Source organism: Amphibalanus amphitrite, unplaced genomic scaffold, assembly GCF_019059575.1.
Source record: "Amphibalanus amphitrite isolate SeventyFive unplaced genomic scaffold, NRLGWU_Aamphi_draft 001034F_arrow, whole genome shotgun sequence".
Lineage (NCBI taxonomy): Eukaryota > Metazoa > Arthropoda > Thecostraca > Balanomorpha > Balanidae > Amphibalanus > Amphibalanus amphitrite.
In genome coordinates, this window is record NW_024882528.1 from 150,844 (window position 1) to 222,265 (window position 71,422).

Sequence of the window (71,422 nt, forward strand, 5' to 3'; positions counted from 1 at the left end):
ACCCACAATAATTCTCCAGTGGGTGCAGACAATGTATTCTGCACCCACAATAATCTGGAACAAAAACCCCTTTTCTCATCAACACTACTTCCCATGCAGCACAACAAATTCAGGATATTTTGCCCACTTTCCACCTTTAGAAGCGTTTGCTACTGTGATGGTCTTCAAAACTTACATTTGCGCTCAAGTAAAAAAGGAAGCAACGGAACACATGTGATTGAACACATACCGATGACCCACTGTCAAAAGTTTTAGCCCGATACCTATCTTCGAAAATGGCTAAGCTAGCCGCATTTAGGTACTTTTTGCGGTAGTCAATATTGACATTATCAACGCTTCTAAATACACTTATCATCGGTAGGTACATACCTTTTCGACATGGTACACCCTCAAAGCTCACAAGAGATGGCATATCGCGGGAAATACATCTCTACAGTCATAGATATCTTGCATTTTTGAAGCGAAGTGAATGGGAAGGGAACAGAGGTCCAACGAAATTGCTATTTTGACGATAGCTATTTCGTCACTAGCTGTCTTGAGGCACTAGCTCTTTATGCTTCACTAGCTACTTTGACGCTAGCTGTTTTGTCACTAGCTGTTTCTAAGCACTAGCTATTTTGCTTCACTAGCTATTTTGACGCTAGCTGTTTTGTCACTAGCTGTTTTGAGGCACTAGCTGTTTTGTACTAGTTCAAAAGTCACTAGCTCAAATGTCACTAGTTATTCTGACGTGCACCCGATCCCCCCCCGGGCCCCGAGGACCTTGAAAATCAACCTGACTTTAAAATTTTAAGCTGCCTTAGAATTATCTCGTAAAGACCTTTTGATTGGTAGGTACCACTTTTGTTTCCGTAGCTCCCTTATTTTACCCGCGCCCCACTGGGGTCTGCGTATAACGCGCCCCACTGGGAGGGGGGGGGGCTCTTCATAGCCCCCCTCCTAACTCCGAAAATACTGGGCTGATCGTCAAAATTCAAACGGTGTCTGATAGCCCCGGAAAATTGAAAAACGAAAATTAATTTCATTGACCTCGAGGTCACCGATGACGTCACAGGTCAGGTCAAATTAAAAATTATTAGCATTTTGGATTGTTCACATTTTGGGCTCTGGCCGCCGTCTTACAAGTCAGATCAGGCTCATTTTTGGTTTACACACTCGTGAACAGATGCTTTAGATACTCTGAGGGTACCAAACTTGTACTTTAATCTTCAGGTCAGGGTCAGGTCACCACAGGCCACGGAAATATTGTGTCATGCGTCGGTCACGTGACACATGTTTTATGGTCCATTTAGGCCATGGATTTCGAATTTGCTGTCGTTTGTGTCATTTGAGGTCATTTTGAGTTGAATTTAGCTTAGGTCAGGTCACTTTCAGGTCAAAAAAGGTCAAATTTTGAAGTTAAAATTATTCAACAAAAAAGGTGTCTACCGGATGCAGTTTGAGCTCAGGAACACGATGGTGGTATTTATATTGGTGCAAGATGTTAACCCTAGAACGCCTAGGGGGGGTGTATCAACCCCCCCCCCCTGAGGTTTTTTCAAAGTGCACGCTAAACGGCTTGTCGTAGCGGGCTGAAATTTTCAATACCCTCTGGGGCAACCTTTGCGCATCTTTTGCCGAAAAAAAAGATCGGGTCATGTCAGGTCACGGAGTTATGACGTCATAAGAGGTACAGCCTCCGGCCGACAGTTACCAAACGTGTGCGCCGAATCCCTAGGTTTTCTGCCGGTGATACCCACATTGTTTGATGGATCATGATGAAACTTCCCATGCATGTTGGGGCAAGCATTGGCTATCGTGTGGTGCAAGAAAATTGACCGGGTCAGGTCAGGTCACGGAGCTATGACGTCACAAGAGGAACAACGTCTGGTACTACTTTTGAAAAGCGCCCGAACCACTATTTTGCGCATCTTTGCTAATTCACCTCAATGGGAATATGCAGCAATATTAGCTTCTATAGGGAGCAAATGGACCTCCCAAATCCAAAAATACAATCAGATTTCAAAAATTTAAATTTTGATTTTTCGAAATTCTGCCGCCGACTGTGACCTTGCCGACTTCCGGCGCTCCCAACGCGCCATTTTTAGAGCTAGGGAAACGAAATACATACCAAACGATAGAGAATTGATCAAGGAACACGATAGTGAAGGTTTCAAGTCGATATCTCCCACCGTTTTGCCGCAATCGCCGCGGAAAGTTGAAAAAAGTCTATTTTTCGGAAAAATTTGACCTTTGACCGGTCAACAGTAGGTCAAATGTTGACCTAGGACCAAAAAATATACCACCAATCGCGAGATCTCGTTGAGAGCAATCCGTTGGTTTTTTCCGCTAAGCTCTACGACCTTCCGTTTCGAAACGCCAGGGGGGTCGTAACAACCCCCCCCCCTGGTCGTTCGTGTTATGAGAAATGGCCTGGTCGTGCGAGGGTTAAAGGTAGTGTGCCAGCTTTCTTGGACCGTATGGAGTTAATGGCCCAGATAAGGAGAACCGGATTTTTAGAACTTATCCATACCTTCAAAACTCATGGAAACGTCTTAAATTCTTCAAATTTTGAGTACCCCAGTGCGAAATTCGCCCCGACGGGTTGTCGGTCGTACCCCAACCACATTTCACACCACTATGAACAATAAATGCACACACTGAAATCGCTATTACCGATATGCTCATCCAATCAAGTTTCGATAAACCCGTTCATCATCAGCTCCTGCGGTTTCGAACACGCCTGTTAGTTGGCTTCTGATGCTCGTCGAGGTCGGAATTTCCAAATACGCGTGGTGCGTCGGGCCGCGCGCTCTGACTTCGGCCAAGAAAAATGCGTCAGCTGATCATTGTCATTTCTGCCACTTGCGTGTGGTGAAATGGGGTCATAACTTATAAGACGGCTTTTTCATATCAATTATTTTACATAAAATCATATTTCAAACCATAAATAATGTTCGACAGCCAAATAAAAGAAACAATACCAATACGGGCTTACAGTTTAAGGCTCGATATTGTGTTGTCTACGATTAGACAGCTGATAACTCATTCCCGTACGTCGTATGGTCGTAACACTATAATGACCTTTGCTTATTGTCACAAGTGCGCCGCATTCGCGATTGTTGCCCGACGCCTGTTTGCAGGTGAGCCCACTACAGTTGTTATACATGTACGGAACTGTTCTAAAACCGAATTCGTTAATTACATCCATGACAGAGCGAATCATGGTGGACTGAGTGTGTAAACATTTGATGTACCTATGAACATTGTGTATATGTGCGTTGTATGTGTATTTTGCAATGTGTATGTATGAAGATTGTACCACTACCCAACGTAATGCCCACTACTTTGTGGTTGTCGGGTATACTGAAATAATAATAATAATAATAATAATACATATCTAAAAACCGATAAACTTTTAGGCGAAAAAGGCACTATTCCAGGCCCATTTTTGATTTTTTTGCGATATTAGGTAAAAACAGAAGCTTCTTATCCTAGGAAAAATAAAATGGGAAATCTTTCAAAGGTGGCACACTACCTTAAAATACGTACTAAAAAATTGATTTGAAAAATTTATATTTGCGTATTTTTCGCAATAATGCGTATAACTTGGCCATTTTGAAGATATTCAGCTAAACCTTGCTAGAGTATCTCATTACTATGTGTTCTATAACATTTAGTCAGTTTTTTCGAAAAGTCAAAAAGTTTTTGAAAAAATATAAAAAAATAAGTTTTTAATTTTAGTATAATTATTTTCAAAATTTTCAAAATGTTGAAAATCCGAGATGGAAGTTTGCTAGCGCAGTCTAATCTGAGTCCTCTCATGCAGAGAAATTGGATCTAGCTTAACCCGCGCGGGGCTGGGGGGGTAAATTTTACCCCCTCACGAATTTTTGCAATATCTCAAAAACGGCGGCGCGCAGCGCCGCCAAACGTTCAGTACCTTTTCTTACATCAATTTGACACGTTTCCTGAAAATTTGAGCAAAATCCGTCGGAAAATTTTGAGAAATTGACGTTTTAGTGACGTCATGTTCGCCATTTTCGCCTCAAAAACGCCAAAATTTCAAACGCCGTTAATATCTTCATTTTTAAAGGAATCAAGACGTAACAAAAAAGGTTACACGTAATTCTACTTTTTCTATCAAATGGCTATCTCGGTTTTTTGAAAATTTTGGATTTTGGTCCAAAATTTTCCCAAAAAACTGACTTTTTTGGGAAAATAAGTATATTTTCCAAAATTTTGAGAGTATCGAAAAATCGGAATATATGTCAGAGAAGTGGTCTATGTGCACCTACATACCAATTTTTAGAAGAATCGGTTCAAAAATGTGGGAGTTATTAAACATTTTATGACGTCACGACACACAAAAAATTGAAAAATGATTTTTTTGGAAGTTATAGACCTTGTACGGAAACAAAAATAGCACCATTCGATTCGCCGTGAAAAACTGCATCAGATAGACACCTTTTTGGGCCTTAACAACCTACTTCAAAATTTGGCCTCACTTGACCTGACCTTGACCTGACCTCGACCTGAAATTCATCCAGAGGTGGTCCATATCACTTATTGAGTGTGCCTATTGAATTCTATGAGTAAAATGACCCATAAAACATGTGTCGCACATGCCCTTTTCTATATTTTGTTTTTGGTGACCTGACCTGACCTGACCTGACCTGACCTTGACCTTGACCTCTGAATGATATTGTATGCAACGAATATTGTCTTGGTAGCCTAAGAACACGTTTTGGGCAATCAGTCTCAGTCCATGACTCCATTCTTCGGCAACTACGGTGCAAGGCCGATACTGTAGGAACTTGCAATTTGTACCCTTGACCTGACCTTGACCTTGACCTCAAACTTAAAATTAAGTACATGTTTTTAGTTGTTCGTGATGAGATCTTTCGATTGGCGTTTGAATTTTCCAAATCGGACCATTAGTTTGGAAGATAACAGGGGGGTAAAATTTACCCCCCCCCCCCAGCCCCGCGCGTTCGGCTGAAGACCCCAGCCCCGCGCGGGTTAACACGCGCACTGCAGCGGGTCTGAGCCGAACACGAACTGCAGGGGGGGGTTGAAAACAACCCCCTCCCCCTGAGATCTCGAAAACGGCGCAACGTAGCGACAAGCGGTAAACGGCGTTGGATAGGTTGAGATGAGATCTACAAGAAATACTAAGATCATTTTTGGGTCAGGTCAAAAACGAGGTCACCAGAGGTCACCGAAGACAAAATGTTACGATTTTCACAACAGGAATTTCGCGGTAGTTTTTCTTGAATAACTTGTCTTGCACACAAGACAGAGGATCGATTCGAGCGCCATCGTTCTTAGCTCGTCAAGGCGCATCGAATGATATATGATATGACCTCGAAAGGTCAAGTTGAAAAATTGACCTCAGGTCAAGGTCATGACCTGACCGAAATAGGTCATGTTGCATATCATTCGATCCGCATTGACGAGAAAAACACGATAAACGTCGAACGGAGTCTCTATCTCTATTCAATCTCAAGTTATTGAAGAAAAACCGCTGGTGACCTCAGGTGACCTAAGATGACCTGGAGATCACCTTCCAAAGGTCATAAGTGATATGTTTCGGTGAAATCACCAACAGGGACTTGTAATACTATGATCCTGAGCGTTTTGAAGTCATAGGATGGCATTCAGAGTAAGTTGAAATTTCTCCCATTGACTTATAATGGGCCGGTCGCAAAAATGACCTGACCTTAGGTCATCGATATAAAAATTCCGAGATATACAAGTTGTAGCTCGTGATGACTTTACTATTTCCTGTGGGTTTCAAGATCATATCTCAACAACTGTGGGCTTGGTGGGATTGCAAACTTCGAAATTTACGTTTCGAGGTAGGGTCACTTGACCTGACCTGGTAACCTGACCATAGGTCACCTGGGGTCAAAATTTTTACTCAAGGTGTGCAAAAGTTGGGAGAACAGGTATGCAAAATTTGGCGGCGCTACGCGCCGCCGTTTTCTCGCGATTTGCGAAAAACCACAGGGGGGTTGAAAACAACCCCCCTGCAGTGCGCGTGTTAACCCTCGCCCTGGCAGGGCATTTTTCATAACACGGCCTGGCAGGGGGGGATGCGACCCCCCTCGCGATTGGCTCCTATGGCACCTATAAACACCAAATCTGGTAGGTAGGTGGGCCCCCTGGAGTTCTCGCCCCTGTGCAAATTTGGTTGCTCTAGGTCAATATTTAGGGGGGTTTTGGGGGGTTATAAATGTAAAAATTTCGCGAAAACAGGTCAAAAGTTTTTCGCTTATAACTTTTGATCTAATTAAGATAGAGCAAAAAGAAAAGCACCAGTGAACCCAGCACGTCCAGGCGCGTCGAATGATATACTTTTTAGCTTGCTTGAGTGTACTTAAAGTTTTTCTTAAATTTTAAGTAAACTTAATTTTATAAATTAAGTTCAAGTTAACCAAATTGCATCATATTGCATATCATTCGATTCGGCTGATCACCAGGAACACAATGATACCATTTTTTAAGCTCTAGCGTCATTATGTCCCAAGTTATTGGCAAAAACGTCATTTGACCTCAGTTGACCTCATTTGACCTGACCCATGGATAAGTACACCAAACAAAGAAGCACCAAGTGACCTGCTGTTAAGTACTGTGGTTTCAAAGCACAAAAGTGATAGAACGAAGCGGATATCTCCAGTATTTTCCGAGTTTAGTATTTTCCCATAGGCTTAACATAACGACGTAATGACCTCTAACTGACCTCAGGTCAGTTACCTCAAAAACCCGAAATATATGTTATACAACTCGGTGAACTTAGCACATCCTGAAAGTTTGAAGGAAATCAGTGCAAAACTGTGAGTTGGACAGGTGGAAAAAGAAAATTTAAATTTGACCATGACCTTGTACCGGTTTTTCTGATCTGGTGACCTGACCCAAGGTCACCTGGACCTGAAATTTTCAGGTCATATGTAAAAAGGTTGCCCCATAGGCTGTGCCAAATTTGGCGGCGCTGCGCGCCGCCGTTTTTACGCTATCTTCGAAAAACCTAAGGGGGGGGGTCGCATCGACCCCCCTGCCAGGGCGAGGGTTAACACGCGCACCGACGGGGGGCGGATATCCGCCCCCCCCCCCTGAGGTTTTTCGCGAATAGCGGGAAAACCGCGGCGCGTGGCGCCGCGAAATTTGGTACGACTATTGTCTCATTGATTTTACACATGGTGTGCAAGTTTGAACCTCCTTCCTTTTAAGGTCAGGTCACCAGGTCACTTTGAATGACCCAACCTCAAGTCACTTTTTTGCAACTTTGTCACCGTGCCAGAGCTACAGTAGATGTCGGAGGCCTTTGAATGTCGCAGGATGTTATAAGGTCATAAGTAGCTACAATTTCTATATCTCGGAATTTTGATATCGGTGACCTAAGGTCAGGTCAATTTCTCGACCTCCCCATTATAACCCAGCCAGCAATTTTGCTCCGGGCCCAAGCAGGCTCAAGTGCGGATTGCCCGAGATTTTTAGTCGGGCTAAAGTCGGCTAGGGCTTGGGCTAAAGTCGGCGTATGACACAAATACGCCGACTAAAGCCCATGCTCTGCCGGAGGTATGCCCGCTCTGCGAGCTCCGGACAGCCGTAGTTTAGCCCTAGTTGAGCGACGATTGGCGTTAGCCCGATTTAAGCCCGAGCAGTGAATCCATTTATATAATGGAGATTACTCTGGGCCCGAGCGGGCTGAACTCCGGCAAGCCCACTCTGTGTGCCCTGTCTATCCCGACTTAACCCGCGCCCCGTAGGGCTACCGGCGGACCCTACCACCCGTAGGGGGGGGGGGGCGTTTCGGCCCCCCCCTAAGATCTCGGAAAGTTACCGGCTGATTTTCAAAATTCAAACGGCGTTCGATAGCCCCACCCGGGAACTACCCTGTGACCAAATTTCATTGACCTAGGTCAAACCGATGACGTCACAGGTCGGGTCAAAGGTCAGATTTTCACCGTTCACAGGCAATTCAAGAAATGTGCTGTGAAAGCGAGTAAATTGGTAATTTATTGAAAACCATCGATGGTACATTGTTCGTCAAACACATACTTTGCTATCTGAGGTCACTGATACCAGGTCAGGTCACAGCGAGGTCAGGTCACCGGGGGTCACAATATGAATGTGTCGTGTGATACATGTTTTATGGTCCATTTTACATGACAAATGCGATTATGTGGGTTAGGCAGCCTTTGGGGCCAGCCTAGGTCACGTTTTTGTGAAGGTCAGGTCAAGGTCAGGTCAAATTAGGTCAAATTTCAAAGTTGATATTTTTGCATAAAATGGGTATCGATTCGATGCAGCTCGTCACGGGGAGTCTAATGGTGGTCTTCGTTTTGCTCTACAAGTTCTAGAATTGCCAAAAATTGAGTTTGAAAATTTGACGTCATCATTTTTGAACAGTTTTTTCGCTATAACTTGGCCAAAAAACGAGGTATCGATCTGAAATTTGGTATGTAGATAGAAGATGGTAGGCACTATCACATATATTCCGGTTTTTTCGAAACTCAAAAACTTTTTGGATTTTTTGGCGAATATATCCAAAAAAATGCTTTTTTGATTTTTGGGGGTCAAAACTCAAAAATTTCAAAAATTCGAGATAGCAGTTTTGTAGCCCTGTCAATTCTACACCTTTTATGTCTTGATCATTTTTCTATATCTTCAAAGCTGTAGTCCTGACAGGTCTTCTCGCGAAGGTCTTTTTTCGGTCGAAAATGACAGAACATGACGTCACTCTGACGTCATTTGTGGCCAACCTATCATAGCCTCTAGAAAAATTTTTGGTCACAATGTGTAAAATTGATGCCCGGAGGGGTCCTAAAAGTTTGGTGGCGATATCTCCAGCTGTTTAGGAGATATCGACCGAAAAGGACAGGGGGGGCCGTTTCGCCCCCCCCCCCTACGGGGCGCGGGTTAAGCCATAGAAGTGAATGGGGTTTATACATTGCAAACTGCTGTGGCTTTGCTCGGGTTCGGCTCGAGTGATGGCTCCTGTTTTCTCAAGTCTCGACTTGACTTCATCTTGCTTTTGCTTCACACTGGATCAAGTAGCAAGGAGCAGCCAATGCACTTTCAGCAGGTTGTGCGGTTTCAATGCATATTTAAAATTGTTACGGTCACTCATATGCTCTGTTAACCGGTCATCGAGGCTTGTGCATTGCAAAAGGAAAGTAGTGGTTGACTTTGATTGAATGTATATTTCAAACGACTACAGACACGTCAAATGAAACACAAATACATGAAACAGTGGACTGCAAACTGCAGCAGTAATATGGCATGAGTCATGAAAAACGCCATCAAAACTATAAAACAATCACAAGGCCCGCTAGCCTCCCTCCCCGTTCATAATACTTGGTTAAACACTCAACTGAAAGCATAAAGTAAGGACAGCAAGTAATCGCTCATAAGACATAAAGCAATAAGCAAACAATCGTTTATAGGTAAGGAACTTCACTCTGGTGAATGGGAGCTTTGGAGGCGTCTGGCTCCTCCACACACACACACATCTGCAGTAGGTGGTCGGCCAGCTTTCGGCGCAGTTTCCGTATATGTAGGTATACCTACTTAACCCTCGCCGGACCTATTGGTTTTCTACATACGCGCCGGCCGAGGGGGGGGGGGGGCGGGTACGACCCCCCCCTCGCCGTTTCGCCCCTGGTAGAGCTAGCGCGTCGCGGAAAAAACGAGCGTGTGCGCCGTTACGAGACGCAGAGATTGGTACCCGATTTTAAGGTCCTAGGTCAACCGGTGACCTCTGAGGTCAGGTCAAGTGCCCCAAGGTACGGTTCAGTTTTTGGTGAATAACTTCGCAAAAAATGGCCGCAGAGCCGCGATTTTGGCAGCATCGTGTTCGCCTCGCTCAGGCGCGTCGAATGATATACTTTTTGTTCGGGTCAGGTCAATTTGGGGTGTTGACCTCAGGTCAAGGTCAGGTCAGCACCCTAAGGTCACGAAGTTGGTCGAAAGGAGTCATGTCGCATATCATTCGATTCGGCAGGTCTTCCTGAGTCCATTGGTGGCTTTCCCGACTCGCTAGCTCAATTTGATCAAGAGTTATTGACGAAAAACTAATATGACCTTGATGACGTCATAAATGACGTCACGCAACGTCAACATTGCAAAAGTGACGCATCTAACCTTGCAAGGAGTGCATCAAATCACGATTCTGTGTGCTTGAGATAGTTGGAGATCGTTCCCGGCGCCAGAATAGCAGTTTGAATTTTTCCCCATTGACTTATAATGGTGAGGTCACGAAAATGACCTGACCTCATATGACCTTTAGGAAAAATCCGAGATATACAAGTTGTGAGACTCATAATGGATACTAGATCCTGCCAGTTTCATTTCCCTGTGACATCTCCTCTGGCAGTGAGGGCGTTGCGAAGTTGCGACATCTGAAGACCGTGCAGAGGTTCACTTATGACGTCATAGGTCAGTGACCTGACCTGACCAAAAAATGCGATTGGTGTCAAAAGATGCGGCTTGGATCAAAGGTCAGGTATGCCAAGTTTCAGCTCTCTATCGCCAGCGTGTTCGGAGCTATCGCGAAAAAACCCTATGGGGGGGGGGCGGCACCCGCCCCCCCCCCTCGGCCGGCGAGGGTTAATTATAGGCAGGCAGTTTCCGCTAAACCACTTGGCGAGGGCGACTGCGGCGTCCACCCGGTCCTGGTTTGTATAACATATTCCATTTTTTGGAACCATTTGCTCTAATGGTACGTACCTGAAAAAGAGATTAATTGGTTTAATTTACATTGCATGTTTGCTTGAAAAATAACTTATTGATGCATTAATACTGTAAAAACACTTCTCATTGATCCGTGTAAAATGTTCATTTGATTTTGAATGCGGACAGAGAATGAGCGTGCTCGGTGATAAGTAGACAAATATTTGTGTTTTGTATTTCATTTTCCTGGGTCAGAAGTGCTGGTATTTCACAAAGATATAAAGGCACGGAATGCAGCTTTTCTGAGCGAGGGTATAAGTCGCTAGGCTGAACAGTTATTCAGCTTCATGTTTGATGGCGTCAAACTCAGTCAAAATCGTGACGTTTACATACGATCAAGCGCACCATTCAATACACTTACCTACCGTAAAACTCCATGCCAGTCCTTTTGATAAGAGCAGTGAGCACTATCCCTTCTTCGCGCTGTCACACGCGCCCAAACATCAACCACCAAATGCCCCAACACCGGTGTGTCGTTTCGTCGCACAGCGCACAGACTGTCACAAACGCTGCACATGATTGGCGCAGAACTGCGCATGCGCGAACAGCCGAACAAGTATGGCTAAGCTCCGGCTTTACTCCAGTTAGCCGAAGGACACAGCCAGCTTGATCAGCCCGCGCTCCGCCCAAGTCAAGCTTGTTTTGGATGCGCGGGCAGATGTCGGGCTGAGCTACTGCTATCCGCACGTGGGCATAGCTGCGGCATGCCCCAGCTCAGCCCTAGTAAAAAATACATTGGTTTTGATCAAAGTGGGCAAACCCAAGCTAACCCCAAGCTGCCCGACGCTTGCCACAGTTCAGCCCAAGCGAATTGCTGGCTGGGAAGTCAATGGGGGAAAAATCAACTCCTTGTTTTACCACTAAAACGGGTCGGAAAGGCCCCATATACCATACATGACTTCATATACGATCAACCTTCACTACCTTGAGGTCTGTTTTGCTGTTGGGCAGCTGTGAGGTCATGTGACGTCATCAAAGGTCACCAAAGGTTTTTTGCCAATAACTCCGTACAGGAACAAGATACAGCCGCGCGGATGGTCTCATTGTGTTCAGCTCGTCAAGACGCATCGAATGATATACATGATGACCTCGAGGTCACGTGACCTGAGGTCAACCTTTGACCTTGACCTTTCGAGGTTAACATATATGTCATTCGATGTGGATTGACGAGAGGATCACGATGATGCCCTTAGTTTGTTCCTATCTTGACTAATTCGAAAGTTATTCGAGAAAACTCTCCCATATCTAGCGCCGCCATTTTGACTTTTTTGACCCCTGTGACGTCATCCTTGACCTGACCTGAAAATGACCTACGTAAAAATTGTAGACACTCATGTCCGTGCGTATCCCATGCCGTTTACCACTTGTCGCTATCTTGCTTCGTTCTCGAGATCTCAGGGGTGGGGGGCGGTCATCCGCCCCCCCCCCCCTGTCGGTACGAAGTTGGCGCAGACCCCCGTCGGTGCGCGTGTTAAAAACTAAGCTCTTGGTAGCGATTGCCGTGGTTCAATGTTTTGCGTCGAAATCGGCCGAACATGCCGTCACTCTGACGTCATTTCCGGCCGACCTATGGTAGCTACGAAAATCATATTTCATTTTTGACACAAGGTGTAAAATTGATGCTGCCGAAGGTACTGAAAGTTTGGCGTCGGTACGTCAAGTCAAGCGGTTTGGAAGTTATTGCAGAAAACGGGAGGGGGCTATGAATAGCCCCCCAGTGGGGCGCGCCGCGCGGGCTAAAAAGTGAGACAGGGGGGCTAAAGATGCCCCCGTGCTGCGGTGGTTGGGATTACCCACCGGGCCCAGAAGATGTTGGAATTTGGATGCCTGCTATTTAGTTGATCCATTAAATATTCGAAAAAGACGAGGTTTTGTGCTTCAAATTTGCGGAAAAAAACTTTACCCAACGCTGGCAACCAGTGAAGGAAAATAGCATTCTCACGGTGTTTGGTATCACTCCCACGCAATATGGCAGCGCTCTCACGGTCCAAGTGGAGTACTACGCTGACGGCGCAGACGCTCCATTCAAGGCTGCGGCGCTGTGGCGTGCTCGGTGGGGCTGTGGGCGGAGCTTGTCAGGGGTGACGCGATCGGGCGGCGTCGTGAGTGGACTGTGACCGCCGACCCACCCCACTCCGCCGCCTGGCCTCGTCGAGCACGTGCCGTCAGTGTTGTTCTGAGCTGAAGCCAGCACGCCACTGTGAAGAGAGGTGACCGAAAACTTTGTCATCTTTGGCGCTCTCAAGATGGAGTATTTCCGGTTTTGGCCTGTCTGCGTGGCGCTTGGCTGGGCCTTCTTCCACTGCGCTGGACGTTTCAGCAGCTACCTGTTGGTTCCAGCTTCGGCGCGAAAAACGACCATTCAAGCCTGGAAGTGGAAGAATGTATCTGTATCCTTCCTGCATTCACTGATTACTGGCACTGGAGCTTGTGTTGAGTAAGTATTTCCTTATTTCAGTTGGGCAAACTAGACTTTTGGAATCAAAATATGGAGGCATCAATAATTTGATTCTGGTGGGAGGAGCCATGACCAAATATGGGCATGGAATCAATTTTTTGATTCATTTGGGTACACTTTTGACTTCAAATGTATCGTTACGGTTGAAAAAAGGCCCATGACAGTGAGATTTTTCCTTAAAAAGGAAGAAAAATGTGGTAGGTTTACAAAAAGTGTTACCTCAAAGCTAAGAAATTGTCCCTTTGGCCTTGTGAATGGGAAAAAGACAGGGCCACTGTCCATCACGGAAAAGCTGTTTTGAGGAAATCACACTGTATGTTATTTTTGTATCATGAATCACATACTAAACAATAAGTATTTGTGTAAAATGGCAAAACGAAATTTGTAAACCCCTAATCATCATTGTTGTAGTGCTTTTATATTATTTATGTGGTTTTTACCTGTTGCTTCAGTTTTTGTATTCTTCACATTTAAAAATTATGCATTGTTATCAAATGTAGTGAAGGTAAAGCCCAACAATGCTATAGGTATCTGTTGTGGTGCTGAGTATACCACTAAATGAGAATAATAGCAAGATAAATGTTGTATTCTTGCAAGTGATTGTTGCCTATCTGTTAACATTACCTGTGAATCAAAATAATGATTAGCCAGCTGATGGGGAATCAATATTATGATTATCTGTTCGAAGTGAATCAATTCCTTGATTGGCTTTCACTACCTATAGAATTCAAATTGTTATGATAGGAGCAATATTATTTTGCTTAGGAGATAGTTCCAGCATTTCTGTTCAAGATCAGGCATGCTCCTTCTTGAAACACTCTCTTATTTTTATGTGATTGGTAAGTTAGAAATGGTCTGCATTTATGCCCAAATATGGTCATAAGGAATCAATCTTTTGATGCCTCCATATTTTGATTCCAAAGGTCTAGTTTGCCCAACTGATTTCTGCTGCGTTTGTGAGCCTCCTACCTATTTCAATTTTACTATTATGTAATGGGTCATAGGGCCATCAGCCATATTATTCTCTTCAACATGAGGTATGGTTATCAGTCTTTTTGATAATGGATATTGGGACTGGCTACTCATGTGAACTTATCACCTGATAGTGCTTTATGAAATGTCCAGCTATTTTTGTTTTCATGGATTGAGCTGTGAGCATGAGATTGTTATCAGCTCACCTTGTCAACTCACTTTGCTCCATTTTGGTTGTTATTATGAATTTGTGTTAATTGCTTTGAAGTTTGAACACTATCTTTTATTGTGTGACTGACAACAGTGGGAAACGGATCAGCCTACTTTATATCAAATGGCAGTATGAACCAATATTTTACCACTATATTTGTTTGATTTGATCTGCCTTTGATTTTGATGTCAATTTCAATTGCTGGTGGTCAATCACCTCCTGAGTGAATCACAATTTCAGCCATTAATTTTTTGTAAATGTGAAGAGGAAGCCAAAGTAGAATAAAACCATAAACTAACCGGACATAACCTTACCTACTCACCTACTAACCTACTAACCTTCATCCCACATACCTACCTACTTACAACCTACCAACCTACAAACTACCAGCCCACATACCATTCAGACTTCATCTTCACTAATGCCATTTTTATTTTGGAACCAAAACTTGTGAGCCCTTCAATATATAAGGTATAGGTACCTATGCGCCTAAGCAGCCATTTGAAATTTGACCACTGGTGCTGGCAAAATAAAATCTTTCTTTCATAATCTTTCTTTTCTTTCTTTCATGGCAAATCTTTCTTAAATAAATAAGTAGTCCACTAGGTAGTCACTAAACAGGTAGTCCACTAGATGGTTTCTATGTCTTAAAGGAAAAGGGCCACCTTCGTGAAATATGAAGATATCGTTGTTTTTCATTTTGACATTATTATTTTTCATTTTCTTTTTAAAACTGGTGCCAGAAGTGCACAATTCGCGAAAAAGTATTTAAAACTATTTAACATATTGGTACTATGTTGATACTCTCTACGGCACCTACTGTATGATGGCATAGCGATGACGTCACACTCAAGCCAATCAGCGTTCAGAAGACAGACTCGTCGGATTGTGTCAGATAAGCTGATTGGTTAAAGCTGAGCTGGTTGGAGCTGATTGGTAAAAAACCAAAGCCTCGCCGCGGGTGGCTGTATTGTCGGATAAGAACGCATTCCTGGGATAAGGACGCATTCCTGGCGTATTTTCTTTTAAAATTGCCGATAACTACGAATGGAGGCCGAAATCGGCCGTAAGGAGGTAGACAGACAGGTTTTCGGACACGGGCTACAAGATGGCTATCTCAGTTTCAATCCCCATGTTAAAGGTGGCCCTTTTCCTTTAAGTATCCATAACAATCTTCTTTGTTGCAGGTTTTATTTCTATCCAGCAATGGCTGCTGATGTTATTCACAGCTACTCCATGAGCTCACACATTCTGGTGTCATTCTCAATTGGTAAGTTTCCTGGAAGATATTTTGTTCATTCTAATAGAAAAGTTGGAAACTGTGAATGGTTGAAAAACAATAAGTAGTTGTTATGGTGATTATAAGTGTTTTAGGCCATGAAGTTCTGATTTTTTTTCTTCATATTGCCAGGTGTTTTACTTTTATAGCTGGAGTTTAATGGGTCCTGTAATTTCTTAAATAATGCATAGAAAGGTCTTGATTTATCCAAATCTTAACCCATGCACCGATACTTCTCGGAGATAATTAACCTTGCATAACATGGCTTGCACTTTGCTCTAGGTTTTGTGAATTTTTCGTTTACAACCCATGAATAATAGTTTTGGGTATGATATAAATAAATCGGCATTTGCGGCTGAAATGGCTCGAGTTGGTGCTCCTTGGTACGGTAATTTTTGTTGATATGACTGCAAACACTTTTCTGATGATGTTGATTTCGCAGGTTATTTCATACACGACGCTCTTGACATGGCGCTGAATAACATGAAGAAGAGTACCTACGAACTTTTGGTCCATCACGTCTTGGTAAGTATTGTTACATTTATAGACGCTTGAAATAGTATATTAAAGGTTTCTGTTGTCCTTTCAACACAAGTAGTAAATATGTGTCATCGAACGTTCTGCTTCTGAGTTATCAATACCATGAATCAGGTGTCAATACTCACGCATCACCCGCCACCCGGCTAGCAGCCTCTACCATTTGACCATACTCAAGGCTGAAAATAACGTTACAGTTAGGTACTAGAGCAATGCATACCATTGCACTAGTGCCAGCAACAGGCCCGGTCTATTGTCAGTCTATAAAGTAGCACCCTGCTGGAACTTTGCGCGTTAAACGCTCTTCTTGATAGATTGACTCTCTAGCGTGATCAAGGCTCTTCACGTCAGTGTTGACGCCGTTCCGATTGAACCCCGGTTACCGAGATAGGAGCCGGAGAATCAACCCATTAGGCTAGATTTTCGGCGTTTCGACAATATTCGGTCGACTTTTTTCTCATGTTAAAGCTATTGGAAATTGTGCATCTGTTCCTGTGCATGCCACGTGCTATCTGTACACCTTCATGACTGGAGACCCATGACTTGTGGCACATTCATGTGACGTCATCTGCACGTTGGGCAAATTTCATCCCTCTTCCACCATCTTTCAGGCAAGGAAAATTGAGCCCACCACATGCGTTTCCGGACAAACAAGGACCGACGAACGGACTTTACTTGTAATATTATTCTATTATTTTCAAACCTAACTCATGTTTTCTTGAAAGATGAATGCTTCTACATACTTGTATGTGGATTGTGAAACTCATCTTTGTAGCTTTATCTTAAAAGTTGCGACAAGATAGATATTTAGGTTTTGGAGGAAAGCTTTCAGACATACAGGGTTGACAACTTGGATCGCATCTGTTATGGTTAAGTTCCGAATTATTTTTCTCTACCTATTGAATAAGATAGATCTCATGGCGCTCATTTAGCGACGCTCTTATGAACCTTATGCGTTGTGACTCAATCATGATTTGTATTCTGTATGCATGCACCACGCATCACGTGAACAATCCAGGCTTTTCCGTACCTAGCTGCTACAAGAAGATTATTAGCAGCAACAGTAGAATATCCGCCTACACCAAATACCTATCGTTTGGTATATGTCGGTTAACAAACTGAGAGGCCCTGAAAGCGCGGCATCGTACTGAGTTACGTTGCATATGGTGGCTTTGCTTTTGCCGTGTTTGATTTAAATAAGTTGGCTCGGGATGAGTAAAAGTCCGTTTAGGTAGTCATTCCTTAACAGGTATTTAGCTTATTTGACAACGTAAACATGGCTCTCACTAGGTATATCAATGCATATATGTAATTTGTGGCATGCTTTATGTTTATCTATAAAAAGAACGCACTTTTAGGTAGTGGGCGCTGACAAAAATGGACATTTCTGCTTACGTTTCCCAAGAAATCGAGCATCAATACTGTCAAGCAACGGAGCCCTGTTGCGAGACAGGGCTCTGGCCACCGCGCTGCGCCGGTAACGCGTGGGTGTCGCAACTCGCACGGCGCCCGTCCCGTGGGTGTGCCGACCTCGACCGCACGGCGGGCGGCGCGCGGATGACGTCAGGTCGGTGACGTGAGCCCTGCTGGGTCGTGGTCGAGGGCGGCGACATGCGCCGGTCGATCGGCCCGAGCCGCTGATCTCAGATGGCGGAGTAATTTGCCGAGATGAAATCTGGGGGAACGGGGAGCGACGGTGGGTGGCCGGCGCCGTGCGACATGTGACCACGCGGCGGTGGGTGATAGGAGTGTCGCAGCGCCTAGTGCTGGTGAATGAATAACGATGCGGTACAAGACATTCCACTCAACATGACATTGACTGTTGAACCCGTGGCGCGTTAGGAGCTGCATAGGAATGACGCATCGATGAATCAGTCGTCTCTGATTGACATGTCGGATGTGAATGGCCTCGACCTACGCTCCCTAATTATCTGACTCTCTGAATATTCAACTCTATGACTTTGTGACTTACTCTGACTGACCTCGCTCACTCACTCACTCACTCACTCACTCACTCACTCACTCACTCACTCACTCACTCACTCACTCACTCACTCACTCACTCACTCACTCACTACCATGCACCTGACCCCGTCCCCTACCATGTTCACAGGTGATCCTGTGCTTTGGCCTGGCTGCGGTCTCCGGTCAGTACCTGGGGTACGCCCTGGTAGCGCTGGTCATCGAGGTCAACTCAGTGTTCGTCCACGTGCGTCAGATGCTGATCGTCCAGGGGATGGCCAAACACGCCAAACCCTACCGCCTGAACAGCTTGCTCAATGTCGGTAAGTGTTACATTCCTTCACACCCTCGCTTTCTTGTGAGTGCTCAGGTAGTCAATATTTTAGCTGGATCGAAGCTGGGTAATTTGGGTCATTATTTTTGGGACGTATGTTCGGGCGTATTGTGATCTATCTGTATGCTTGAAAAGGTAGGTATGTTAGTGGCTGAAGTCGGGGTCCACTTCTCCGTCGCCGCTGCTTATGTAACCGGGCTTTGACGGACGAGGGGCACGACTGGCCGTCTGGCTTTCATGAGCCGCCGCTTTTGGAAGGCATCCCTGCAGAATGGGCCACGTGCGGGGTAGCTGTGTTGCGACTTGCGGTTGAGCAATGCCCTGACCGATCTGGTATAAAGGTCATTGCTTGCTCATCAGGGGCATGGCGTTCATGAATTGGGTATGAACAATGATCGTTATATCCTCCTGATGTTGCTCATATTATGCCCCCTTTTGGTGTATACCAAGCGGACTACAGACAATATGCTGGACACTTACGTTGCACTGCTGGGTCGGACGTGTTTTCTTCCTTAGGCTGGGAGCTAGTGATGTTTTTCGTGGTGTGATGTTAGCATGTCAGCCTGCTACTTTCATGTTCCACGCGCGTGTTGCCAGCCATCATCAAATAATGGCTTGTCTTTACCCGACCGCGGTTGAAAACATCCATGGCTTATTTGCATCTCTCACGCTGCCACGCCTCAGCACTCAGCTTATTATTTTGCTAAAGGTAATTTTCTATACGCATGCTTTTCTGGGTTTGTGAGAAGCTTTACGAAATTCTTGAGAAAAAATACGAAATTCTTGAGAAAAAAAGTTTTTTTTCGCTTTTGTTCAAGCTGGAGAGTTTGGCTCTCGTTCGACTCCGAAATCTCCGAGTTTACCTGCTGTGTCTGTTTGCTATTGCTCTCTCCTCGCCCAGCGCAACTGTTTGCCGAGTCGCCCCAGTTACGACCTCGCACGTGCACCCGCAAAAACCTGTTCAGCCTGCCGTCGTGTCCCAACAGCGGCGCCGACCGGCCGTGCCGACGCACCGGTTCGAGCGCTATGCAGTCTGATACGTTACATAACGTGAACTGGGGAGGGCGGCGGCTCGATTCTCTCCTCCCCCCGCCGCCCCGCCCTACCCGTGGTCGTCCTGGTGTCGCTGATCATAACACGTAAGCTGAGCTGGCTGAAGCCCGATAAAAACTAGTGAGGAGCGATGTTTGGCGAAACCGAACCTGCTTAAATGGCTTACATTCTTCAGACTTGTAAACTTTCGGCCGCTGTCATACTTGGCTACCAGTTTGATCTGGTGAGCTCACTCGATAAGCAGTGATACATGCAAATGGCGCATTGGATATCCGTCTCCGTGAGGCGGGCCGTCGTCGTCTGTATCGCCCAGTCATTCTGCCCGGGCGGCCCGCCCCCGCCCCGCCCCAGCCGCACCGGTTACATAACACTGCCCTCACCGACGATAGCGGCGGCCGAGCAAACAGCTCGGAATGGCCGGGATAGAGTCCACCCGCCCCGTCCTCCACCCTCCTATCGTCCCACCATCGACCCCTCGACCCATCATCGTCCCACCCCGACGGCGCCAGAAGTGGGACCCCTCCACTCCACCGCCCTGAGGCCGACGTGTATGAGGATAAGTTCCAAGAAGCCGGCAGTTCGGCTCAAGTTTTGCCAGTCTGTGAGGTCCTCAAAGTGGACAGCTAGGCGAGTTTTGAGCGACAGGAATCACGGGCCACGGTTAACGATCGCTGAGCTGCGGCGACTGGACAGGAACTGTCGCAGCGGATGGCTATCGATCTCAGACTAACCCGGTCGCCTCCGTTTGGGTATCTAATATGGGTGACCGAATGGTCCATTGGCTGATGCGGCAGCGGGGATTGCTATCGCTGATATCCTGCTGGTAACATGTCGTTCGGATTAGGATCGCGTCTGCGCTGCTGCCGTCCTCGCCTTGTCCTGGGGACAGGATTCCGTGAAACGGTTCTGAAAGCTTCCTGTCATCGCTCTGCCACCACCAGTGGGGTAGGTAATGGAGCGCTGTCAGTGACGAGTACTGCTTGTGGCAGCTGGTGCCGACGGCGCATGGGGTGTTCGGACTAGTGTTTACTGTGTTGGAGATAAAACGGAATTGTGAGTCCCTGTGCTAGTAGACAGCACCGGGCTAGGCATAAAGCACCGGGCTCACGGCATAGCACGGCGGCCTCTCTCTTCCTCAATTTTTATTCTCTCTCTCTCTCTCTCTCTCTCTCTCTCTCTCTCTCTCTCTCTCTCTCTCTCTCTCTCTCTCTCTCTCTCTCTCTCTCTCTCTCTCTCTCTCTCTCTCTCTCTCTCTCTCTCTCTCTCTCTCTCTTCCCCTCGCCCTCCGAACGCCATTTCTCTCTGGATAAAATAGCAGCGGGACCTTGACTGAAAGTGACTGACTGACATTCAGATCAGAGCAGGGATTCCACTGTTGGGCCGACGCAGCGGGGCGGGGTGGGACCCGACACCGGATGTGTCAAACAAACAAGATAGCCTGGCTGCGTCATTTCTCTGCTGAGGCCTGTACAGGAACGGAAGCGGCGGGGTGCAATCTGAACCGTCCATTGCGAACATGGGGATGGATTACACTGGACTGCGGCTTGCTAGAAATTAAATATCCGATGAGCGGTGGTGTCCGATGAGTGCAGTAATCTTATAAAGCTGGGGAAATGAACGAGACCCGAGACGGCTAGTATTGCAGTTGGCGTCGCATCACATTTCTGGAGCTACCGATTTGCGGCAAAGTTCTAAAGCTTGTACTTTTTTTGCTTGGTCCTCAGCGCCGTATGCTATGTGCCGACATGCTTATCTGATGTTTATTGGTTTTCGTTGTGCTGGTTATGTAATAAATTCAGGTGTGGCGCGTTACATAACGCAAATCCTCGAGAGGAGAGTCGTGGACGATTGGTATTCTGAACTAATTGCGATGATGTAAGGTCATCTTTCGAGTGGTCATGTGCTTTGATAAAGCGTCCAGACATGCGTTATCTGTGTTGTTGTCTCACTCTGGGTTTTACTGCTGCGCAAAACCGTACATTTCCTATCGTAAACGCGCTAGCCTGATACACCGGGAGCCCAAACCGATCACGAAATCCGGAGAGACGCGCTTGAAGATAAGACAGTGTAGAGCGAATGGCTGATGACTGTGAATGTAGACTTTATGGCATTAGCACTGTTATGCAAAGTAGCTGCGTTTGCGCCCGAAAAAATGAATCCAAGAAGTTAAGACGTAATTTGTTTGACCCATGCTTAGCTATATTTCAATGAATTTCTTTCGTCGGCATTCATTAGAACATTTGCTAGAAAGTAAGCGAAGTTTAAGACTGTCTCCCGTTTGTTTCCATGCATATTCAGAATGTGTTGTTGCCTACTAGCCATTTTATTTACCGTCATATAGCACCCACTCTCTCCCCCTCTCCCGTCCGCCGTATTCCGCCCGCAGTATGAACCGTTCGCCGAACTGTATATCGGCCGTATCGGCGATATCACGGACCGGTCGATGGCTCGGACGCGCTCAGACCGACCGGCTGCCGATGGCCGCCGTGCCAGTCGCCGATGGCCGGCGCGTCAATCCATACTGCATGCGGTGCTGAGCACGAGGTGGTGTTACCGTCCTGACCTGCCCCACCCCGCCTTACTCCGTACTACTCCGCCCCTCTGCGGGCTGACGCTGTCCGCTGACCGCCGGTGACTGGTTACCGCCAGCCATTCGGTTCGATGACGGTCAGTCGTCAGGGCTACGTCTGTGACCGACCGATTAACATCGTTGCAGATGGCTGCGAAATATTGAAATTAACTGTCTGCCCAAGCGCCAAGAGAATGGCTTTATCCCACTCATTTCAAACTTCGTAAACTTTCATTTGCGGCTCCAAAAACCTGGACGTAGTCATGGGCGGCGGAACGGGGTTGGCACCGGGCACCGTGCCCCCTTTGATTTTGGCTTTTTAACATGAGCTCTATGGGCGTTGCATGGAAGGAATGGGACCAAAAGTCGGTAGTGCCCCCCCCCCCCTGATTGAAGGTGTTCCGCCGCCATTGGACGTAGTTTACGGATGGCATGCGGTTCTGTCCGTGAGACTGGGAACCACTCCCAAAGTGCAGCCGTCACGGCGATGCCTGTCGAGCTCGTGCGAATACCATGCACCGTTTGGTCTTTCCGGCATTATGCGCTTAAATGTACCACATGTTATGAAGCAAAACTGTTTTTAATGCTACTGGCTGGATAAAGTCAAAATGATATTGGTCTCCTTTCTGTCGCACTGGTGACCCAGTAATCAACTCACGTATCGACTTGCGCCTTTACTGAGGTAATCGACCGGCCTTGTTTCTAACGCATTAGGGTATCAGGCGGTGCGCCGCTATCATTGATAGCCTATCCTAGCGCGTAGGCAATCACTACCCACCGCCCCACGTGGACGTTCACATGCTCTAAACGTGACCCGTGCTGCCACGACGGGCCTCAGCCACGACTGCTGACGACGGCTTTCCACGTGTTCTGAGCGTGATCTGTGCAGCCTTCTTACGGTGTTGATCAGTGTGTGTCTGGCAGCGGATCGTGCCCGATAGCTGCTCAGCTAAACAAGATCGCTATGCCTCTGTATCTTGCCTTAATGCTGGCGTGAGAGAACGTTAGGCTCGATCTCTGTGCCCACCTATGTTCTAACCGCTGTTGACCTGAGCTGACCTGGTTTGACCTGACCTGACTTTTTGGCTGACCTGACCTGGCCTTACCTGAGAGCTAAATAAAGCGCGTATGGTGTCTGGTGTAGGGGAGAGGCGGGAGAATTGGGACTTATTTCTCAAGCCATATTTACTGAGGCATTATTTGAAAAGAATTGTTGCCAAGCTGCTATGTGCAGCACCAATAAAAGATAGGCCATTTCTCTGCAGCATACCATCATAAAAAAACGAGCCTATGCAGTGGTGTGGCTATGTGTGGAGAAAAACAAAAACACTCATTTTGGGGAGAATAGGGACACACGCAGGAGAAAAGGGACAGACACGAGGCTGAATTGGGACACATAAAAATGAGGTATTAGGACAACATTTTTATCTCGCATTATTGATCTGTCTATGTCTAGGCAATCAATTGAAACGTTGGAACTTATATTCACATTATCTGCTTCGTTAAGGCCGGGATTGTCTTTCACGATCACAATGTTCCCATTAAATGCACATTTTAAGACTTTTTGGTCTACGCTTTGATGCATTTGTGGTTAGGGAGCGCAGCTGCAACCCCGTCCAAAACATGAAGGTAAATACACATCTTTTTGCACCTTTTTACCATTTTCACTATTTGGTGTCCCAATTCTCCCACAACACCGCTATATCAAATGACGCATTTTTTGTCATTTGTCAGTTTCAGAGCGTGTTCATGCAAACTGGCAATCGCATAAAGGCGGTGCTAAGCTTACATCGTAACATCTTGAAAGAAAGATAGTTTGTCATATGCAATACACAGACAACTCAGAATAACACTCGAAAAAACAAGTTTTTTGGTGCTCAGCCAGCACAGCCCAACCGACGGACACAAAAGGGTTGCTGAGGCTTCCCGTCGTTGCACGACACATTGAATCAAAAGGTAAAGGCAAAAATCGTGCAAGGATGCTGCCCATTTTTTAAATATTGGCGTGTCCCTATTCTCCTGCGTCCCAATTCTCCCGCCTCTCCCCTACGTCTGTGCTTCCATCTCATGTCCGACGCCGCTGGCTTAACCTGACCTACGAGTATGTCATGACTTCTAGTTCTGACCTGACCCGACCTATGAGCTTACCTGATCTGATCTGACCTCTGAGCTTACCTGATCTCACCTGACCCGACCTGTGAGCTTACCTGGCCTGATCTGACCTCTGAGCTGACCTCACCTCATATTGTCTCGCCCACAGCGACGTTCCTGGTGTTCCGGATCACCACCATGGGCTGGATGACGCGCTGGCTGGTCGTCAACCGTGACGTGGTGCCGCTGCCCGCCTACACTCTCGGCAGCGTCGGTAAGTGGGCCGTGACTGCCGCGACTCTGCCAGCTTTACCCGTGCAGGGGCAGTGCAATACGTATTCAGATATTTTCTGCACAACATGTGTACCTAAATGATAATCTAAATGTCTTGTCCTGTGAAGAAGTTGTTTTCATTACCCAGCGCACCGCATATTTTCAGTAAAGGCCAAGCGTCAAGGTTGCTTGTTGAGAAATCGATTTTTTTATACATTATCATACTAGGGCTATGCTAGATATCGGGTGTCGGGGGGGGGGGGGGGGGGTCACGCAGTCTCTACGCCCCTCCCCCCCCCCCCCCCACCGGCGACCGCCGATGACACAACGCACAACGCAATGTAGAACTCAATACTTCCTTGGCCGGCTTCATCATGCCTGCTGTACTGTTTTATTCATGCTGCATCTTCGTGTCGGCGAAGAAAACAATAGAAGACAACAACAGCTGAAAACAATAGTGTAACGCGATGCCCAGACTGCCTGGCAAGAAACAAGGACGTGATACGTCACACGCCCCTCTCCGCCGAGTTCTCTGAATCTCCCCCAATTCCTCCACCCCCCCCCCCCTCCACCGTCCACGCTCCACCCGCCACTCCGTGTCCGTTCCGTCTCTCCCTGTGTTTGTGTTGGATGGCCGCTGGCCGGTCCGAATGACTCTATTTCTGTGCCCAGCCTGACGGAACTGGTTTCCGTTGATCCCCGCTCCCCCGGCCGGTATTGACAGAGCCCCGGCTACACGTGCGGTGATGTCAGATTTTTATTTAATGGTGTTGTTCCTGAGACACATGTGCAGCGGGGTGATGAAAGGTGTTTTAGTTTACTTTGAGAATATTAGGTCGAGCATCATGAATGTGATGTTGACTATAGACTGTCGTTTTGTGAATGTGTTTGCCGTACAACACTGAGCCATAGATCGTTGCTTTTTACGGCATTATGCATTATGTGGGATTCTATTGATCTGGGCTGGAGTTTTGTTTGGCCGCCTACCGTGCTCATACTTTATTTACTTTTGTTTGCCGGCTGGGACGCCGGTATTGACAGCCTTACCCCCCCCCCCCCCGCTGTCAGACTGTGCCGAATGACGCCGTGTCGGGGGCGGCTGCCCCTGGGGCACCAGTTCATCGCGTGCGGGGTCCCTGGGTTGACTCAAGGCCCTATATGACTGCCGACTGAATGGTCCAAATTCCACCGCCCGCGACTCAGGCGATGATCAGACCACTGGCTTATATAATCGGACACTCCACTTGGTCATGCGCGCCGAACCCGGTCACCGACGGACCTATGGCGTGGCAACAACTGGTCGATGGGTACTATCTGATTGCGGACCTCTGACAGGCTAACAGCTGGTCAATTTGTACCAGGTGAACTCGGATGGTCAATCATTTGCTCATGATCTTTGGCAAGACCAACTGTCTTGCTAACCCATGAGTCACCCAGTTACCGTATCGTCTAACGACCGACTGGCCATCTCTGACCACTGATGTTACCCTTTCCCCACAGCTCTGGCGACGCTGATGGTGATGAACATCGTCCTCTTCTTCCGCATCCTGTACGCCGACTTCAGGAAGGCCAAGCGCGACGGCTCGGGCGCTGCGACTCGCCCGTCGGCCTCTGGCGGCGGCCCGTCGGACAGGATTCAGTCGACGATTCGCCGCCTGGTCCGGGGCACGGAAGAGGAGGAGGTTTTGAGTGGGAAGACGGACTGAGGTGGGGCTGGGCCTCCCTCCTACCCAGCTGCGGGGAGCGGGTGTCCAGATCTCCGGCGACCCGAGCAGCCAGAGGTGTTTGCCGGTCTGTGTGATGTTACGGAGAGAGGTGTATGTTTTATATGGAGTGTTTTGTCACTGTGTATCAATCACGTCATAATCATGGTAGTTGTCACTGCTGTTGCCCATGTGTATTGACAGGGATCAGTGTTTACCGTAGATCCACGTATCGTGAATCATAATTGTGCGAACCACTCTGACTACTAAGACATGTTGATGTTATATAATGTGTCGATGTCCATTTTGATAATTGATCGCGTAGTTTTTGTCTATTGTTGTATTTAAATGGGTGACCACTATTTATGTTACAATCACTAGCTACTCGTCTACATCGACCCACCTGATTTACACCTTGATTGTAGTCCGTGTAATCTTCTGTCGGCCTGACCGCCTACCAGTCCATAATCGATAGCTTTACAGGCCACTGGTGTCGGTGGCATTCACGCTGCCTCAATGGAATATGATCGTGTACAAACGGGGTCAGTGATTGGCACCGGGCGCTATTTTGAGCTACCGCTGGTGTGTGGATGAATGTGTTGTTCGCTGTGTGCCTGAATGGAGGCGCGGCGGGGCAGAGAGGTGTTACGAAGGAGATTAATGAGTCGCTGCCGCAGTACGAACACCTGTGTGTATGTCTATGTCCGTATCCACGGCAGCTGATGATGGTAGAGGTGGCCGGGTAGTGGGGCCTCTAGTCAGCCAGGTCACAGAGGACCCCGCTAACCTCAGCCACTGCCCAGCAGCCCGTGTTAGTGTGCACCGAGCCTCGTCGGCAGCCCGGGGAGAGGCTATTGGGGTCGTTATTCAGCTGACACGGACTGTGCCTTTGGGCTACGTACATCATTCCTAACCGGGGTTGTCTTTTCCGCCAAAGCTGCTGTAACGCACAATGACCAACAGTGTGCCGATATCAAACCATGTGCTCCAGTTACTACTTTGTTATGACCGGTGCTGTTTTCTTCTGTCGCTCATAGCTAATGTTGTGTTCAGGCGAGATCTGTGTGGTACGTGCAGCATCATATTTGCTGGATCTTTTCCGCGCAGAAATTTAATGTGTCTGTAGAAGCACATCACACGGGTGCCGCTGTCAAGCGTCATGTCGCTTTGATTCGAATGTTGCTGACACGAGCTAGTTCGTTTTCAAATAAGTCCATTTTTGCATCAAAGACCGCCCTCGCCTACGACATATTTTGAGAGTTGTCTGATGAGGCCTCCAGCTTACATGTGCGGCAGTGTTCATAGCCTTCATACATTCGGGTTTTATACGAATCTGGACGTACTGTTGGTGTTGGCCGGCCCGGGACCACTGCTATTGCACCTGATGACATGACCAGTAGCGCCTGTTCAGTATGGACCGTGTGCCCAGCTCGCTGTGTACGACCCCATGATGTAGGTCCGCTGTGCCGGTCCGTCCCAGCGCCCCTGTTGCGGAGTCGCTGGGCTGCGCCCGCCCTCTCCCGCGCAGGTGGCGTCACCGTACCGGGTCTGTGTCTTACGCGCTGCTGTTTGTCGGCCAGTGTTTTTGTAATAAAACCCAATCGAATGATGGACATTTCTTTGGTTAGACTAGAGGCGCAAATCTGGGAGAGAAACAATTGGATAAACAGTCATTGCAGTCCGGTGAAACGGGTGGGAGCGGAGGTCGTGTGATGGGTTCGTGCAAATGTACCTACGCTGTGCAGTGCTTCGGTCATGCTAAGCATCAGTTTTCACAGCTAGCACCCGGAACCGAGTTCATTCGGTCAATTATTCGGGTTCGGGCCTAAATTCTCCAAAAGGCAAAGGGCAACGGGTACCTAGAAGTTTACTCATGAGTACCTAACGCAAATAATATGAGGAACCCTGTCAAAGAAAACAAATCAACAGTTGGCGGTCAATCAGCTGAATGGCCTGCGGCATTTCGTGGCGCTCCGCGGCAATTTTTTTGTGCGAAGTTGAACAACGATATTCATTTTTGTTTTTGAGTGAATGATAGTTGACGGGCCCAAAATAGAAACCAAAAAGTATAATAAACAGCATTTAATCGTGCAAAAATAATAACAGTCAAAGCAATAAATATTTAGAATGCAAACCTTGCTGTCATTTCTTATAACAAAGCGAGGGGAGTGCGCAACTTAGGTGTGGCTTCTGTATTGGTATAGCCATCGGTCTGACATTGTATTTGTAATTCCAGTATTGGGATAGGAAATCGTTATGTGTTGAGCTGCCAAAACAAACATCGCCTTCCAAGAAAATGTCAGAATTTAAGGTGAGTATAGCTTTAAATGTGAGTAGGTGTTCTTAGCAAATTAGGTAGGTACCCGAGTTCCATCTTTGTTTGATTTCAAGTTGTGGTACAACTGGCAGTATCATTGTGGTACAGTGGCAGTGAGGGATTGATGGCTCGCTGCTTGACTGGATCTCATCGTTTCTCTCTCACAGAACGTTACAGGTCGGCGTGATGGACATACTGAGTAGCTCTAAGGTTGTATTAAGTGGAGTCCCTCAGGGATCGGTCCTCGGCCCTCTCCTTTTTCTTGTGTATATCAACCACATAGCCTCTCAACTGTCTTGTAAGCATAAGGTGTTCGCTGATGACTTAAAAATTTATGCATGTACTAGCAGGTTGACTAACGCAGACGATACCAACCCTGTGCAGTCATTGCAATCTGATGTGGACGTTCTAGTGCGCACCTCTGAATCCTGGGGACTGCATCTAAACGCCAGTAAATGCGCCGTGCTAAGATTCTCCAGATCCTCCCGGAACCTAGAACGGGTGCCCCCCACCCCCTATGTCCTTAATGGGAACCCGCTACCCTTTGTCAGCTCACATCCTGACTTAGGGGTTACAGTGGACACATCCTGGAAGTTCCACCTACACATTGAATCCGTCACTCACAAAGTCTCAGGACTCTGCCACAGCTTCCTCAAATCCACAGTGTGTCGCAATCCTGATTTTATGACATTCCTTTTTAAGACCCACGTCAGACCAGTTATTGAATATGGTTCGTGTCTTTGGAACACAGGCTATGTGGAGGATGCTCGGAAACTCGAACGTGTCCAGAGGCAATGGACTAAGCGCGTGGAGTCACTATCAGACTTAACTTATGCAGAGAGACTGAACAGGCTAGGGCTCTACTCTGTACAGGGAAGGCTGACTAGGGCTGACCTCATCCAGTACTGGAAGATTGTGAATGGTCACAGCTGTATAAGTCCAGACTCCATGTTCACTCTAACCGACTGCAGCATCACCAGAGGTCACAGTCGTAAGATTTATGTGACCCGTTCGTGCACTGATGTACGTAAGCGCTTTTTCTCCAAACGATGTGTTAACCTCTGGAACAGCCTCCCTGAATCTGTTGTTACTGCTCCGGACATCCAGTCCTTCAAGAGGGGTCTAGAGCAGCATATCCCTGACAAACTCGTTGAATATTTGTAAAATCGCTCGTTATATTGGTATTCTCTGTATGTATTATCGCTAACATGAAATGTATCTATTGCCTGTCATACTGCAGACACACATTTCCAGTTCTCATTCTTGTGACCTACGTTGCCAAACTGGAACAACTGTGTAGCATGTTTTGAACTGGCATGTCTTGTGAGACAGGGTTCCTATCCTTCCTTACCAGCCCTTTTTCCTAAGACTACCAAGCAAAGGGAACCCAACCAGGCAAGTAAACCAGGTAAGTAATCATATTGCATGATTTTTTTCTGGAATTTTTAGCAGAGAACATAAATATCTACCTGGCTGCATCAGTGGGGCTGAAGGTATGCATGCTTCCCAACTTAACCTGATTGCCAACGGGGCTCTACACCAAAATGTCGCTCGCCACAGGACACAATATTTTGAAGCATGGGACAGCACACTTGGATAATGTCAGCCACCTGGCCCTGCCACTCTCTGCAAGTCCGCAGAGCTAGGGCCGCGACAGCCATTATTCGGCGAGTGGCTAACTGTGGCGAGGTTGGACTGGTGGTTTTTGCTCAATACCTGAGTGAAACGTATTCAAATGTGGTTAATAGAAATGTGCCACTGAAAAGAGTGGTAATGATACCCCCCCCCCCCCAAAAAAAAAACAACATACCAAACACTTATTTTTTAGAAAGATTTTGTGCAATCATATGTTACACATGTGAAATCATATGCTGAAGGGCGGAGCCTGGCATCCAAAGATACCCTACTGCGCATGTGTGGTGCAAAGTTTTGCAGGGTGCGCTGTCCAAACAGGGACCAATTTTGCATTGATTGTGGGACAGTTAGGTACTTGCCCCTGTTATCTTGAAAATAAAGCAACTTAGTGCCAAATGATAAATGGTGCAGGGCTATAAGCTGACAAGGTCTACAATTTTTACTAAGCTAATTCTCAGGTCAAGTCAAAAATGACCTCACAGGGGTCAAAATAGGTAGGTAGGTACTAGGTACTAGGTACTTACATTCCCAGTCAAAATAGTGGCCGTTAAGGTTTAAAGTTTTTTTTTCCAAATACTCTTGAACAAATCAAGCTACAGCAAAACTAACAGTAACATTGAGATTCACTTGTCAATCTGCATGAGATAATATATTTGTTGACCTCAATAGGTCAAGGTCAACATTAGGGTGGCCCTTATTTTCAAACTTTTGATTTTAACCAGCAAAGGCCTGGATTTGGTGTGAAACCACACAATAACACTTTCTGTGGGTTTCACATCAATCGGACATAGTTTAAGAGGCGCCTCAAAGCCACTTCAACCCACACTCTGCTTGCCTATTGCAACGTTTTTGAATCACCGGCACAGCACATAATTTGGGAACCAATAAAACTACAGCAGCATGGAAAAGTGCACTCGGTAACCCTTTTAGCGCTCTTTTCGAAAAGACTTTCAGATTTGACATCAGGTCAAGGGTTTGGCCTCCAGAGGGCCAAAATGTTCCTGCTGCCTGATGCATTACTTTCTTGGCAGCTCTACATCAGAGTTGTAATTTTAGTGCAGTATGTTAGGTACAGCCCACCGCTAAAGTAATGTGTGGTTTTACCAATCTCAACGGATGGCTTGATTGAAAAGAAGGCGTCAATAGATAAAGTTGTAGCTGCAAGGGTGAAGATACATGTAAGCTACATTTAAAGTCTCGTTGGAGTCTGGCTAATCGTTCCTAGGCTTCAGAAGCAGAACATACCCATGACTGAAACCACACATTACTTCTGCTGTGGACTGTACCTACTGCAGTGTCTATACTGCTCCATGCAACATTTTACCTGCACCAGCTTATGAATCTATTCAGCTGGTGAAACTAGTGAATACCTTTAGACCTTGCAGCAGGTAGGTAAGTTGTCGTGGTAAGACATCCTGGACCTGGTCTGTGGCCAATATTTCAAAGCTCTGCACCTACCTTATCACTAATTGGCTCAAGTGAAAGCGCTAAATGAGGGCTCTAAACATGGAATTGTTGTTAGGTGACAGATAAAAATCAAAAGGGTCATTTCAACAAGTAATTTCCAGTGCATTTCCCAGTGCACCCATGCTTTATTTTATTAGGCAGATGCCCCACAATTTTGGTTTTTGAAGGCCTCGCCACGTCACTGTTGTCCTCCTGTTGTGCTTGATAGTCGTGAGTGGTCACTGAGGCATAAACATGGACAGACTGGGTTCAAGCTTAGCCTCAGTGCCATGTAATCTCTGAGGGTTTTTACCAGGCCAAGGCTTCTCTTTGGAGCACCATTTGTTCTGAATGTCATGGTCTATCATGGTGCAGTTGCTTACATAAACATTACCTACCCATTTGCATATTGTGGACGTGCCTGCGCTCGAGATGGCCGCGACAGCTGCAAGACGCACAAAATGTCACCGAAGTGTGGCTCGTTGGGTGGACTGAAGCGAACCCTTGATGTAGGAAACAGCTTCTTACGAATGGGCAGCAAGTGCAAGGCGCCTGTCTCTCCACTGGGACTCTTCCCGCCCATCTATAAATGTTACGAAAATCGTTGTCTGGTGAGGATACCGCCGAGCCATTGCCCACCCTGGTGTCTGCCTCCAGTGACGGCGTCCAGAAGCTTGTGATGGTGTCAAGACGAATCCAAGGCATGAGGAATCCAACAAACTTTTTCGAAGTGGATCACCTCGACACAGACATTTGGCATCTTTGTAACCGCAGGTTGTTTGAAAAGACAAACACTATTCGTTAGATAAAGGGAGCAGAGTCAGTGTAGGCTGTTCCGAGTGGCCCCGTTGCCTGTGACCTTTCGGTCGCCCTTCTGTGCCCGGTGGTAATGTCAGAAGCGGCCCACGGCCGGCGCGTACACCCGTCAGGAGGCCCGCATGGGGCGTGACGTTCACCGATAACCGTGTGAGCCAGCCGGCGGGCCTCTATCAACTGACTCACCGGCGGCCTCGGAGCCAGACGGACCTGGAACGTGACTCAGGAGCTGCACTCCCTGCAGGGCACTCCTTACTTCAGACTCCCCTCTTCTCCCCTCTCTTCCCTCTCTCGGCTCTCCCTCTCTCCCCCACACATTTCCGCTATGTATCGTTGGTGATTGATTGCAGGTCTGTTTGAAAAAAGTATCTGTATTTTGATACAATGGCGTATGCTCCGGCGTTTTCCCTGCGACTGTGAGACCCTGGACCTATTACACCATGGTAGCTCTTGTTGATCCACACATCATTCACGTGACCTGTCTTGTATTGTCGTGTAACGCATACGTGTAACGGTATGTCACCTGTTTTCAACCCTATCAACCATCACACACGTCGCTCGTTTCGCGTGTGTTGTACGCACGCGTTACACCTTCTCCCATCTCCGTCCCGTTTCGGCGGCGCCAGATGTCCTTGACAGTCGGTGCGCCCTTAAGCCCGAGTAAACAACAGCGTTCCGTTTCGGCAGGCGACTGCGCTGTACGACTTTGAGCCCCAGCCGGATACGAGTGAGATCCGCCTGCGTGCCGGTGAGCTGCTCACCATCACACGCACCGACGTCGGAGAGGGATGGTGGGAGGGTGTCAACGAGAGCCAGCAGTGCGGCCTCTTCCCGGAGGCCTACTGTGAGGTGAGTACCGGCGAGATGTGAGTCTAACTAGAGGCGCTCATGGTGAGTGTGGGTGAGCAGTGGTGAGATGCGGTGCGAGAGTCGCTCTTGGTGAGATGAAGTCTGATGTTTTTTACGTAATCGATATCTAAAAAGTTCTCAGTCATTTTACAAACAGAGAAGGAAGCTGTATTAAGTCGTATCGTAACTATCGCTAATATTGAGTTTTCCTCTTAATGTCCTATTTTTTCTCCGCCTGATATTGATTGATGTGCCCTGTTTCCGGTTTTCAGCGGGTGGCAGTGTCTCCGCCACCTCCCCCGGTGGCCCCGCCAGCTGCACTGCCAATCGCGCCGCCAGTCGTCCCGCCGGCTGCCCCTGGCTGGTCGGTTCCCACACCAACAGCCACCACCCCGGCCGCCTCGCGCAACTCCTGGACCGACCCGTGGAAGGAGCCGACGCCGGCCGACCCATGGAGCACCGATCGGGAAAAGGTCAGTGCGCGACGGTCAAGTCACGTCAGGGCGAGACTGCTGAAACAAACCAGGCAAATCAATGGCAAATTGACTGGAATGAGTTCAGTGCGCGAGTGTCGGCTCAGGTCACGCTAGTATTTACTAAGAGAATGCTAGCATGGTTAACGATTGGGGTAGAGTCTTGTCTGAGTGTTAGGTAACTGATTTAGCTGAACTTTTATAGTGGTGATGGTCGATTTACCATATCGTTCCGTTCCCGATGTGCCGCTTTTCTTCACGTGCAACACTAAACTGATTTCTCTCTCGCAGTAGCCTTCGTTTTATCTAGTTTCGCATATCGTCTCTTCGTTTTTATTTTGTCATGCTACGCTATATCCCACGTATCTCTTCCTTCTGACGGCTACGTGTGCCCTCAGATGCCCCCTCCGGCGGCGCCCGTCCCCGGCGGCCGGCCGAGCAGCGTGACCAACGCGGACGACTGGGACGATGATTGGGACGACGACAGTGACGCCGACACCCAGGTGGGCGGGCCGGCCGGTGGCGGGGAGGCGGCCCGTCACCTGGCCGTCCGCGGCAGCGCCGGCGACGTCAGCAACTCAGGTCAGTCGCCGGTAACATGAGCAACTGGGGTTAGTCGCCGGTGATATCAGCATTTCAGGTCATTCATCGGTGCAGATGTCAGCTACTCGGGTCAGTCGCCGGCGGATGAACGACGCAGCTGAGAATGAGCGCTCCACAGTACAGCAGGCTTAACAGGCGTTTTTATTCCCAGTTTAGTCTGCATACTGAGTTCAGCCCCCTTTACACTTGCCGTCCAAAGGAAAAACCCATTACGTGCTCATTTTCGGCTCGAGTAAATTTTTCAGGAGAGCCGTTTTTCTGTTTCGCTTAACTATAGCCTCTTAGAACCGGTTTTTAGCTTTATTTTTGGTTATGCATATAAAATAAATAATTCTACATCAATCTACTACGTTATTATTCAAAAATTATATTTCTTTTGATATATATGACCAGGAATGGGTTTTGACGCACGTAAGCTAGCATGGCAAAACCCATCAAAAGACAGTAATGGGTTCTGACACCTTTAGGGCAGCTTGGCAAAACCCATCAGAAGCCCTAAATCATGGCTAAACCCACTATATCCACCCCGTCACCAGTGGCAAAACCCACTAGGTAGGTATATCGCCTGCAAAACAGCTGATCAGACCGCCTGATGTGAGTGTCTAGTGAGATCCGAATCGCTTATCAATAAATCTTCTTGCAACAGGATTAATCAGAATGGTACCTATTGTGCTTCGCTTTATGTAGGCTAACCAAAACCTAACCTAAGCAAACCAAGGCCAGGCCTGTGGCCAGGCTCGAAGAACTTCAGGGTGATGCTCTGCGTGCTGGTGGAGGGGCAGTTGATCGCCGTCATGAGGGTCGTCATCAACACCCATGACTTGTTCTGTGACGCACAATTGTCCAGCCACAAGACAACGTGCGGGATGTTGCGGCACACTGTTGTTAAAAACAGGTAAAAGGCGGCAGCTACCTCTGCGCCGCTCCGCCCAGCCAGGCCGTCATGCCACAGGATGCATGTGGCAGACTTGTGCTGATTTACTTTCTTCGAGCCGCGCTTTGACGGCATGAGGGGCGCGAAGGTCTCATTGTAGCAAGTGAGACGTGGCGTAAACAGTGCTTCCTTTATAGGCAGCTGCGGAATCATGCAGACCTTCATCATGTCGGTAGACATATACACCGTGCATGGATCGTGCTCCTTTTCGGCATCTTCACGATACGCCTCCCTCGCCTCCTTTGCGTTGTCCATGTGTCTCTTGTGCTCATCACACTCCTTGCACCCTTGCTGGTGGAATCTCGGTTCATCTTCGGTCTCTCCATGTTCTTTTTCCGTGTGTTGGAGCTGAAGCGAGCAGCGGGAACGCTCTTCACCGGCCAGTTTGGTAAAAGAAATGTTCATACTTCGGACCACTTTTCGGTACGTCTCGAAGCTGCACTTGAGAACACCCTCCTGGAGCAGGTAGTCGTGGTGCATTTTAGCTACTGTTAGATCCTGAGGTAGGTAAAATCGGTTGGGCGCGTGTTCGTACCTATAATGATGTTTGATAGGATGGAACTTGTTGATGTGGTCTTTGATGATTTGCACGTCCAGCTTGTTTCCCGCGGGTCTCTCACCTCGCTTGTCCTTTTTAGGACAAATGTCACCATCTTCAACCGCCCACACCACTGCGTCTGCACTTGTTTGGCCGAATCCCAGCGTCGTCAAAAAGAAGCCCTTGCAGACTGGTATGGGGCAGTGTCCAGCGCCAGCTTCTCCGGGCAGTGTCCAACTGTAAGTGTTGTTTTTTCGGTTTCCTCCTGATGTTGTTCTGCGGTTGCTCACCTTTTTCACGCTCACATAGGATCTGCACCATTGGCGACGTGCTGAGGGGTCCTGGCTGTTCACCGTGTCGTTGATGCTTCTGCGACGGGCTTCACTGAAGTTTGTGGTGCAGTGTTTCTTGCATCCTTTGACGCAGTCAGCAGGCGCCGCTTTGATCTGATGTTTTGTTTGAAAATTCTGGACCTGTTCCTGCGTAGTCCTGGCTCTTTTCTTGGGTGCGGGGGAGCTTTCCATCGTGCCAGGCGCGCTACTTGTTTCGCCTCGGGATGTCTCAGCCAGTATGGGAGTCAGCTGCTCCTCAAGACAGGAATGCAGCAGATCTTCCCCAAAACCCGTGGACGTCTCATCGATGGAAGGGGTGCATCGACTGACTGGGGCGAAGATTGGACCCAGAGGAGACACTTCTTCCAAAAGCAAGCGTTCAGCATCTGAAAACGACGGGCTCCCGAGGACAACCATATACGGCTCGGTACTCACTGGAAAACCCGAGACCGGACTCTGAGGGCAGACTATATCCGGCTCTGTGCTCCCCAAGACCGGAGCCAATGGAGTCCAAGGGCGGGACATCTCCGGCTCCAGATCCCCGGTGCGCGGCGTCTCCTCCTGGGCCGGGCTCTCGGGGCGCGGCGTCTCCTCCTGGGCCGGGCTCTCGAGGCGCGCCGTCTCCTCCTGGGCCGGGCTCTCGGGGCGCGGCGTCTCCTCCTGGGCCGGGCTCTCGAGGCGCGCCGTCTCCTCCTGGGCCGGGCTCTCGGGGCGCGGCGTCTCCTCCTGGGCCGGGCTCCCGGGGCGCGGCGTCTCCTCCTGGTCCAGGCTCCCGGGGCGCGGCGTCTCCTCCTGGGCCGGGCTCTCGGGGCGCGGCGTCTCCTCCTGGGCCGGGCTCTCGAGGCGCGCCGTCTCCTCCTGGGCCGGGCTCTCGGGGCGCGGCGTCTCCTCCTGGGTCGGGCTCCCGGGGCGCGGCGTCTCCTCCTGGTCCAGGCTCCCGGGGCACGGCGTCTCCTCCTGGTCCAGGCTCCCGGGGCGCGGCGTCTCCTCCTGGGCCGGGCTCTCGGGGCGCGGCGTCTCCTCCTGGGCCGGGCTCTCGAGGCGCGCCGTCTCCTCCTGGGCCGGGCTCTCGGGGCGCGGCGTCTCCTCCTGGGCCGGGCTCCCGGGGCGCGGCGTCTCCTCCTGGTCCAGGCTCCCGGGGCGCGGCGTCTCCTCCTGGTCCAGGCTCCCGGGGCGCGGCGTCTCCTCCTGGGCCGGGCTCTCGGGGCGCGGCGTCTCCTCCTGGGCCGGGCTCTCGGGACGCGGCGTCTCATCCTGGGCCGGGCTCTCGGGGCGCGGCGTCTCTCTCCATTACGTATGACCAGTTCGGCAAAACCCATCACGTATGCCATTCAGGCTCATGTCAAAACCCATTACGTGGTGAAAAGTTTGGCAAAACCCATCACTTATGCGTCGTGGACTCAAGTCAAAACCCATCACGTGGCACGTAATGGCTTTTGACACAACAACAGGGGTATCCAAAGCCGACATAGAACCATTACGTGTGTTTTTTAAAGACACGTGATGGCTTTTGCCAAGCTTTGTTCATTTTTTAAGCTGCACGTAATGACTTTCAGAGACGTGATGGCTTTTGCTCTTAGTGAAAGTGAAAGAAACAGCGAACGTAATGGTTTTTTCCGTTGAGGTGAGACGTGATGGGTTCTGCCACTCCCATCGTGCATCCAAATTAAACGTGATGAATTTTGGAAACGTTTTTTTAGAATAACGTTTTCAAATTTTAGAATTTTTGAATTTCGATCCCACCAGCAGATGCGCCTTAAACAGACGAACAAAATGGTATAAAAAACCGAAAATGGCCAAAAATCGACGTAATGGGTTTTTCCTTTCCAGTTTAGTCTGCATACTGAGTTCAGCCCCCTTTACAGTTTGCAGTCAGCTGGTTGGCCCTCTTATGGATCTTCATAGAATCATGATACAGCATGCAGTTCGTCTCTCTTGTCCCCAGTGTATACTGTATACACCCTTTTTGGGCTGTCTGCTCTGTGACTGACCCAGCCAGTCGTCTGAGCAGTTCCCAGTCGATTACCTCTCTTTGGCCTCAAACAAATCAGCGCTGGCCTCCTCAGGCTCCATCAATATCGACCCCCACCACCCCCGGATGTGAAGGATAAAATGACATCAATTAGAATAAAGGACATGGTCTAATTGATCCGTCCGTTGAGATATCCGGCATTGTTGAGCTACCATGCCCGGAACTCTGCCCTGCAATGAACTGATAGCAGTTAGACAGTGCGTGCCGTCTCAGTGATCTTATCACGCTATCGGTCGAGTACTGTTTACTGTGCAAGGACGTTTTGTCCCTCGGCTCCGTTAGTGAGACGACATTGCTGCATGTCAACAAGGCTGGAGAGGTGTCTGTTTTTAGACATTTGATCTTGTGCACTACAAGGCAATGCTGACGACAAACGATGAATAGTGCAAAGAATGCCGTAAACAACAGTTGAGATTTTTACACCGTTTGTAAACGGGCAAATCTTTCCCTTCCTCCCCCCTCCCCTCCCCACCTCACACAACAAGAGTTTATAAAAATAATCTGCACATTTGTTCACCGGGTTTCTTTTATTTTCACTGCGTTAATATGTCCGTTGTTTCTGTCAGCGCTTTCGGTCGGAAAACATAAAACAGCGGTTATAATAGGTAGCATATGTTATTTTCAACGGCTTACGTTCCTCCCTCAGGTCGGGGTGACGGCAAGGCCACGGTGAAGCGCAACCTGAACCGGTTCTCGACGTTCGTCAAGTCCGGCGGCGAGGACTACATCCTGGGCGTGTCCAAGATACACGTCTCCGACGCCGACCTCATCACCATCACGGTAAGGAGCCGCTGCGGGCTCGTCTGGGTGGCGCGGGGAGCGGTCGTGGGATATCGAGAATCGGACCTCCGTTTGATCGAAGGCTTGGTTATTGCAAGATTCTCAGGCTTCGGGCTCAGATATTTTGCCTACTTTAACAACTTACTCAGGAAAATGCACTGCAGATGCTTGTTTGAACAAATAAACTCCCGCCCCTACAGGAGACTGAGCACGGTTACGAGTGGGACAGCTTCACACCGTACACGTGCACCGTCACTTCGCCCAAGAAGGAGACCAAGATGAAGGGCCTGAAGAGCTTCATCGCCTACCAGCTAGTGCCTTCATTCAGCAATATCCAGGTAAGTGGAACTGAAAGGGCTTTTAGAAGGATGATCGCTGCTGAGATACAATTTAAATTCAAGGCGAGTTATGACGAAAGATGTGGTGGCGCAGGCTTCAGATGCCTTAACCCTCGCCCATGAGGGGGGGGGGGGTTGGTGCAACCCCCCCTGAGGTTTTTCTTAGCTACACGCCGAACCGTTTCAGATAGCCTGCTCAAATTTTCAGTACTCTTTGGGGCATCCTTTGCGCAACTTTTGGTAAAATTTTTTTGTCAAGGTCATGTCAGGTCACGGAGTTATGACGTCATAAAGGGAACAACCTCCGGCCAGATTTACGCTAAATTGGAGATTGCTTCACATTGGTATAAATGCCGACTGACCTGACACACTGATGGATTGTTTTAGAATCACAACTGGCTGATTTGACATTGGCACAATGTCCGTTGACATTTTGAAGGTTACTAAAGGTCAAGGTAAGGTCAGTGACCTCGGTTGACCTGTAATGACTTCTTGCACTTGTATGCCTTTTCGGGGTATTTTGATGCCCTGAATTCGAATTTGCTATCCATTTCAGGCATCGTCGGTTGTTTCTTGTAGTTCATTTTGGGTCAGGGTCAGGTCAGTGACGTCACACGCCTGACGTGACCCAATGCACAAATGACCTTGCAGACTTCCGATGCTCCCAACGCATCATTTTTAGAGTTATGACATCGAAATATTCACCAAACGATAGAGAATTGATCAAGGATCACTGAAGGTTTCAAGTCGATATCTCTTACCGTTTTGCCGCAATCGGTGCGGAAATCTGAAAAAGTTAGATTTTTCCGAAATTTGACCTTTGACCGGTCATAAGTAGGTCAAATGTTGACCAAGGACCAAAAAATATACCACCAATCGCGAGATCTCGTTGAGAGCAATCCGTTGGTCTTTTCCGCTAAGCTCTACGACGCTCCGTTTTCAAACGCCTGGGGGGGGGGGGGGGGTCGCACCAACATGGGCGAAGGTGGCAAAACACCGTTTACGGGCGAGGGTTAAGTCAAAGTACGCATGTTGTTGGTATATTGGAAGTATCCAGTGTCCTGTGAAACCTCTCATCATTTTTTCTGTTCGCGATCGAAAGCATTTTGTCAACCCATCATGCCCCGCATTTAATTACGGTAGGTACTGCGTTTACTTGGGTAGTTAGGCCTCGGTGACCAGTTCACTTCTCCCGAGAGTCCCTCTGACACTCCTGTCACCGTGCCCGCCCAGGTGTCCCGGCGGTACAAGCACTTTGACTGGCTGCACGACCGTCTGGAGGAGAAGTTCACACTGATCCCTGTGGCGCCGCTGCCAGACAAACAGGTGACGGGGAGATATGAGGAGGACTTCATCGAGCACCGGATGATGATGCTGCAGCAGTGGGTGAACAGGATCTGCCGCCACCCCGTGCTCAGCCGCTGCGAGGTGAGTGGGGAGGGGGGAGGAGTGGAGTGGCTCGGGGTAGAAAGAAATAATTGGGGCTTGATGGCGCTGCTCGTGGTGTATTCATTACTGTGATTTGATGATTTTCGAGTTAAGGCGACTCGAGGGAGGGGGCTACCAGAAAATCGTAGTGGACTTCATTCGCTGAGAAAAGCACGAGGTAGCGCAGCTCGTGTGGTGGGTAAAGGGAGATTGCTGGGTCATCGCACGTTTCAGTTTCACTCTGGCCTCTCTTTGGCCTTCGACTATCTATCCTCACCCAATTTCCTGGCATAATTACATGTAAGTGCCTCTGTGTGTCTATTCATGTGGGTGTTCTTATGCCTCTCATGATTTGACCCGAGTTCAATCGTCGCCAGGTATGGAACCACTTCCTGACGTGCACTGACGAGAAACAGTGGAAGACGGGGAAGCGGCGAGCTGAGAAGGACGAACTGGTCGGCGCCAACTTCTTCATGGCGCTCAAGGTGCCCGATAAGCCGCTGATGCAGGGACAGATGTAAGTTCACAGGTGGCTGGTGGAGGGTGGAGAAGGACAGATGCGGGTAGAGACGGACTCATTGGTTCGTCTTTGATTGTTGGCAAAGTAGCACATTTTGGCTGATTGTCGTACACGTGGAAAGTTTTTTTTTTTACTTGACGTTTAGATATGGCAAATAAAGTGGCGAGTTGATTAACCCTAGTCACTCTTTCTGGCGCTAAAACTAGCTGGCATCTGTATCGCCTCATAAATTTTAACTACCCGGTCTGACGGTCTGACGTTAATCACCCACTCCTCCCTCCTCTGACAGTGAGACGGAGATCGACAACTTCTCCAAGTTCAGCCAGAGCATGGACGCGGCGGTGAAGCTGCTGCAGACCATCTCCGTCGATCAGATCAAGAAGCACCAGGGGCCCTACAAGCGCGAGTTCCAGAAGATCTCGCACGGCTTCAAGGCACTCTCACAGGCGTTCGGCAGCGACACACAGGCGTGTGAGTTGCTGGGGGACGCCTGTCGGCATCGCCCGTTCAACACCACTGCTGACTATGCCATGCTCTTCTGTGTTCGGACGGATGACTCCTGGCTAAAACGCCATTCACCACATTCACTACTTCACGTCCTCACCTGGGCACAATTTTAGACCATATCAGAACCCCAACGGCCCACGCAGCCTCTGCCTGACTGACCCCTTGCCTTCTTTTGAGTGTCACCTGACAGCTACAGTGCCTTCTCCCAGTCCTCTTAAAGCCTGAAACTGCCCTCTCGCTCATATTACACCTAGTATCCATCTACGCCAGCTGCTGTGAGTTGTTTTTAACCACCCACCCACGCTGACCAGCTACTCCGTTCGTCATCTGACACATGCTACCCGTGCCGCCATTCGACTCTATTGTCCTGATGGAGGATATGTGGCATATAACCACCACCTTACCCCCGCCAACACTAACCCTAACCCTCGCCCCGTCAGACTCTCCGGCGCTGACCCAGGCGGTCGGACACACGGCAGCAGTGTACCAGGAGGTGGGTCAGCTGTACGAAGACCAGCCCCGCTACGACTGGGAGCGCTTCAACGACCTGCTACACGAGTACCGCGGCATGCTCACCAGCTTCCCAGACATGTTCAACATGCATAAGGTAGGTTGGAGGACGCAGAGGGTGGCGCGGTGGAGTGAGGGGCGGGGTGGAACGCTGAGGCAGGCCGGGTGGGTGAACAGAGCATGGATGATTGGTGGTGAAACAAGATATTTATGTGCTGACGTGGACGGAATTTGGGGACTCCGATGAGACCATGATGAAGGTGTGTGCTGTAAGAGTGCGACAATGTACGATGTTTGATAGTACGCAGTTAACTCATCTGCAGTATGTATCGAGCGAGAGCCGTGAGGGGGAGTAGCGGTTGCAATGATTTTGCGATCCGCCTGCCTCCCCTAGGACTCCTGACATGGAAGTAACGCTGCGGAACTGAAAGTGGGCGTGGGGGTTTTGCACTGATGCACCCCTACGGCAAGCGGTGACCACGTTCTGCTTACTAGATAGCAGTCATGCTATTTCAGACCAGCGTGTGACGTTATTTCTTTGCGGGGACTCGAGACGCAATAGTTTTTTGACCCATTAGTTTTTGCTAACCATCCCTGTCTAACTTTTTCTTTTAATCATTTCAGGGAACAAAACGTATCCCGCCAACCACCCACTGCTGTACATACACTATTCCGTCCCTATTGGTGCATTGGTGGATGGGATTTCTAAAAATGCTGGGTATTAAGGCGTATATACATCACCGCTGGCAACGGTAAAGGCGTCCAGTCATTGTACGCTACCCTATGTCTAACTTTGTCCTCAGGGAGCGATGCAGAAACGAAAGGAGTACAGTCGGTACGGTGCAGAGGGGAAGCTGAGTGACGACGAGGTACAACAGGTGGGCCGGCGCACGGACGTCGTCTCCTACGCACTGATGGCCGAGATGAGCCACTTCCAGAAGGAGCGCGTGGCTGACTTCACAGAGGCCATGCGGGGCTTCCTGCGCAACCAGGTCTCCTTCTACAGACAGGTGAGGGTGGTGATGGGGGCTGTGGAACAGTTGGGTGCTATGGACGGACTGTAATCACATACGCCAGGGCTAGTTTCAGTGTCGCTGTAATTAAGAATACGTGTTTAGTGGGGATACCGCCGCGATGTCCTCTGGTTTCGTTCACATACGTCGGCGACATTGATTAGTTGAAAAGTCAGCCATGGATATAGATAGGATAGAGATGTTGGACCAGAATGGAGTGGTGAGGAAGGCGCCATGCACTGATTTGAGCCCCTCTGTGGCGAGTGTCTGTAATTAGACAGATCGACTGATAATCTGGCGCACTGATGGCAAGGCTAGCCGGAGCCGGCTGATCTTGCCCTTGTGTATAAGGTAAAGGAACCCCGCACCCGTGTCTCGCTGCCAAGATACGGAGGACGAGTTAGAAACCCGGTGCCTCGATGTTAAAACACCATAGTCGCTTCTCTCAACATCCTGCTAAGAGTTATCGCATTTATAAGCCACTGACACGGCTCGTCGCATAGGAAAATGCTCGCCTTCTCAGAATCACTGTCCCGCCAGTCAGGCGGTGACCCGACATATCCTCGCTAGTGCCCCGCAGCCCCGGGCGCGGCGTACCAGCAGCCAATCGCCGGGCCGCCTGATCTTGCGGGTCACCGGCCAGATATGTCCTCCGGCGCCACTTAACCTCGGCGGCCGGTCCGCGCCCTGGGGATGATCTAATGCAGCCTTTAGAAACGAGGGAGGTGTTATGGGTGGCTGTGTATTCTGTCAACATAGCCGCAGGGCAACATAGTTGAAAACGGGACATGCTTATTTTGTTCTTTTGGGAGGGAAGGGCTTCCACTGCGTCTTGAACGTCTAAGATACTGATATTGCTCTTTTTGTCGATGTCTTTGTGGTGGGATATAGTCTGTGTATTTGTGTAATGTTGTCTCATATCGATCACATCGACACTATTTCTGACGTGCGCTCCATCTCCCCCGTCAGATTGCCGACAAGTTGGAGGAGTCGCTGCAAACCTATGAGAACATCCAGTCATAGGGTCAGTCCTCGCTCGAGCTGCGGCGATCACCGTGGCACAGTCACAACCCAGCTACAAACGGATGGCGGTAGGTGGGAGCTCGTACCGCCAGCGGGCGCGCGGGACTCGGCCGGCGCCGCGCTATGCGGATCATGACTGACGGCTGGAGAAGGCACTGTCCTCTGTCCGCACTGGAGAAATGATTGGTGTCCCGCAGAATCGTGCGGCAATGATACAAACCTCACCCGTGAGAGAAGCGTGTAATCGTGGCTCGATTTTGGTGTAATCGTCCAGATTCTATTTAGTGATGTTTATCTGCGCGCTGCTCGACTGCTGATCGGCGCGAGAGGCTGGTGGAACCGGGAGTCTGCCTTCAGTGTACCCGACGAAACGGTCAGCTTGCAGTCTATTTTGTGATACGTGGTTTTGCCCGAGCGCGCTGTATGAGGTCCTTATGTTAGCTATTGGCTGGGCAGGCTCCTACGCATATGTTCGCCAGCGCTTTGCCTTGTGCGTCGGTGATGCCTTTGTACCCGCCCGGGTGGGGTACCGGGACCGAGGTGCGGGCCTCTCGGTACCGCTCAGGAGGACCCAGGTACCCGCTGGTACCGTGCCTGGGCACTCGGTGGTACTGTACCGAGGTACCGCTCGTACCGTGCGGCCTGCACCGATTCCGCACGTCGCTGAACCGATGAAGACCAATATATTTACACGAAATCCGAAAACATTGCTCTTTTATAGAGGTAACTGATTTGCTCAATATGCCTCATAGTCTATATCTATCCACCAGCAATGCGTAGGTAGGGGAGAGTGGGGCAAAGCGGCCACCCTAACGCTTCTCACGATGCCAACGCTTGATTTTTAAACTTGGAAAGATTCTTTCTATACCAATGTGATCCCTATTAAGTTGCCTTTTATTTCAACTGCGTTTTATTTCCAACGGCGTTCGCATATGAAAGATATTGACAAAACTTTAAACCTATGCATATTGGCCACTTTGCCCCATACCCTGGGGCAAAGCGGCCACCGGCGTCTTCTCAAGTCCCGACATGAGAAACAAAATAGTTGCCTCGTGTACGACTAGGGTATTTGATGGTGACAAGGTTAAGCGAAGATGGATGTTTACTTTATCATCTTCCATCTGTAGGTAAACAAAGAAAGGATTTTCATGAAAAAAAAACATTTAATTGCATTATTTGGTAACTCATGCAACTGAAAAGTTGCCAAGATGAATGCATGACGACACATTTGAATATAAATAATGTTTTTTATCCAGATGGAAGCAGCTTATGGCCAATTGGGGGGTGGCTACTTTGCCCCGGCCACTTTGCCCCGCGCATACCGTCCGAGACAAAAATATTCCAGCTTAGCTATTAGTGGGGTAAAAAACATTAAAATTGGTAGAATACATGTACGATAACCATGCAATGCATGGACAAGAACGCTTATAAAAATTCCAAACGTTTATGGAATAACATAACATTTAAAAATTGTAAACATAGTTGGTAACCTGGCAAAAAATGCTTTTCCGTGTTTCACAGAACAATGGTGATGGGCCTGAAACCCCGGTCTGGCTCATTCGAACGACCGTGAAGAGAAGTATAATTGGAAACCATAAATTGGAACTGACGCCAGCTATGAAGGGCTAAAACGATGGGTGGCCGCTTTGCCCCGGGTGGCCGCTTTGCCCCACTCTCCCCTACTTGTATTCATTCGGAGTAATAAGGACTCTTGGGGGTTCAATTTGCAGAGGACAATTACCAAGAGGACACAAAATGAAACTCAAAAGTATGATAACCAAAACCAAGAAGTGCTGAAAAAATGCACCAAATAAAAGTTAGAAAGTATGCTACCCTGTCTTGATACTTGACTCTCGTTGATTGAAGTTTACCTCAGCTTGCAAAGTTACAGTGGATTAGGGTTGTGTGTGGCCTTTTTCAGGCGGCGGTTTGCCGGATCTGTAGTACGAAGTCTGACGCCAGATGGCTGGACATGTTCTGTTTTTCCGCAGCTCTTGTCCAGCACTGTCGGAAGCAATGCACATTTTCTGAGGGCGTCATTGGTGAAGTCATGTCAGATGTCACATTGCTGTTACCTACCACTGGCGCTGTTCCTCTGCAAAACCTTATTATTGGGAAGTGTTGGCACTGTCCGAGGATTCCGCGTTATATTTTCGCTCATTTTCGCGCACTAACCTCGAGAAGTGTGCACATTTGTGGACTTTACAAGAGCTTCACTTGGATTAACCTGTCCCTGTTGTCCATCCTCAGGACAGTCAAATTTGCCTCCATGCCTCTGTCCTCCTGATCCAAGCTGTGCGGTCTCATTCATTCGACGTGAGTAGCTCCTCTCGGGGCAGGCTCCTGTGCGGTGGGGTGACGTTTGCGGGGCTGGTTGGCCTGTCTATCGAGACGGCCTCAGCCCGATAGCACGCCATGGTGGTCGCCCAGATCAGTGTCCCCCTAACCATTTGCTATCATCCTTTCGGCTCTGAGAAGGTCTGCTTAGAACGAAAAGGTCTTATCATGCACACAATACATGGCCATTTACATAGCGCCTTCTCGTGGAGTGTATTTTGTTTCCTCTGAGCTCCTGATCCATGACGTTTAACTGGTTCCAAAAATGTAATTAATGTTCGGTTAGCGAATTTGTCCCCAGTGACCTCAGCGCTGCCCTGAGAGCAAATGACCTGTGTAGTGTGTATCCAACGGAAATTACTTTTAGATTTGTGAAGTGCTTTTCCGCGTTATATTTCGCTTTTTTAGATAACCGGATGTTGTTAGAAAGGCCAATTAAGTTGACACTCATTAGTTGACTGAATGAACTGAAGGAATGAAGTTGACTGACATAAGCCGGTGCGTGGGTTAAAAGTCAGAACATGCTACGTTTCGTTATTTCTGGATGACCTTCATTAGGGCTAAATTTCGCTCGTTAGGCAGGATGTGCAAATTTGCTCGAAAATAGGCAAAACTCAAGCTTCGTGTCACAATCTATTGGTGCCTACACATATCCACATCTGTAATTGTATCCAGCTGCATACATGAAAATTATAGTCCACAGATGCACGGCGAAGGGCATCTAACCCACGAAGGCGGCGGCGTTGGTATGACGAGGCATGACGTGTCCTGTTTCCACCGTTGTTCGGCGCCACGACTTCCGGTCAGCCCCCTGAATGCTGCAGCACGGCTGTTAGATTCTAATGGGGCCAAATCATTTGTTCTGAGTCGTTAGGCCCATTATACGGCACATGTAGCTGATGTAACTGTGCAGCTCGTTACGTGTGCCACCCGCGCGCCAGCCTCGGCGCAGCCTCTGAAAGCCTGGGTGGTGTCGGAGTTTGCATGATTTGTTACTTTTGCAGATAATGTTTTCAGAGTAATCCATCTGGTAAGTTGTAGGTTATTCATCTGGCAATCAGCTGTAACATGGGCCTTGAGAGCAGATGCCGGTGATTTATCGGGGGTACTTTACCGCCCACAGTATTGTACATTTGGCAGATACGAAAATGAATGAAATAAACGCTCCGGCGGTGATCAGGGAGGGCATAAACCACACACAATAGGAGGTCAGACGGACGGTGATCTGCATTTTATGCGGCCCATAACGAGGCTTAACCGCTCGTTTCAGATTGTCATAAAATATTGATAGTCCACACAGGGCTGGCTCGCGTTTCCTGCGTTAATTGCTGTTTATATTCTATCTTCACATCGTGGTGTTGTTGCAGTTGCAGTCCCGCCGGCCCAGGTCAGGTCACGAAAACCGTCCGTAGTCAGGGTCAGTTCAGGCCCACCTCGCCGTTGTGTGCTGCTTTTTATAAATTGCACAGATGTGCTAAGCCATTTACTTCTCTTTGTGTGTGGGGTCAGTTGAAAAATGGTGCATTCCTCTCAATCACCCGAGTGGAATAATAAGCGAAATGAGGACTCGGACGGACTTCGCAAAAACAAGTTCTTACTTTTAAGAACGGTGCATTGCGAACTTCAGTGATTAACTTCAACAAGCAGCAAATTACCTTTATCATTATATGTCCATTGACGTGTTGGACACAGCTTGGATGGATAATGGACATGCTCATTGCTCAGTGCTCATTGTTCGTATGTAAGGCTGATCCTGCAACAACACCAAAGAAAAAACTGGTACGCGACGCATGATAACATTTTTATTTCAAACGGCCAAGGTATTTTATTGTATCGCATTCAATCTTTTTTCTTGTGAAACTCGATTTAGGGAGGATTCGAGGCTTCGCCTATCCCATGCAGTCGATAACGGGCTTGGTGAATAGCAGTTTCAGACAATCACGTGTTGTGTAGATTATATATTACTGACCGGGCCGACGAAATTATTTGGAAACGAGGTTTGCAAAATTGACGGAGGCCCGAGTGCGGAGCACGAGGGCCGGAGTCAAATTTTGCAAGCCGAGTTTCCAAATAATTTCGTACGGCTGAGGTCAGTAAGATTTTTCCTACATGCCGCATACCTGTTAAGCAGTTTCGACAGGTTTTGGTGACACTTTTATACAATTGTTTTGTCCATAATTTCCTAACAGTGATTGCGCTACTGCTGTTGATAAAGTTTTAAAGAAAATTGATAGAAAAAATGCATCAAAACTCCTTACTTCAAAAAGAATCGCGTCTGAAAACATCAACTCGAATGGCACAACAAGTTGATATCGGCAAGGAACATAATAGGTACCTACATGAATGATTTGCCACGACATAAGAACAAGAAGAAAGTAGGTATAATATTCCTAGTGATTAAACGTGAATTTTCCAGTGCTCTTGCAAGAATCTTTCCTTTATTCATGTAATCGTACTTTGTTGATGCCCTATGGCTAAACTTCGTGAAATACATTATATTTTCCATATTTTCCATGTTTTTTTTCGAGGAAAGGACTACAAACTTTTGAACAAAAATATTTCAAACCCCTTGATGAGCAGAGCAGATATTGTTTACCAAAAAGGCTAGTTTTCTAATTTTACAAGGCAAATATCATGCAATAATGATGTCAATTATACACTCCCTTTCCTACATGCCGGGGTATGTCTTAAGCACAGCACGAGCCGGGCAGTAAAACTATGACCAAGAAACTGTCGGTGTCAAAATGCCATGTTATTTGATAGGCCGGGCAGTAAACAAAAGTTTACTGCCCGGGTTTACTGCCCAGGGCAATGACCTCTGAACTTTTGTTTATCGCATTAGCCCAGAGGTATAATTGACAGGGAGTGTATAATTGACATCATTATTGCATGATATTTGCCTTGTAAAATTAGAAAACTAGCCTTTTTGGTAAACAATATCTGCTCTGCTCATCAAGGGGTTTGAAATATTTTTGTTCAAAAGTTTGTAGTCCTTTCCTCGAAAAAAAAAACATGGAAAATATGGAAAATATAATGTATTTCACGAAGTTTAGCCATAGGGCATCAACAAAGTACGATTACATGAATAAAGGAAAGATTCTTGCAAGAGCACTGGAAAATTCACGTTTAATCACTAGGAATATTATACCTACTTTCTTCTTGTTCTTATGTCGTGGCAAATCATTCATGTAGGTACCTATTATGTTCCTTGCCGATATCAACTTGTTGTGCCATTCGAGTTGATGTTTTCAGACGCGATTCTTTTTGAAGTAAGGAGTTTTGATGCATTTTTTCTATCAATTTTCTTTAAAACTTTATCAACAGCAGTAGCGCAATCACTGTTAGGAAATTATGGACAAAACAATTGTATAAAAGTGTCACCAAAACCTGTCGAAACTGCTTAACAGGTATGCGGCATGTAGGAAAAATCTTACTGACCTCAGCCGTACGAAATTATTTGGAAACTCGGCTTGCAAAATTTGACTCCGGCCCTCGTGCTCCGCACTCGGGCCTCCGTCAATTTTGCAAACCTCGTTTCCAAATAATTTCGTCGGCCCGGTCAGTAATATATAGTCAATTATACCTCTGGGCTAATGCGATAAACAAAAGTTCAGAGGTCATTGCCCTGGGCAGTAAACCCGGGCAGTAAACTTTTGTTTACTGCCCGGCCTATCAAATAACATGGCATTTTGACACCGACAGTTTCTTGGTCATAGTTTTACTGCCCGGCTCGTGCTGTGCTTAAGACATACCCCGGCATGTAGGAAATAAATACCCTTCATTCGCGTGATAAAAGCCGTCATAAATCATGATAGTAGAAAATTGACTATTGGGCATCGACCAGGTCCACTCCTCTCATTATGCTCGACTTCCTCTTGTATGCTTCGGCGCAACTGATATCCTATTTCCGCAAGGCAAATGTTGACATAAAATGTAGGACGTAGGTGCATACTTTATGCGGTGTACCCTGAACCAGCTCATATGCTTTATATTCAAAAGTTTTACCTAAGCATAACTATTTTATCAGCTAAAAATGCGACTGTCTGATCCGCCTTTCTTAGCTATAACGCGATAAATATCTCAACCACATTCTAGGGATCACGACCACAGCGTCATGCGAAGCTCAGGCCATAGTTGATTTGGCTTTACTGCGTGGGAAATTGTTTCTGTGCTGTATAACCACCATACCCGTCAGATTTCCATCAATTTTCTCGGCACTGGCTCCTCCAGTAAGTGTCCTCCAGTTTGAGAGTCGTCGGGAACGCGCACGGTTTGAGAGTCGTCTCTAAGCGTTGCTGTGGTGCACTGCCGTGATTCCCAGCGACTCTCGAGTGATGGCAGGGACCAGGCCGATCGGGTCGGCGACGCGGTCACGTCGTCAGAACTCTGATTGGTTGGACGGGACTGCGCTGGCCATCGGCCGCCAGTAACCACTGGCATTATAGTGCGGCTCTCCGCTGACACCGCGACATCGCGGGAGAGATGACGCGACTGTCTGTGTGTGGAGGGGAGTACTGTCGCCTTTGTATTGACGTACACACAACGTATTTATTGATTAGTTCATCGTCCACAGGAGATTGTGGGTCTTGCAGTGCACCTCGACTGGTGGCTGTCAATCAGCTTGCTCTTTCCGGTGCGACAAGACGTCTAGGAGAAAGACGGATTTAGCAACCAGCAACATGCCTGCTAATGTTCTCGAGAGTCGAAACGCAAAAATGAACTCGATCCTGCAATGGCCAACGTATCAGCCTTCGCTGTCGTTATTTACTCCCACTGTTTAGCGCGACATCAAGTTCTCCCGAATCCTGGATTCCTGAGGCATGCCATTTGATTCCTCTTTCATATGAACTATCACCGGCTGGTTTCAGGTGGCAATGAAGGTAGACGGGAAACTCCAAAACCCGATGTTTACCATCACAACATCCGACATCGGCCGTGTCTGCCCATTATAGCGTTCTCGGAACGTCAGTGGTGTATGGTGTCGGTAACAGACTGCGGTCTCTGAGGTGTCCTGTCTGGAGCGGCACTCACGCCATGGTTTGTTGCAGCTCCTACCGCTGCTGCCGTCCTATACCTCCGGTCCGCTGAGCCCGGCGGAATCACCGCCAATCCCCAGTGCCCAGCCCGACTCGGTGATCCAATTGCCAGTGACGTGTGTTTTCAGCGCGTCGTGCTGCCGTGCAGACGGCTCAGAGTTCGTCAGTCACGGCACGGCTCGTCCCGCGGACTGCCCCCGTCTCAGATCCGCCGCCGTGGAGGGGGGGGGGGGGGGGGAGGGGGATCAGTGGCTCGCCTGCTTACCAAGCCACCAGGTTCGCCGGATGGTGGAGGTTTTACTCGGACAGCGCCTGTGAAGGGTGCCGCTTACCACATCTTTATATGCGGCGGAAATGCGGCATTGCATCGGAGGCTATGTTGTTGAATGCTACTGGGTTGATCGGTATTCCCTGATAGTTACTTCACGATCGTGGTTTTTAGACATATGACCCCAAACATCCTGATTTAGCGGGATTGGAAAGTCTTACTTTGTGTAACGCCATTATGTATAAATATATTTTAAATCGGTTTCCTTGTGATCAATCGCAGGCGTGAATCCGAGGGAAATTCGTTTGCTTTTCATAATGTGAAAAACAAACATTTCCTCAAACTCTGATTCGACCAAATACTGGAATGTACAGGTGAGATGGTCAGTGACGTTTCTAACCGTCGCAACTCTCGCTGTTACTACACATCTAATCCCAGAGCAATCCCACGTAATCCCAGAACAGTCCCACGTTTTCACAGCGCGCTCTCCATGGCACACATCGGCCACCAAAACAATCATTACCGTCCCATCGGACGTGTTAACCGATCGTGTCACCCCGAACAAACAGAGCTGATCGGAGACGCGCCGGACCACCTGACCGGACCGGCGCGGTCCCACGCCGGGACCAGCTCCGCTGCGCCGCTCTCGTCTCAATTAATGCGCCGGCTAATGACGGTGCTAGCGCCGGCAGCTCCTCTACCCGGGCATTACGTCGTGTTTCTCACGAATCGGCGCACCATTCCAATGAATCCTAATTCGTTTCGCGGCGGCAGTGGCGGTGGCGTGGACTCTATACCGTCGGCTCTGCTCTGCTCTGAGTAAACAGAACACAGGACGGTCGCCGGAGGCTGAGTCTGTGATGATGGCTGGGAGACAGCCTGGAAATCAGGATCGGCTATCCTCTCAACTGAAAACGAGAGTCTCGATCTGTTTCCCAATCCCAGACGTTCGCAGGTAGTTATGGAGAAGTTTTAGAAGGATCGCGCTGCCCGATGTAGTGAGACCACTCCTCTGAAGTCGGCGTTGACCGCACTGGGGGCGGCGGCGGATCCGGTGAGGGCGTCGCAGGTGACGGTGACAGGTGGCCAGCTGGGTGGCCGTGCCGGGGGGTCGGCCCCGCTCGGCGTCTTTGAGCGGACGAACACGCCGCTGCCGGCTACCAGGCGGCTCCAGTGTCCGGGGGCGCCGGTGGCCGGCGGATTCTGTGTCGGGATTAGCGGCGGCCGGTGACGCCGCGCCGTGTCGCTGCCGTGTTCCCGTGTCGGCCGCCGTCGCCGTCGGCGGACCACACGGCGCGCGCTGGTTGGCATGCAGAGGCCGGCCGCGCGCCACGCGTCCCCCCGCCGCCGGCCGCCCGATCGCCGCTCGTCGCCGATCCATCGCGATCGGCGCCGACAAATTGACTCATTGTGGCGCAGCGGAGACGGACTGCGCGCGGCGCGCGGCGCGACAAGACCGCGCCGACCCGGCGGTCGATCCATCGACGGATCGGAGCGGGGACACGAGGCCCACCGGCCTGGACAGGGCCGAGACACGGCCTGGACAGAGCCGCGACACGGCCGGAGCAGAGCCGCGACACGGCCAGTATATAGACGTGACACGGCCGGGATAAAGACGTGACACGGTCCGGATGAAGACGACACACGGCCGGCGCCGGCGGTGGTCGGCCGCGACGACCGTCACAAGACGTACGACACCGCGGTAACCGTGTCCGGCGATGGTATCGCTCCCTCCGCGGCCGACCCCAGTCGCACCTGCAACTGGAGCCGTGCTCTCACCACTCCATGATGAACGACCACCCTCCCCGGCCCTAATCAACATGTCGCCGCGCTAAAAACAAATTCATCCCGCCTGATAGCACGCATCATTTATCAATTTTCCCCCTGAGTTAGCCGGTGGCTTTCCCCTTTGCTCGGTGTCGCGCCTCGAATACCTGTTTGGTCGGCCGGGCCGGGTGTGAAGGGTTGCGGCTGGCCGCTCCTGTGGGGGCAATTTGGCCCGGTTGGCCGACCGCCGGCCGACCTGTTGCCCCATCTCTGGCAACCAGCCGTGACCCGGTGCCTCGGCCACCCTGGGAACGCCGCGCCGGAAGGAAGGAACTCCGATGGAAGCGTAAAAAAGTAAGGAGGCATAACAGGAAAGGGCTCGTGTAATGGCCCTGTAATGGGCCACCGCTGGTACGCTGGCGCTGCGGCCACCGAGGCGTGCCCCCGCGCCGGAACTGTGCAGGGACGCGCTCCGGCTGAGCTGCCCGGCGCCTCCCCGATCTGCATGACGCACCGTGCCGTGATCTGTGCAGCTCTGGGCCGCGCCGCGCACCGTGTCTCCGCCGTGCACGGTTTACGGTACTGTTTCCGGCGAGCCGAGAGCCGTCACCGGAACGGAGGATACATCCGGTCCGCGCGGCCGACCTGTCCGGCCACTGGGATCCTCTGTTAGTGGACACGCCCGTGCTGCGCCGAACTGTGGTCGGGCGAGCGGTGGCCAGCGATCCGCCAAGCTCTGGTCCTTCGCGGCAGACGAACGGGGAGAGATGCTTGGCATCTGTAGCTGACTCATGTGGATTGTGGACTTTAGAAAGGTTCTCCGGACATCCGTAGTCCGTACTTTCTAACGCGAGTGGGCTGCCCAGACGACCATTCCTGTCCGGTTCAGTAATTCCTTTTCTGCTTATGGAATGAAAGAGAACAATCCAAGTGGCCTGGAACTTACTCAACGTTTCCGTGAAGAAGGAAAACACAAGCTCCATAATCCATACAGCCCTGGTCCATAATTAATCCGTGCTCGTTCTGTGATCGCTGACCGGTGACCGAGTGACCTGACCGCGACCGATCCCGCCGACCGGCCGGCGGACCCCCGTGACGTGACGGCGGCGCACGGCCGTGACGTGACGGGCCACAGGCCGGTGCCGATGACCGATAGGGGGTGCGAGCCGTGCCGGGCGGCGGGGGAGCACAGGGCGGGGCCAGCGCTATTCTGCCGCCACTTCCGGTCCGCATTGTGGACGATCTCGGGGTAAAAACACGCGTCGCTGCCGCCGCCGCTGCGCCACCGCCGCCGCCGTGACCGTCCGCGTTGGTTTGTGTTTGTTTACCGTCCAGCCGTGTGTTCGGACAGATGGGAGACTGCGCGGATCGCGCGCCGCGCCGCCGGCGCCGCAGCCGAGCTGTTTTTGTCGCACCCGCGTCCGCTGAGGACCGCTCTCGAGAACGTCGAGCTCCGATCATTCGCCGCTCGTCCGGCGGCGAATGTTTGTTGTTGGAAGGAGCGGATCGGTTTGTGAGAGGTTTACTTTGCGCGATAACGAGGTTTTCCCGGCATGGCGGAGGCGGCGCTGGTAGGATATTGGACGAAGCTCACGAGTCGCGGTTAGGAATGCTCCACCATCCCGCGGGGGAGCGGTGCCGGGTGACGTCACTGCTCGCTGCAACGGGTGCATGATGCTGCTCATGCGGAATAAGCTCACACATCCGCCAGTCCCACGCATATCTGTGAGAGGGTTAAATATAGCCAGAGCGTGTCTTTCCAGGGATTGTTCGCTGCAAATATGAAATAACCTAATCTATATGATAGTCGGCATCCATAATAAATTTAGCCGTAGGTATAAGCAAATGATGGGATAGAGAAATGTCACAAACCCTTCCTCCGCGTTGATTGCGTCTGTTCATCGCTTGCTGTCACGTCTCCCGTCTTTTGTCCGACAGGCTAGCGATGAACGTCGTTGACCATTTGTAACTTTGACGCATAGTTATTCCGTATTCTTGTATACGAAATGCAACAGCAAGTTGACTCTATTGTTTGCAATTTCTCGAGGTTTTTAATAATCATGTAGCTGAATAAAAAGAGCACATCATGCTCATCGGATGACTGTAGTGGAACGTGGCGTTCAATACCTACAATCGACTTGCACATACAGATACCAGCGACTCAACGCAGCTCAATGATCAAAAGCTCCTAACCAGACGATCATTAGCGCCAGTTGACAACTGACAACACGTCTGAGACGCTGCGCTCGGCTCGTTGGCCCGCTTGTTCCAATCGGATGACGTCACAGCGGGTCGGTCGGTGCGTCGGCCAGGGTCGCGGCGCGGGCCGCACAATGTGGAGCCGGCCTGAAAAGATGACGGATGACGGTGTCGGAGTGGCGGCGCGCTGCCGGAACCCTCCGTCGTGCGCCCGGCGACCCGCTGGCGCTCATGAATACTCACAATGACGTAATTAGACATCAATCAGTGGTAATTGACCGGCTAAGTTGTGCAATCAGTGTGACCATTGCGGCCGCCCAGGACGCCGCGGCGCACGGCGATTGTCTTATTGTCGCCCGACCGAGACTCAGCTGAGAGGTGTAATCGATTCGTATCAGCGCGTGCTGTGGTCGGTAGGTGTCGCATTCTGCGGTTAACTCGATCGAAGGAGGTGAGATGCGGCCGCACAGTCCGCTCTGTCTTCGTGGTGCCACCAGTTGAAACACAGTCGGTGGTCGGTGCGAGCTGTGGAGTCGGTTCCAGAGCTCACCTCTCATCTCATCCCCGACCATTAGCCTGTGAAGTGGCTTAGCTGCTCTGGTCTGATCCGTCTCTTGCTCTGACCGATACCCCTCGGCCCACCGACCGCAGCTCTCGCAGCGCACGCGAACGGCACATCCGAGGTCGAGACCCGGCACGGCCGGCCGACGGCCGTGCTCCCGGTCGTGCTCCCGGCGTGCCGTGCCGTGCCCGACGGTATTCGGGTCGGTGTGCTCCATTTCATGACTCGACGGTTCGCTCTGACGACCTTGGCACCTCAGCCACCCATCGCGCTCGTCCTGACGCCACATCCACCCTCTCTCCCCGCCTCTCCTCCCCTCTCTCCCGCCTCTCTCCGCCTCTCCCCGCCTCCCGAGCGGTGGCGGTCCCCCTGACGGAGACCAATCCGACACCGGAATTCATTACCGCTGAATGGGCATTGTGCTCTGCCGGTGATGTCACAAAGAGCTGGCTGTCTGCTGAGCGCGTCATGATGAGGAGCGCTGCCACGCGTGCTGTCGAGCCGGCCGGTGCACCCGGGCGACCGGTCACGACAGTCTGGGACACGTTTGCGAATCTGGCGGCCCACGGGAGACCCACAGCGACCCGCGGAGACCCGCAGAGACCCGCAGAGACTCGCAGTGACTCGCAATGCTTCCCAGTGACCTACCGTGTGGCCCGCGGCTGGGGGCATCACTGCGAACACGGGCTCAGCTCCGACTCGCGGCGGGGAACCGGCCCTGAGAGGTAGCCAGAGCCGGTCGGACACCGGTCTGTTCCGCCAGTCGCAGCTCGGTCGACCTCCATGACTCTGCCCCCTGCGCCGACCACCCACGCAGCCTGCTGCCGATCAGATGGCTCCGATTCTGTCCGGTACAGGGCCGTTGCCGGCGGCAGTGGCGGCGCAGTGACGCTGCAGTGGCGCACACGCGGCGATACCGGCGCAGATAGCGCGGCGCAACAGCCGCTGAATGGGGCTCTCCTCAGGGTCAGCCGAGGGGTCAGTGCAGGCTCTAATGGGCCGACCAACAGACGGCACCTGTCGACCGATTGTGGTAGGGTTGTGGGTAGAATGGAGGGCAGAGCCGGTAGATCGACCCAATAGAGAGTTGATGACGATCGGAAGGACCAGGGACGATTGGGGGTCGGAACCAGGCACTTCTCTTCGGACTGCTGAATGTCAGCTGTGGGTTAGGTCGTGTCTGACTCGAGGCGGTATTAGGTACAGCGCATAACATACACAATTTGCTTGCATAATGCGCTATCAATAAAATCGACGGGATTTGGCCAACATTTGATATTTTAGCTTGAATGAAATTCGTGTGAAATGTACTCAGTTCGTTAATCAGGTAAAATTAAGTAAAACTCCACATTTGCTAATGTAACGATTATCATTCGCTTCCATTTGAACATCCACTTTCTTTAACGCCGATTATCGATATCGAGCTTTTTTCGTTTGCATAAAGTTTTTATTCATTTTAGATGCCTAATTGTCATCATTTATATTTACAACTTAAAAACGCCCCCCAGCTGACCTTTGAAAATGTTCTTTAGAAAATAATATTAACTCTTAAATATTTCGAAGGCTGCATGCTGCATACAAAAGAAGATATTTTATGATATTCAAAAATGCAAATGCCAACTTTCAGCTGCGTCCAGGGAGAACACAACTGTTCAGCCTAAGACCAGTCTATGACAGCTAGAGAAACTGACTTCACCGTCATACATTACCTCCGACAAATGGGGCTCAGGCTGTTGATCTGATCTCTCCGGCCGGCTGCAGTGGTAAATTGACCCGCACGGCAGTGGACAGCGGTAACGCGCCGGACCGACGGGCTCGAGACGCTCTGTGTGCACCCGCGCGCGTGATTACACGTGATAATCCGTGGTCCATCAGGAGTCTATCATTATCTAATTCCCTTCTGACATAATAGCGCTACTGTAATTTACCGTGGCTCTATAAAGTATGAATACTGGGACGGCGCGAGCGGCAGGGGGTACGGAATCTGGCCCGCCGCCGCCGCCTGCCCTGATGACGAATTGAAGAACGGCATTTTAATTACAGCGGCCGGCTCGGGCGAGGTGTTAGAGCCACAGTCCTCCCTCCCGGGTGAGTGGGATGAGGCCGGGCGTGAGCGAGCTAGATGTGATTTTCTTCTAGAAAATACCTTATGGATATAGGACACCATGTAAGGACACGGGATCTAATGGTTGCTCTGTTTTCTTTTCTTATGGGTGTTTTGCATTCTGACTTTTTTGCCTGCGCTGGATATTTCTTTTTTCAAGTTCAATTATATCGTTTTTTTTAGCGAAGTATTGTTCGTTGCCTCGTATGCATCGTGAATATTTTACTACAAATTTCATGTGGCACTGGGCAGTGGCAACCGAGCATAGTAAAGCCCAACCAATTAAGAAAATATGTATTCCATGTCTCGGTCTACATATCTCACGATTGATCCACTCAATCGCATTCTAGCTGCCTTATATTTAGTACATTGCAAATAATGGCCGGGGAGATCTCTAATTACTCTAATGTTTTTAAATATAATCACAGAGGCCTGTAATCAGCTCTCTTTATTACGCCCGTCCTAAACAGGTCAGCGGGGCAATAAACCGTTGCCGGGCGGCGCTGCATCGTCCATCCCTGTAATCCGCGCCCCGCAGAGGTGCCGTGCCGAGGGCGGACGGGGGCGGCCCGCCGGTGGGTGGGTACAAGTGTGCCGGCGCCCGTTGCACCCCACTCGGCTGACAGGACCGCCAGCTCGGCCCGCCGCCGCGGCGCCAGCCGAGCGACGCACCGGGCGGCGCACAGTATCAATTAGCAGCCGGCCGGCGACAGCGCGTGCGTCGTGCCGCACATGACCTCTGACCCCATTTGGCCCTCCTCCCCGCCGACTGACAGCGCTGAGCGCGCGCCAGACGCCACCGCCTTCTCAATGGCGCCAGGCTTTTTCATTCATTAAACGAGGCGCGTCCCGGTACGCGGCGACGGCTTGCTCAGGCGATAACCGGCGGCAGTGCCGAGTCAACACTCGTGATGGCAGTGGCCGCGTCCGGCCGCCGGCCCGCACCCCTGGCTCTGCCGCCGTGTGTGACCGCCTGTCCGTGGCTGCGGACAATGTCGACAGGCCGCATCGACGCATGGCAGCCCCCATGGCGCAACATGAGCGCTGTCCTCCCGTGCGTAAACAAGCGCACACGGTACACATTCGGTTGCGTTAGTTTGGTTGGCCACAGCTTCACCCATAGACGCCTCCCGTAACCCACTGTAGAACAAGGTGTGCTCGGGATACAGCCCGGACTTTCCGTCGCCGGGGGATACAGAGGGACTGGGGAGGGGGTGAGGGTGGACCGACCGTCTGAAGTCAGGGTCAGACAGGTGGGACGGCCGCTCCCCGTCATCCCGCACCTCCGAGGCCATGTCTCAGCGCCACGGTGACACCAGGGGCGACACTCGGCACCTCCATTCACTCAGCGAAGATTCCAGGTTTACTGAATGAATTCGAATGCTGCAGTAATCGGCTCAGTGGGGTGACGTAAATGTTGTTCAGATGTTGAGCTGCCGTCTAAAGGGAAGGGATGTGCCACTTGCTGTTCATTTTCATCAGTCGTTGAGCGGCGTCTGATCTCCAGAGTCCGGTTGCGGTGAATCAGCCTGCCAACGTCCGCAGAGGACTGGGTGAGGCACTTATTAAGCACCACTGTCATATAAAGAGCGAGCTGGGCTACTTCAGCCGGCGTCCATCGCTCGACGTCAGTTCGGGGAAATCCAACACGCCCTGTGGTGTGGCATGGGTACGGCGCAAGAAGGCCTGATGCTGTTACAGCGAGAAGGGTCTGTTGCTGAAAGGAGTCGTATGGAGGAAGAAAATTGGGGTTTCACAAATAACGGACAGTAGGGAATCAGCAATTGTTACTGTAGCACAACATCAAAGACGAACTGGTGCACAATTTATTGCTAGGCACATGTGCCGTGCCCCGTGGAGCAGTGGTTATCTTTAGGCATTTGTAATGCAGAACAGCCTTACCACAGGTGCTTGGGTTAGGGGCTGTTTCCATTATGTTGCGGGACATTGTAACCACGGGCGATTGTATCGCGGATCATTCTATCTACTGATTGTCTTCGAATGGGTGAGAGTGAGATTTTCTTTGTGAATACGGGTTCAAATTTAGGGTAATCGAGCCCCAAAAATTCATGCCTGATAAGACCTTATTAGGCGATTTTTCCATCGATCGACATCAACCAGCTGCTTGGTGACCGGAACGGCGCGGCTCGTCGAGCGGTGGTCTGACCCGCCGCAGGTCATTCGGCTCCGCCAATCAGCGACCAGGGGCGCCGGCCGCCGGGTGCTGGATCGGTCCAGGACCCCTGCGCCCGGCCGCAGTCGCTCCCTTCTTCGTTCGCGAACACCCCCCGGCCCACTTATCAGGCGCTGGCGGGCATTATATTTTTTACACCTTGCTATCATGTACGTGAAAACTGGGTGCGGTAGTGGTGGGACCGTTTTTTTTCCGCTAGAAGTGGTGGGACGCAGCGGTTAGTGGATGTATTCGGCAGGGTTGTGTGTATATGTGAAAAAACGCAATTGGTATTGGTTGTATAAAATACACTCCCAAATAACCCGTTACCCGTTACTCCTACCCCTATACCCTTAAACCTGTGATTGTTCATACGGCCACAGGCGTCTATGTTGCGGAACAGCCAAGTTACAGGCGCCTGTATTGCGGAACAGTCTAACTACAGGCCCTGCGACGGTTCTGCGACACCTGAGCGAACGTCATTTCAGCGAACGACATTTGAGCGAAACATTTTCAGCGATTATCAATTTAAGCGATTGACTTTTTCAGCGATTGTCAAGTCGGCGAATTCAATCACAGCGATTATCAACTTAAGCGAGGACCAGAATCAGCGAAACCAGATTGAGCGAATATATGGTGGTCAGTGGGATACCAATTGAGCGATGCAGCTACAGCGAATGACCGAACGCGACGAAAGTCAATCATTTGCTACTTTTCGGAAATTATTGCACCTCTTTACGCATCATTTGAATTTTGAAGACACATATGTACATACATCGGACGACCAACAAGGGGTGCATGGGAGGGGAAGGAGGCGGGCAAAATTTGAATTGAAAATGTGAAACGTGAGAGCTAGGGCGACGGAAGGAATGCCAAGGACCAATAATAAACTAGAGAGATGGCACAGGGGAATCCAGTCTATGTTTCAGGGACCTCACCCAAATATCTGGAAATTCGTACGGTGCTTGAGGCAAGAACAAATTTTACAACATGGGGAACTGATCCAAATTCAAGCGGGGCAATTTCGCGAAAAAAGCACAAGCAATATTGATCTCTGAACAAACGTTTGGTCACCATTATTGACAAAAGGCGGGGTGGGGTAGGGGGGGGGGGGTGAAATTGAACCGTTGGAATTTTTGACAAATGTAGCATTAAATTTGGAGCTCAATGTCTGACCTTTGAACGCACGACATCCGCCATCCAGTTCCGGATAACCATGGGAAATTCCGGAAACATTCGTACGCATACGCTCGCAAAAGAAAAAATTCAAAATCACCGTTACAGGACGATGAAATGTTTCGCTGAACTGACAGTCGCTCAAATTGTAGTCGACGAAATAGATGTCGCTGAAACATAGCTTTCGCTAAAATTGATAATCGCTATATTTGATAATCGATGAACTTGATAATCGCTGAATTGCCATTCGCTGAAAATGGTTCGCTCAAATGACGTTCGCTCAAATGACACTCGCTAAAGTCGCTCGCACCGACAGGCCCTTGTACTGCGGAGCAGTCTAACTACAGGCGCTTGTATTGCGGAACAGTCTATCCTAAGGCTCTGTATTGCGGAACAGTCTAACCGCAGGCGCTTGTAGGGGAGAGTGGGGAAAGATGCCCAGGGTTTTACTATGTCATATATTATTCGAAAATGACGATCGGAAAGCAAAAACTTGGAGTTTCAACGGAAGCCGACATCATTTTTCTCCAAAAATATCACACTTCCGTGGCTGAAATATGATAACTTTTTTTGCTATTAAGCATTTTCCTGAAGAAGTGAAGGGGGCATCTTACCCCACAGGGTGGGAAAGACGCCCCCTGGCGTTGGGTAAGATGCCCCCTGCACTATAAGTGACATAAATGAGCACGTGAATCGCCTGAACGAATCAGTAGTCCCTTCGAGCCTGCAGTAGACACCAAACGTCATCGTAAGGGCCCTCAAAAGAAGTCGATAAGGGGCTTCAGAGGTAATCGTTAGGGCCATCTTAGTCCAGCGCGGCAAAACAAGCCTCCGTGGTGGCGTTCGGAGAGCACTGTGGGGCCGTTATAGGTCTTCATGATGCTTTAGGGCCCTCGAGCCCATCGTGGGGACCGCAGATACCAGCGCGGCCCGTGGACCCAACGTGGGAGCCCTCAAAGGATGTCGTGAGGGGCCCTGGAGCCAATAATGGGGCCCACAGAGGCCGTCGTGAGGGCTCTCAGAGTCAGATGCCGCCCAAAAAGTCGCTGTGTGTGCCGAGAGACCGGCATGGGGAGCACCCGACCGTACTGGACTCTCAATAGTCCCAGATCGGCTTTTGTCTCTCATCACAAGTATGTAATAAATGATTTGACGGGCTGCTTGAAGGACAGCCTACGGATTTAGGGGGGCGTCTTTCCCCATCAGGACAGGGGGCATCTTACCCCAAGGTACCGAAGCAACATTAAATCAGCACAATTTGTTAGCCATAAAAGTTAAAACTACACCCTGAAATAAACTATTTGGGACACAGTACACGCATGTTAATGTATCACCACTATAGCAAGGGGCTCAAAAATTATCTACCTTCTTTGATATTTACAATGTTTTGACACCAAAATATTTTTTGAAAGCAGCAAATAAAAAACATGCAATCACCAGCCAGCCGTTGACCAACTGAGCTTCGCAAATTTTTGTGCAGTTAACAAGGCAGGCTTCCGCTTTACGCTAAGAACATTAATTTCCAGGTTCGATTCTTTGTTTCGCCGCTAGAGGGGGTGTGGCGTCTTTCCCACCCTGGGCATCTTACCCCACTCTCCCCTATTGCGGAATAGTATTCACAGACGTAGATACATAATGCCGAAGGATCTAATTGTTGGTGAGTGTAATACTGATATGTGTTAAATTTGATTTATTGTTAGACAATAATGCAAATTTGGTCACCCAATAAAAGCTTCGAATATCAACAGCGAGTACGAATTAGTGTATACCAGTACATGGGTGATCAATTCAAAGCAATGGATTATGGAGCGGCTCCTTCCTTTGATAAATGTTGTAGTTTCTCTTTGCTGCAAGTGAACCTTAGAATTCGAAGTGATTTGTTAAATTGCCACATTGGATATACGATAATGCTTCAAAATGAAAAATGTATCTGTCAAGGGAAATATGAATGTGATTTGTTTTGCATCCTGTCTGGGTTTTCTGTTCGGAGTCGTCTATGGTTCACAATACTTTACCTGCTTTTGTAAGTACAGCCGTGGCCGTCCTTGTCTGTCTGTGCGACATTGGGGCTGCCTTGGTCTGTGAGATATCTGTATTCAGCGCCGCCGGATTCGGTCCGAACACGACAGGGCCGCTGTGACGGAGACGAGTCGACGGCTGCCGTCCATCCATCATCTGCCGGTGGCCGTGGCGGTACACCAGTCCCAACACGGCGGTGATCTGTACCGTCTGTACCGGCCCGCTGTCCCGGCCGGGCCGCGGCGCGCTACATCACTCGGAGCGCTCCCTCACTGCTCGCGCCGCTACATCACTCGCGGCGCCTCCGTCACCGGCAGGCGCCTCAGTGACACGGTCAACTCCGCAGTGCCGACCGCCAGCAGGGTCTCTATCAATCCCGGGTTGTCCGTGGTAGTCTGATGTTCGAGAGTGCTTCATCACTCTGTGGATATTCCACTTTTCCGGGAGAGTTGTGATCAGCCTGACAATGCATACGGTTCGAGTTTGCGATTCTCCCGATCTATAACTCTGCGCGTCTGCTATTCGCGGGCAGCACACTTGCGACCAAAGCTGTCGTTCTCACTCGCGTGAAGAGGTGCTTAAGAAATTCAAATTTGTTTCGCACAAATGTAAAACAAAGGAATAAGGCACATTGGCACAAAGACTGTGCCTTATTCCTTTTGCTCACATTGCACGACAGAAAAATTCGCGGCACGTTTGCAGCGAAGACAATTGTGATCAGCTTAGCCTCATGATGCATAGAACTCCTTCCGAAATTATTCTACACACAAAACTTGGCGCAACTTCTCAGTACAATCAATGCCCATTGCCCATATCTTCTCTCGATCTGTTTCGAAGAGTGAGCGGTGCGCTGCCGGTCGGCCGTCGGCCCAGGGTCAGCCGGAGGCGGTCCCAGTGGGGGGCGTCCGCTGCCAGACGCCCACTGCTACTCGCCAGTCCAGTCACGCGCGCGCCGCGCCGCCTCTTGAATGGGAGAAATCATGAATGAAAGTGGCGGACGGCGAGGCGCGGCCCGCTGGCCGGACGCTGTTTACCCTGCGCCGGCGACATGCAACGCGCCACTCCTCGACGCGCGTGCGCCGAGATGACCACCTCGGACGGCGTCCGACTGTCCGCCCGTCCAGCTGACCGACCCGCCCGCGGCTGTGCCGCCAGAGCGGGGCGGGGGCGGGGGCGGACGCCGCCTAAGTTCCGGTGCAGGCACGTGACGGAATCCGGTCGAGCGGCGTCTCAGTCGGCGGCAGAAATTAATTCGCGTGCTGTAAGCCACAGTGGTCTCTGTCGGCTTCTGACGGTAGGTCGGACAGTGACGCTACCTGTCGGTGACCGCTGGAACTAGCCGTGGGTGGAACAGACGGCTGGGAGAGCAACGGTGACGTGGGGGCGATTTCTGTCAAACGCTAATCCGGGTAATGGGTCCGCATCATTGAGAACCATTTGGCATCGGGCCATTTCTAACCACAGACCGTGGCCGGAAACTTTGATGGCTGACGTTCGCTAAGTGCTGCAATTGCAAAGGACAACGTTTCACAATAGGACCTTGAATAACTTTATGAATGTATTGGCGTTCGTGCTGTTTGCCCGGAGACTGACATCGAAATGACGGCCGGAAACAGAAGCGTCGGCGATTTTCCCCACGTTTGGCAGCCCGTCCTCAGCCCGCTGACGGAGTTTGGACGCCAGCAGTGACGCCGGTGTCATCAGTGCTCACACATGTCAGCTATGGTGCAGTAATTGGGTCATGGCAACCGCCAGGCTCCCCGCAAACCGCTCCGAGGGGCGCCAATCACGGCTGAAATTAGCGCGGTCCATTTTACCGCGCTGCTCGTCCTATATGTTGGCGCTGGGTCGTGTTGGTACTGGCTGGTGAATTCCAGCGAATCATGGCTGCGGATGCTCGGCCACTGTGCAAAAAGAGGCCGCCCGGTCAGGAATTCACCGTGTCATTCGAAACCAGACGATCGCACTCCACCGGGGAATGGGTGACTATTTGCGTATTCATCGAACCAGGTAAATATGCTCGGTAACATTCCCGATCTGTGTAGTTCTGTGGAGTCAGCGGAGACGTTTCTGTCTGCCTCTTGAAAGTGCTTGATGTCCCTTTCATTGTTGAATGTTTTCTGTTGAAGTTGAGAAGAGTTCCATCCCCACCCATATGTAAATTTTTCGAGATGCTCCAGACAAACATAACAATATAGGAACGACCTTACTACTTTCACAATGCTCAAATATCGTTTTTTATATATTAACTAGAGGGACAGTATTACGCGCAGCGTAATAAATCAATTGTTAATAAAGCGTAAGTTAATCAATTGTTAATCAATTGTTCATAAGTAATAAATCAAGTTTCAATAAAATCGGCCCAGTAGCGGCCGAGTTATTGCCAGAATAAATGTTGCGTCTCCTCTAAGCCGGCGGTGCTCTGTTCCGGTATTCATTGCCAAAGGTCAACGACCTCCGACTCTGTTTTCCCTCATTTTCGCAGCGAACAATCTGAGCCTAAGGCGCGTGCTCTCTGATCGGCGACGGCCGCGGCCCAAAATCCCGCAAAGATGCGCCCGCCACGTGCAAACCACCGAGCGCACCTCTTCCAAAATTTAATACAACAAACAGATGCACGCGTCCGACCTGCGCCCAAAATTCCACCCCCGTAGCCCGCACCGTTCCGGAGCAATAGCCCGCCAAGCGTGACTGACGCGTTACATACATACATACATACGTACAGACGTTTTGATTTTTATATATGTAAACTAGGTGTCCAGCATTACGCGCAGCGTAATAAATCAATTTTCATTAAAATCGGCCAAGTAGCGGCCGAGTTATTGCCAGAATAAATTTGGTGACTCCTCTTGGCCGGCGGTGCCCTGTTCCGGTATTCATTGCCAAAGGTCAGTGACCTTCCGGCTCTGATTTCGCCCAGTTTTGCAAGCGAAGAAACTGAGCCTAAGGCGCGTGCCGTCTGCTCGTCGCCGGCCGCCATAGGCGGCGGAACGGGGGGGGGCACCGGGGCACCGTGCCCCCCTTGAATTCTGCAAGGGGGGCACCAATAGCAAGGTGCCCCCCCTTAAATTTGATGTATTAGTACCAGAGGCGGATTCGGGAAAACTCCAAGGGGAGGGTCATGAATCGAAGTGGTGCCCCTACCTATGCCCAAAATTAAAACCTCAACGGATTTCGGCCACTTAATTTTGGTGGTGCCCTATTTTCAGTTTTTATTTTATTTTCTTTATTTTTGGTTAGTCATGTTATGACTGGTGCCCCTGCTAGGCCGCAGGTGCCCCTGGAAAGACTGGTACCTACCTTACCCTGCCCCCTGACAAGCCTACGGTGGGCCCTGACATGACTTAGGTGCCCATGGGCCCTGACAGGTCCGTAGTGCCCCTGACAGGCCTGTGGTGTCCTTGCTGGGCTTGTGGTGTCCCTGGGCCTTGGCAGGTTTGTGATGCCCCTGTTAGAACGCAGGTGCCCTTGACAGATTTGTGGTGCCTCTGACAATCCTAAATTGCCAACGACAGGCTTGTGGTGCCCTTGACAGGCCCATGGTGCCCTTGCGAGGCCGGTGGTTCCCCTGCGAATCCGATAGTGCCCCTGGCAGGCCTCTGATGCCCCTGGCAGGTCTGTGGTGCCCCTGGAAGACCTGTAGTGCTTTTGCTAGGCCGATGGTGCTCCTGACAGACCTGTGGTGCCACTGACAGGCCCGTGGTGCCCCTGCTAGGCCTGTGGCATCCCTGGCGGGCCTGTGGTGCCCCTGTCGGCTGTCAGGCCTGTGGTGCTCCTGGCAGGCATGTGGTGACCCCAGGCCCTAAGTCATGACCCATATGACCTCCACCCTGGGATTCGCCACTGATTAGTACTGCGATGGCTTCTTGGGAATTATACATGTAGGATAAATGGAATTTATCAAACGACAATAAGGAAGAGACAAACACATAGGTACTTGAGGATCAGCTTAAAGTTAACCACACATACGGGCAGGGGTGTAATTTTCCTAAAATGATTGTGGGTGCCCAACACTGAAAACTTTTTTACCATTTCCTGAAGGGTAAACCCGCCATAGCATGGTAGCTTGACACACAGACGTTTTTTACCACCTTCCAGATGGTAAATTTTACTCTTTCATGAAGAGTAAACTCGCCAGGGAGGGGTAACATGACACACAGACTTTTTTACCATCTTCTGAATGGTAAACTCTTTTGATTTACTCTTGTCTAGAGTGTAACATTTTTTGGGTTACACTCTTTGAAAGGGTAAATCTTAAACGGGACCCTTTTCTAGGGAGTAACGCATCATCTACTCTGTGCTTTACCCTCCTACAGAGAGTATTATCTTCTGGCCTACCCTTTGTCACATGGTAATGTTTACTCTTTCCTTTAGTGTAAACCCCCCCAGAGGATGGTAACAGACTCACAGACGCTTGCTTCAGAAGCTTCACGAAGCTTCTGTTAACCGGAGCTCACCAACTAAAAAAAACATGCTTCAAGAGCAACAATGTATATTTGGCTTCCGTACAAACAATACGAGGGGCACACCAGCCATGAACATTGTGAGACTCTTCACTTATGCATACGAATTTATACGAAGCGTTCAGCAATGCACAAGCGGTAAATAAACACCACGATACAACTTGAATGCACTTTGAATGTGAATACAAGACATTCAGCGCCCTCATATTGGATAAGGCACAGCGCACAATATTTGAAGAGAGCGACGGCGTTCCTGGGTGGTCGCCCGTCTGCGTGAGATAATGAGACTGGATCACTACAGTGCAAGGCTTTTTCGAAGTCACCAACAAAATGCATAAGCTTGTAGCATCACAACAAAATTAATGTACGTACTCACAACCTAGGCCACGTGGCCGTGCACGGGGTCCTGTTAACCAGGTCAAATTAGCACCACTCAACGGCATGCAATGCTCTAGCACATCGGTACTTACAATAAAATGTCCATGCAGAGGCTCTATAGGCGATGAACAACACGCAAGCACAATCACCAACTGCCACGCCGCGCGGCACCGACACTGCTCACATCCGCTCTCGGAGACCAACGGCCGAAAACTGACAGATGCGCGCGGCCTTCAAACCGCAAACGGCCGATCTCGTTTCTGATTGGCTGAGTGATTCCATTTCAAATATCATCTTCACGAGGGTAAACAAGATCCACGCATGAAACGACTATCTGTACACGAGTCACGATACCCAGAAGGAAAGAGTTTTCGTGATGTTCTGGATCGCGAGAGTATTATTGATATTTACATGGTAATAATACTCTTCGCTGGCGAATAAGTTCATATTAACCACGTACCGTTACTATGCACATAATGGTAGCAAAGAGTTACCCTTTCAATATACTCTTATCTTGCTGGTTTGATGAAAATGAACCCTCCAGGAGGTAGTAAAAAAGTTTTGAGTGAACTGTAGGGGCGCCCGGCGCCAGGCCGTTTTGGGGCGCGATAGATATTCTTTATGTGGGAGCCTAAATTAACACCGAACTTGATAACATTGCTAGCCGAATGGCGTTTCAAGTGACGTGTCTAAGCAAATACACGCTTAAAAGTGGAAACTGACCGGAAGGACGTAAAAAAGATGTAGAGAGGCGCCATCCAGTAGGAGGGGCACCAAATGTGGAGGTGCCAGACGGTTACGACTTACGAGGGCGCCGTGAGACGATGAAAAGGGCGCCATTCTCTTAGGAGAGCGCCGAGTGATTGAAAACGCTATGTGGTCCAGGGGCGCTAAGTGGCCAGAAAGGCGCCGCACAGTCAGTAGTGCTACGTTGGTGGGGACGTGGGGGCGCCAGATGGTTACGAGGGCGCCTTGAGATCATGAAAAGGGCGCCATTCTCGTAAAAGGGTGCCGAGTGATTGAAAACGCTATATGTGGTTCAGGGGCGCTGAGAGGCCAGAAGGGCGCCGAACAGTCGAGGGATGCACGGTGAACAGAGACTTAAGGACGCGAGACGGTCAGGAAGGCGCCGTTAGACCATGAGAATGGCGCGGTGCTGTCAAAAGTGCGCCATTCTCCCGGCTCCCAGAAGGGCGCCGAGTGATTAAAAACGCTATATTATCCATGAACGCGAGACGGTCAGGAGGAAGACGGTTAGAGCATGCGAATGGCACCGTGCTCTCGAAAGGACGCTTGCAGCCTTGTAAAAGACTTGTGGGTGCATTTTCATCATTGTGGGGGCATAATTCAGGATTGTGGGTGCATATGCCCCCACAAAGAGATATAAAATTACACCCCTGCATACGGGGGTGAACTGCCATTTTCGTTTAGCAAAAAAAAAAATAAATAAAAAAATCATCGTGTCAGGGCTGTGACGAAAAATAAGTGGCCTAAATCCGATGAGAAAACAGGATTTGGGGGTACCCTAGGTTTGGCTCCTTGAGCCATGGTGCCCCCCCTTGTCTCAAATCGTTCCGCCGCCTATGCCGGCCGCGGCCCAAAATCCCGCAAAGATGCGTCCGCCACGTGCAAACCGCCGAGCGCACCCCCACCAAAATTTAATACAACAAACAGATGCACGCGTCCGACCTGCGCCCAAAATTCCACCCCCGTAGCCCGCACCGTTCCGGAGCAATAGCCCGCCAACTGCCAAGCGTGACGGACGCGTTACATACGTACAGACCAGGGCACTAAAGAGGTACAGACATTTTGATTTTTATATATGTAAATTTGGAAACCCACACCTGCTATCACCAGCTGTATCCTAACTGTATTACCTATTTTTCGAAGCATGGGCGTAGGGACCTTACGAAAAGTGGGGGGCGGGGGGAGGGGGTTGGGTTAGCGAAACTTCAATGTCACTTTGTGGGAGCCCCAATACCCCTATGAAAAATTTGTTGCAGTTTTGCGCTCATCTCACCTTGCTGAACCATTTCCTGCTTTTAGTTTTGTATTTATATAAAAAAATAAAGATTTTTCTTTAACGGATTTAAATTTTAAATTTAAATCCCCTTATTTAAATGAATTTAAATAAGAGTAAAATTTAAGATTTAAATTTTACTTTAAAAACGGCTAAAGAGTGAGGGGCCATGGCCCCCCGGCCCCCTGCTCCTACGCCTATGCTTCGAAGCGTGATTTACTTTTGCTGACACGTCACGTGTCCCAGAGCCCTCTCTATTGGCGTGTGCCACAGTCTCTTATCTCGACCCGTCGTGTGCCGCAGTTTCCCACCTTGTCCCGGTGTGTGCCGCAGTTCCCCACCCTGTCCTGGCGTGTGCCGCCGTCCCCTCCCTGTCCAGCCCGTGACGGACTGTGGTGACCGCCGGCCACCGCTCCAGTGCCCCGTCGGGTGACATGCCACCCCGCCCCGCCATCAGCGTCCATCGTCAGTGGCGCTTCCTTCCGGCGCGCGGTGACGGCCGCTGACGCTCCGATGACGCCTTCCGGTGACGTGCGCCGCCGCCGCCGCGCGTGCACGTGCATTGATTTCCGCCGGTGGAAGGGGCTGCTTCCGGCGGCGCCAGCAGCTGTGACGGTCACGGAGGTCGGCCGAGACGGCATTTAAATGGACTCGGCGTGCATTTAAAG

At 49.8% G+C, this 71,422-nt stretch overlaps 2 protein-coding genes across 5 annotated transcripts; both read left to right on the forward strand.

The window, feature by feature from the left end:
• Positions 1 to 12,692: 12,692 nt before the first annotated feature.
• LOC122369430 (TLC domain-containing protein 2-like) lies at positions 12,693 to 27,769 on the forward strand. Its single transcript, XM_043344168.1, has 6 exons — positions 12,693 to 13,153; positions 15,545 to 15,627; positions 16,079 to 16,161; positions 18,287 to 18,458; positions 24,352 to 24,456; positions 25,956 to 27,769. Exons 1-6 carry the CDS (start codon positions 12,963 to 12,965, stop codon positions 26,159 to 26,161), a joined length of 840 nt encoding a protein of 279 aa, XP_043200103.1. The 5' UTR covers positions 12,693 to 12,962; the 3' UTR covers positions 26,162 to 27,769.
• A 322-nt stretch (positions 27,770 to 28,091) lies between these two features.
• Positions 28,092 to 44,957, forward strand: LOC122369432 (sorting nexin lst-4-like). 4 transcript variants are annotated; one of them, XM_043344173.1, is made up of 13 exons: positions 28,092 to 28,147; positions 28,395 to 28,469; positions 33,060 to 33,221; positions 33,494 to 33,694; positions 34,093 to 34,276; positions 38,780 to 38,913; positions 39,114 to 39,251; positions 40,485 to 40,679; positions 41,057 to 41,196; positions 41,489 to 41,670; positions 42,147 to 42,313; positions 43,020 to 43,226; positions 44,199 to 44,957. In XM_043344173.1, exons 2-13 carry the CDS (start codon positions 28,455 to 28,457, stop codon positions 44,250 to 44,252), a joined length of 1,779 nt encoding a protein of 592 aa, XP_043200108.1. In that variant the 5' UTR covers positions 28,092 to 28,147; positions 28,395 to 28,454; the 3' UTR covers positions 44,253 to 44,957. The 4 variants fall into 4 exon arrangements, with proteins under 4 accessions (XP_043200108.1, XP_043200106.1, XP_043200107.1 ...); XM_043344172.1 differs by having other exon boundaries at positions 28,126 to 28,224; XM_043344174.1 differs by having other exon boundaries at positions 28,142 to 28,154.
• The last annotated feature ends 26,465 nt before the right edge of the window (positions 44,958 to 71,422 follow it).

What these genes read in the sequence shown, in the direction of transcription:
- LOC122369430 (XM_043344168.1), top strand. Translation starts at nt 12,963, where the DNA reads ATGGAGTATTTCCGGTTTTGGCCTGTCTGCGTGGCGCTTGGCTGGGCC. An exon ending in TTTTGGTCCATCACGTCTTG is followed by an intron (nt 16,162 to 18,286) that starts GTAAGTATTGTT and finishes CCATGTTCACAG; the next exon opens with GTGATCCTGTGCTTTGGCCT. An exon ending in GAACAGCTTGCTCAATGTCG is followed by an intron (nt 18,459 to 24,351) that starts GTAAGTGTTACA and finishes TCTCGCCCACAG; the next exon opens with CGACGTTCCTGGTGTTCCGG.
- LOC122369432 (XM_043344173.1), top strand. An exon ending in GGAGCACCGATCGGGAAAAG is followed by an intron (nt 33,695 to 34,092) that starts GTCAGTGCGCGA and finishes GTGTGCCCTCAG; the next exon opens with ATGCCCCCTCCGGCGGCGCC. An exon ending in CCGCTGATGCAGGGACAGAT is followed by an intron (nt 41,197 to 41,488) that starts GTAAGTTCACAG and finishes CTCCTCTGACAG; the next exon opens with TGAGACGGAGATCGACAACT.